This window comes from Harpia harpyja, chromosome 4 (assembly GCF_026419915.1).
Source record: "Harpia harpyja isolate bHarHar1 chromosome 4, bHarHar1 primary haplotype, whole genome shotgun sequence".
Lineage (NCBI taxonomy): Eukaryota > Metazoa > Chordata > Aves > Accipitriformes > Accipitridae > Harpia > Harpia harpyja.
The window spans coordinates 29,827,278-29,899,366 of record NC_068943.1 but is presented as its reverse complement, the minus strand read 5'-3'; the positions used below and the strand labels follow the sequence as shown (position 1 = coordinate 29,899,366).

Genomic DNA, 72,089 nt, shown 5'->3' with positions numbered 1-72,089 from the left:
TTCACCATTATATTGCCACTCACTGGGAAGCAACTTCATCGGGTAGGAGTGGAGGGCAAGGCAGGTCCATAGCTGAAGAGTGGTAACTGAGCAAGGCATTTCTGGAGCTCTCATTCACACTTCATGAACTTCTCTAAGTAAAGACAAATTCCAGAAGCACAGATGTCACTGCTGCGTATATCACTGCCAAAAATGTGAACAACAGGTAAGCATCCAGGCAAAAAGTACCAGGATGATGAATGGGCTGAAGAGAAAGATTTATAGAACAAATCAGAAGGACTAAATGCAGATGTATGGTTTGGCTAAGTGACATCTAAGAGAGGCTGATCGACGGCTTCATCTGGCTTCTTCTAGTTGTTTGGGTCGAACAGCCTTTCTGTGGCAGGCTTGGACCAAAACAGCCTTTAATATAATGACATTTCTGCTCCTCTGGCAAACGTTTACGTACGTGAGAACGGAGTCTGTATGTGGGTGGTGACTGGGAGAGGTACAAGAATGACTACATTTTCCTATTACTGCCGTTGCTTAGAGCCCCCTTTAAACCCCTGCCGGGGCACTGACGGGCCTGACCGTCCCTGCCCACCCCTGAGGGCTCCCCCCGACCCTCCCCACAGCCCAGGAGCCCACGTCAGCCCCCCACGTGCTGCCAGCCCCTGCCCCACGGGCTCTCTAGCTCCCCACAGCCCTGCCCGGCCGTGGGTACCAGCGAGCCCGGCCCGTCTTCCAGCCTGGCCTTGGCCTTTCTCCGTCCCCAGGGAGGTGCCCGATGCCCGGGGCTGGGGCTGGGGCTGCTCCCGGTTCCCCCGGCTGCCCTGCTCCTGGCTGAGGCGGCGGGACAGGCCCTGGCTGCCAGGGCCTGCCCTGATGGGGAACCCCCATAGCAGCCGGCCCCAGGGAGCCACCAGCCTCCGCTGCACCCTAACAATTCTACTTCTGCTCCACGTAGTCTGTAGGCTGGAACTTCTTCTAACTTCTTAAAATCATGCCAAATTACCTCATATATCACAAGTGTCTTGCTGAATCTTTGAAAGTAACAGCTAAATTAATGGGAATAGCCTGATGGAATAAGATAAGGGCCTTGTTATCCCATATACTCGTTCGAATTTTATGTATCACACTAATTGTTGTCAACAATAGTTATGCTATATTTTGCTGGTATAATCAGTCCGACTCAGCTGTTTCAACTTTCCGGCTGTCACAATAATTTAACAGAGGAATACCTTGCTTAGTTATTATTAACTGAGCTGTGATTCCCTTCAAAACCTTTCTCATGCACTTTTCTTTCTTTTTTTTTTTTTAACTAATTCTGCTGGAATCTGCCCTCCCAGGTTGGGTGAGGGGGCACTAAGCCAGACCCAGGTGACAATACTACACAGCAGTGGTGCGGTCACAAATCCCATATGGGATGGGGACATGATGTCTTCTTCTTACATGGTGTTGCATATTCACCCTGGGGGATGCACTCCACGGCAGAGTCATTGCAAGGCATACGGTCCAAGGAGATCCTATGTAGTCCCATCAGTTTGAAGATTTTGTTGTACACAGTCCTTGAAGCAGTTCTTCCATGACAAGGAAAATCTTGTCTCTTTGGAATAAACTGTGATCAACCGCACAGCAGGGCTTAGCCACCCAGTCACTGATCTGTATTTTGACATTTGAGATAAATATGACAAGGTGTTTTGCCTTCCATCTGAAGCATCTCATTTCGCATCTAATAAGCAATTTGCTGCCAAATTTTTAACTAGGGCTCCATCAGAAAACATCCTCCTTTGTCAGCAAATCATGCAACATCTGCCTGGTAATATATTTTCCCCTGCTCCCTGCTCCAGATCAACAAATGAAATAAATTTTTAAAATATCATCAATTTCCTGCCTACTCAGAAAAAAATACAACCCTTCTTCAGTCCTTTATTGTCTGACTCCCAGATGCATCAATCCTTCCACTGTTGTCCCGCCCTTGTGTATGGAGGTCAGCAGAGCTGCCCTGAGTACTGGGTGGCCTGGGAGGAGAAATTCTTTGCTTAGAAGAGCAAAAAGAGTTAAAGCTGCCTCTGGCTGCTGCGTGGAGCTGGCAAGCCTGGCAGGTGAGCCAGCCCCATATAGCGCCGGCAGTGCAAAAAGGGCAGCGTTGCTGCCGCAGTGAGGGCACCCACCGTCCCCAGTGGACAGGAGCCCCATCCAACTGCAGTGCTCTTCCCTGTGACCCTAAGAGCCAGACATGTCCCCATCTGTATGATCGGTATGGGTCCCATCATGGGGAAAGAAGATGCCAAAACCGCAGTTGCGCTCTTGTATGCGCTTGAAGCAGCTGGACTAGTAGGGGGATTCAGGGATTCTGCAATAGTCTCATTTTTTTCTCCCTAAAAACATGCTGTTGGGAACATAACTACGGAAATTCCCGCACATGAGTTCTTATTGGTATGTATGGAGATCACAGTGTGTCCAGAGATGGATTTATACACATTAAGAAGACTTGTAGTAGCTTCTAAAAATGCAATCCTTTCCCGTCTTTGACTGTGAGACCTCAGAGAAAACAGACCACCTAGGCTACTCTGTATAAGAGGCAGCTATGCCTTAACACTGTGCTATGCACAGAGCTGGCCAACAATTCATGTGAGGGAGAAGTTTTATCCAGAGGATTCATCAGGAACCTTACATCCTAAGCTCTGCTGATTTATCTTGCATGAGAAGTGTGGGTGTTCGGAGGAATCCTTTCGTCCTTTCTTGTCTCTGCCTGCAGAAACAGAGTGCAGCTGTGCATCCATCTTAAGTACAGCGTTTGCCTTGCAGTGGTTTGCATTTCCAAAGCTGTCTTCCCAAGACAAAGGTGATAGTCTTCTCTATTTGCTTCTAACCAAGAGCTGAGTCAGGCTGTTACAAAGCCCATAGGCCAGATATGTTACTAATGCAGTTGCCCAAGTCCCTACAGGTTCACCAAAACAGCGCAGACCCAGTTCTGAGAAACAGCTGACTGTTGCATGCCTCTATTTAAATTAACTTGAAAATCTTAAAGATAACACTGAAAGAAGCTAAACTGTTTTCTTCATTCTTTGCTTTCCTTGTATTGTTTTAATGTCCCATATTACCTCCCCGTGACTTCAGCGAGTTTTTATTGATCCTAGGAATTGGGCTGCTGGAGCCATATTCAGACAGTTTCCTTATACCTGCCTACTTTAGATATTACAGCTTCTTTTCTCCCCTTGGGATGGTCCTTGAAAACAGGCAGATATTGCTCCCTTGTTTCAGATGCCACAATATTTGTGACCCATAATTTACAAATGCAGATAGGTAGGTCTGGTCCAGATCCTCAGAAATATTCAGGTGATTAGGGAGAATTACATTCCTACACACCTTCAAAAAACTGAATTTCCATCCCTGAGAAGTGGTATTTGTAAGCGAATTGAACATTGCAGAAGTGTTACATTGCAAAAGTCAATGGTTTTCAGTAAAAGCAAAGGCACTGACTTCAGTGGAATCAGCGGTAGAGCCACGAAATGCCCATTTGAAAAATGAACCCCAAATACACAAACAGTTAATGTTCATTTGCCCAGAGAACTTTGCCTGGAAAATAGGCTGAGATAGAGAATAATATCTGAATTTCTTTTTATTGCATCGATAATTTTCGTTTGGGTATTTCTTTTCCCTAGCATCAATCCCAAACACTACTTAAAAGCAATCTACTCCTTGTCCTGATTTCAGAAAAAGCTGTTTTACTACTGTTTATATAGCAGTGAAATCAAGTTTATATCCCAATGCTGTCAGTGCTTCTTTTATATCACACATGTACGTAGAACAAACTTCCTGGTGAACTACCATTTCTAAAAGGTTCATTACCGAAATTTCAGTCTCAAGTGTTACTTCTCCTTACAATCACTGAGTCCATTCCACTTGGGTAGCGTTCATCTGCTACATAGAGGAGGGCAAGATGTTTCCATTATTCACTAAGATAACTAGATCCTCAGTTTCTGCTGACAAGGTTGTTTTCCAGCTAATCCAACCCAAAAAGCTGGCAAGAGTTTATTAGGAACATAAAGACACAACCCTCAGGATTAGTCACTGTATCTACGCAAAACTGTTAAGTCTTTTTACTTCTGATCTTACAGACCTGGAAATACGGTAGAGGGCAAAACTGCAGCTTCTATATTTTATACTTGATATAACCAAGCAGAAAGGTCTTAAGTTGTGTAGGATCAGTTTTCTCCTGCAGGTTGCATGTTCACAAACTGACAAAGCCCAACCAGTTTTTTGCCCAGGGGATACGTGCTTTGTACCAAATTTTCAGGCAGTTTTAAGATAGTCTCTATAATTAGTGGTCTAATTTTGTCATGCACAAATGACTTTACCCACCCAAGTAGGAACACAAAACTCGTATTTGTGAACTCAAATTGGCTGAATGTGTCTCCTCAAACAAATGTACTGTGAGTCTGCTACATACATAATATTAAGTATGGCAGGCTAGGAAACTACAGTCAACAAACTAATATGAAACTGCAAAATTATTTTGTTGCAAAATAGGTGAGGCTAGGAGACAAACCAGAATGAAAACTTTGACTTTCCTAAACTGGCTCCTGTCCAGATCCCCCAAACATGAGCAAATTCTCCCAAGAGACTTGGGAGCACTCAGAAGATTTTGCAATGTCGATGTGCTGTCCTATAAGGGTGTTAACGTTTGGTATCATGATCTCATCATTGCTTCAGCCTAGCAGGATCTAGGACTCCATCACTGGACCTCGTCCTTCAGGAGCACCCTGAGGCCATGCATGAAGGAGGTCCATAAATGCCTGTGAACCAGGGACTCTGTGAAACACCAGACGGAATAGATTGGTGATAATTGTATTCACAATCCCGAAATATACTTGCACCACACATGTCCTGCACTTGGTTTTCATACTGTGCCTGTTTCTGTGTTTTATAAGCTGCCTACCAGTACAGCTCAAACGCTCTACTCGTAGCTTGATCATTCTTTAACCATTGTCCATTCCTGTTTCAAAGCTTCTCTCTTCTTTTGAATTATCCAAATAAGACTAAAGGAATGAATAGTGACAAAAGCACTATTGGTCCAAATCTTCAGGAAAAGCTGTGAGAAATCATTCTGGTAAATAATGTGTGAACGACTATGGCTTGATTCCATATATGTTTCTTGCAGTATTCCATAGGGAAGCATAGTGCAGTAGCAACAATTAATCTTACTCACCTGCCAAATGTGGGGGGGTTATACACCCTTCTGAGTAAATGCCTTGATTTTATTCTTGACTGCACCCTTTAGTGCTATCTTCTCTATATAAGTAGAAATTGTAATAATAGTTATTATTATTATTATAACTAATAGCACATTTCTTAAATTGAGGCTATTTTGATTTATAAGAACACAAAAAGCTTGAAAAAGGGGGAAAGATTTTCTTTAAAAAATCACAAAATACAGACCAAATGAATCTTTTTTTTAAGTTTTCTTCTGAGCTAAAAACATTGTCAAGTTTCACCCTAGAGCAAATTTCTGTGGATGAGTTATAAATCTCTAAATAATGAGGTTTTTAATGAAAACAAGGCTAACTCTGTGTGAACTGTAGCAGAGCAAATTGTGTCACTATAACTGTAACTTAATGGAAAACTACAGAATATTGAAAATGTTTTCTGATTATTGCTTAATTTATCAAAATGATATCATTTACAGCACACTCTAAATGAGGCAAAAGCATATTCAAGGATGTGACAGAGATAATTATAAAAAGCACCAAGCAGCCAAGTAATGAGTAGGTAGAAGAATAAGTCACATGAAAGGAGAAAGTATTACTGGGGGTCAGTGTAAATCTGGGATTTCAATGCTTATATCAGCTATACGTATGGGAGATGGTGGGAAGAATTAAGGACGGGGGTGGCCAGATGGAGGGAGGGATACAGAACATGAGCGGAAAGGGTTTTGTGACCGGTGAGTTAGTAACATCATCTGTAATGTTTTCTTCCTGGGCTATGGTGTAAGTGCTGTATATGTCAGCATTTTTAACTGGAAGCTTGAGATGCAATTACACAAATGAACAGCTAAAACCAAAGGGTCCTAAAATAAAGGAAAGGTTAGCAAATTAGCTCTGAAGTAAAAAGCACTCATCATTTATGCAGCTTTTTACATTTTCGAGGCATTGTACAAACATTGACTAATGAAGGGCCTTTTTTTTTGTTCTGCTTGGAGTTCACAGGAATTAAGACATCTACAAATGAGCAGAAACAGGCCCAAAATGAAGTAGTGCATCACCCAAAGATAACAGAGGAGGGGATACCAAGCAATAGCTGACTACTAGGTAGACACGTGGAAGCTACAAACCTAAACCAGCCATTAATGGTGCAGTGCGGAGCTGCTACAGCGCTAGCTGGTCCATTACCTGGTGCATTAACGTTGTGCATCCGTAGGGACAGCACCTGAGCCGAGAAGTCCTCCCTCTCAGCCAGGCTCAGCACCGTGCTGGGACCAGCTCTTGCTCCATCAGCCCTGCCTCCATCCCCCCGTGCCTCTGTGCTGCACTTTCACGAAAGATACGCCTGAAGCATCACGTAGTGCGCCGAGAGGATTACAGACCAAGGAATTGCATCCAACAGGAGCTCACACCGACTGCAGGGAGAGCCCGTAACCACTACGCGGACAGCATTGCTCTTTCCTCTCTTGAAACTCGACCACCCTCCAGGCAAGAATGGGAGATTTGTGGAATGGAAAACACTCTAAAGCCTAGTGCTTACGGAGTTCGCTTGCTAAGGGAACAGCCAGGTTCCCGGGCATTAATTTTATGTTACAAACTCTTATAATAAAAATACATAAACTGTTGTGGGAACAGGGGAAGAAACACTTGCCAGTGAATGCCCCTATCATAAGATGATTTTGCAAGGGCTCCCTCCAGTCTCACAAATCTTTCCATTTCAGTTGTAAAATGATCCAGTTTTCATTGTTCTCCTGTTTTCCTCCCAACCAGAAACCTCCCATAGTACCCTGGATTGTGGGAGAAGAAAGTACAACCCCTTTTCAGCTGAGGACACCAGAAACTTGGTTTTACCACCTGAGCCAATATTCCAGCCACCAACTATTTTACAGAAGGTGGATGTCTCCTTCTCTCTCTTCTGAACAAAACCAGCTTTGATGGCTCACCATCCTGTGAGCTCAAAAAAATTAAAATATAGCAGTGGTTTCTCTGCTTCAAACTAAGACCAATCCCCCAGAGACAATTAGGTGTGCTAAGAACAATCCTACCAAACCTGACTGCTCAGGGTTTTAGGTCTAGGCAGGCTTTTTGGATCCCACAGGGACTTCAGACTGACCCCACACTCAGCAGAGAAGGTAGCAGCTCTGAAAATGGATACTGGCAGGACTGTCAAGGCCAGACAAAAGTGCAAGCACTTGGCTATTCACTTCTACTGAGGGGTTAGGCACATTACTTGTGCCTCAGTTCCACCTGCATAGCACTTGAAGTACCTAAGTGTCTTTTTGGATCTGAGCATGAGTGTTAGAGACGACATTAAAAGCACATAAGCAGGAGCCCTACACATCCTGGACTGTCAAATATTGAGTCCTTAGTAACAAATATCTTCTGAGCCATGAAGGCTGGATCACAGAAAGAGATGCTGAGAGCGTACAAGTCATTTTGTGACTGTGTAGTGGCTGCTGGTGCAAAGCATATATTTTCAAGTGTTTCCAGGACTACAGAAGCCTTGCAGCTGGTTCTGAGTCATTCTGAGCACCAGAAAAGGTGATGAACGTTATAGGAAATGATCTCCAGTTACTTCAAAATATTATTCTGGAATGGAAACTTCTGTGAGCTATTTGCTCCGGGAGGTATTTTGTGGTTATTAGGCTCATTTCTGTTCTGTTTTTACAGAAATGCACTGCCTACTCCGGCCCAGGACTTTGCAATGATAGGCACAGCTGCATCCCATGAAGACTATCCAAAGCATCATTTAAAGAAAGCCAGTAAACAAAACAACAAATTCTAGCTCACTCAGCAGATGTTAAAGATAGTGTCTCATGCTGGCACACGGTGGGGTTCTTACTCCTTACGCCACTAAAGTGAGTATTCACCAAAGCTCTCGCAAATCAGAGACTACATCACCTAGGAGGACCAGCCCCAATTATTATGAACCGAGCCAGCAGATCCACTTAGCAGCAGCACCACCACCATTCTGCTGGCTGCTGTCAGTTTTCATCTCTGTCTCCATGCTTCCAGGACAATGGTCTGTTCCTTTCTGGAGCAATTTGTCATCTCAGCTCTTCAGCCAAGGGATGATATAACACGGACACATGAGGTTTTACCGGAGATGGGGATTGCTCTCGGGTCTGGGAGCTGAGACATATGGGCCAGCAGCTGGGACTACCTGCTAATAGTAAATGCAGTGAAGATACAAAACACCAATCCTGCAAATTTTCAGAGAAAATCTTCCCAACACTGACTCCTATTCTATTGCAGTCTAATATCTCAAAGGAAATGGTAGAAGCTTCCTGACTTGAGGCATTTAAGCCTCAACTGCTGAATAAAACTTAACAAAATAGACTGCAGTGAGCAGCTTTTCTTTGGCAAGAAGACAGCCTCATCATAAGGGCTTGCCCTCTCACGTGTCTATGATTTCTGACAGATTACAGTTAGCCAAGTAATTAAGGTAAAGAAAGTAGCTTAAATGGGAACCTAAAACTGTGAGAAAGTAGAATGATTATAAACAGTGCAGACTATACTAAGGGATTATAGTAAAAAGAAAAAAAAATGCCTCAGGAGGATTAAAGTGTTAAATAGTAGTTAAACAGCAAAGAGACAGAGAGAGAACACAGTCTAATGCCTCTTTTTTTTCTTTTTTTTTTTTTCTTTGTAATCCAGATTTAGCAGCAGTTTTCAGATGTCTGATGCCCTGGTGTGTGAAAATTGGATGCGTTTTCATGAGATTAATTTCCTCAACTGGAATGGGGTCAGGTGAAGGAGTTTTGTAACTTCTTACTGCCAGACAGCCACTAGGACATTGGTAGAGGTCTCGATGCAGGTCTTATGCCTTGCTCTTCCCTTTGCTGAGAGGGAATGTTTGCAGGAGGGAATGGTTGTGCTACCTGGCTCAAGCTGAGCAGCACTGTGAGTACCACTGTTTACTTGGAGGGAGTAGATGTGGCACAAACCAATCCTTTTAGTATCTGGTATCAACAGAGAAAGATAGTCTTAAAAGAAAGAAACAGAGAAGACTTGTCTGAAAGTGAAGCATAGATTTAACAGAGGGCACCTTATATGCCCCTATGGTGTGGTAACCCAAAAAAAGATGGATTTCATCGGAAAGCAGTTTATGACCACAGCTGATTTACAAGGTGAGTCACTGAAGCACATACTCTAAAAGAAGGCAGTGCCCAGTAAAAATTGACTACATGTGGCAAACCACACGCCAGCCCTGCCTCAAATTCATCCGTGCTGGCCATGCTGCTGTGTCCAGCCTATATACCAAACCTATCCCAGGGCGAGCCAACGCTCCTCTCAGGCTTGGCAATGCCTTTGACAAGATTTTAGCTTAGATTCAGCTAATATAGCTCAAGCTATTTGCACTCTGTGCCTTTGTCAGTTGAGTGAGGAAAAGAAACCGGCTGAGAATCTGTGTTTGAATATAATTTAGCCTGTCAAGCAAGAGTGCTCCTCGTTTGGAGGTGTTTAAATGGGAATCAAGGCGCTCGTCGTGAAACTGCAAGGTCAAAGACAACCCCCCCCGCTACTGTTTGAGCCCTGCTTCCAGCTCCGGCCCCTGGGGCAACAGGAGAAGAGCCTCAGAGAGGAGAAGGCAGTATTTGCGAGAGCCGAGGAAACGCTGCTGCAGGGGCAGGAGCAGGCAGATGCCAGCTCCTGGGGCTTGCGTTTCCCGAGGCCAACGCTCCTTGTTTTTCCACCGCCAGCGAGCCTGTCTGCCCGTGCATGGATGTAGCTCCAAAAATCAGCCGCCTCCAGAGGTTTTTCCCATGCTGAGCTCCCAGGTCTGCCTTGGGGAGGCTGTCACTGAGAAGGGAGACTTACCCCCTGGCAGGCACGGGGACGGGAGCAGTGCCAGAGCACCCGCTACCTTTGCACACCCTGCTCTGTACGCGGCCAGCTCGCAGCAACCTAGCTACGCTAACCCTTTAAAAAAAAAAAAAATCATTCCAAGAAAAACACCTCCTTAAATAGTGGTGAGTTAGGTGATTTTAAAATGCCACCACGCTGCTGCATAGATCTGCTCTCTGTGGATGAAGTTTTCAGTACTGTCATTCACCTCCCGTTAGTACCGAATCTTGCGGCTCCAGCTCCGTGTATTACTTTGAAAATTTGCCCGTATGTATCTTCCAAGATCTATCAGCTCAGTTTACTGACACAATCAAATGTTTACTGCTTTCAGTGCTGCAGAGCCAATATAGCTGAACAGCAAGCTATATCTACTTCTTGCAGCATCATCAAAATTGCCAGCTAAATTTTGATTTCTGATGCCTTATTATTGCAATGAAGATGTATGGAGGAAAAAAAAAGGCTTCATTTCCAGATATCCATCTGATTCTTGGCACTGTCATTGAAACAAAAAATACCCACCCCACCACCCCAAAAAAGGGAACATATTTTTCCTGAACAGTAAACGAGCATCGAAATGCAACAATAAATTAGGTAAGGAGGAACCAATAGGTTATTTTTTACTTTAACTTCATGTGGAACTCAATTCTCAAAGTATTGTGAGCACAAATTTTGGCACACATGATTTTAGGCAGTTAGTTAATAACTGAACATCCTGATGTAACCCATAGTTCATCTCTTTAGGCATCCTCTATGTATTTAATTGAAGGTATAAATAAACATGACCACAACTGTTCTTTGCAAAAGCCAGGCACCCAAACAACGGGTGTAAGCAATGTGGGACAGCCTAGCGAATACCTGGTTAAAAAACACCTGGTTAAAACAAACAAACAAACAAAAAACAGGTTTTCAAAACCAAATGCATCCAATACAAGGACTCTAGGAACTGAAGTATCTGACTTTATGTCCCTGTTCCTGACGTGGTATCTAGGACCCAGAGTTTGGTATTTTGGGATTCATTGAGTTATGAGCTGACAAAGTGAGTTCACAGTTCACTGGCGATGAGAGCTAAAAGGGACCTGGGTGAATCTTGTTCTTTAGAGGCTTTTCAGCAGGGTGGTTGTCTCCAACCCCTTGCCTGGTGGTTAGGACTCTGCCTGAGGAAGGACAGCCTCCAACTTCTTTGTGCTGAGAATGGCCCCAGAAGCGAGCCTCCCTCAGGCAGCCAAACTGGATCCCCATTTCTCTTGTCTCAGAGCTGCTAACCAGTACCCACAGTCAGAAGGAAGCTGAGGTTTAAGTCATCCGTCTCTGCTGCCTGCCTGGCTGGTTGGCTTCTCTGTCCTTTTCCCCTTCACACACGGCCTCATGGGCACCTCCAGTTGAAAAGCAAGGCCCATCCCAATGAAGCAATCGATCATCGGGGCACAGCCCAGCACTGTGTTCACGTGCTGCTTCAGAGGTGACTGGTTTTAAGCAGCAGAGTGTCTTAGTCCTGCACACCTGAGCCCACCACACTTCTTTCAGGTCCACATCCAGCGCTGAGCAAGAGTGGAGTCAGGATGGAAAGCAAGCAGAAAATACTATGGACAGGAGGAGGGCAGGAGAGGATGCAGATGAAGGAGAAACATATTTAGGACAGGGAGGTTGCTGCTAGCGATGAAACCCCATGGAGGTCTGAGGGACCAGAAAGATGTCTGTGCAATTGTAGCTATTACCCCCTTAGACCTGTCAAGTCTCAGGCTTTATGTCTGAGGGGTATTTGTTCAGCTTCTTCCCGGACTGGTGCTGTGCAGCCTGGAAAGCAACAGCAACACAGATTTTCTGTGTCTTTACCTTCACTGACCAGCTATGTCCAGTGCAGGAGGTACCAGGCCTAGGAGAGGCTCTGGCAAGGGATAGAGGCAATGGAGTTTGTATTCCCATCAGGATCTCACTGGTTGGTACCCTCTGGTTTCATGTAGCAGCCACAAGTAACATAATGTAGAGCTGGATGGGGAAAATGTGGAGTCAAAAGCCACCGTCACCATCTGTCAGGTATTTTGATACCTGACGGTCGTTACCTCGGAAATGGCTGGATGTCAGTGCTAGGTGAAGCGATTCCTATGTTGAGCTTGTGAAGAGCTTTGGTTTAATAAAATAAGGCATTATCACTGTTGTTGTTATTATTGTTATTATTATTATTGCTTGTTTGGCACACCTTCTAGTTTTAAAGGCCTGGAGAAACCTGACAGCTGATATGGGGATTAAAGTTGTCATTTGCTATGGTTACCAGCAAACCTTTCATTAAATTCATTGCTGCAAGGTAAACTGTATTTCCACATTCACTCTGGTTCTATGGCTGCAGCAAGCTGTTAAGGTAGGACTTGGGATTTGGCTGTTCAAACAGAAATGCGGGCAACCGATTCATTGTAATTTGGCTGTCATGCTATTTGGTGTTTGTTGGTTTTTTTCAGCACATACGGATAATGATTACTGCACAGGCAGAGACATTTATGTTGTCAGGGACCCTCAAGGCAGAACTCTGGTTCTGATCCATCTCTTGTCAATAATTCTTTCTCCTTTTAAATAACTGAAGCACATTCTTCAATCACCAGGCATTAAATGAAATGTGTGAAATTGAAACATCTATGGTGAAAATACTAGATGGAAATGAAAGGGCAACTACTTTGTAGTTATAATATTAAGCAGCATCAATATGCCCATTTCCATTAAAATATTGCACGTTAAAGGTCACAGGAAAGGCCACGCTGCAGCAATAGTTTGATTTGTACAGCTTTTCTCTATAGCATATATAAGTTCTGTCTTAATTTTGTCAGATGATATGCCAGCCTGGACGAGGGTGTGCAATTAAGAATGAAAAAAGCACAAATAAACAGTGCCATCTTTTGGGCACCGCTTAAACACCACATTTATTAAATTCCAGATACATATAATGTATGAATGCTATATAGGAATGCACATACACACTTACCTGTGTGGCAGGCGACTTTAGGGTATTATTAGCTTTATTGTCTCTCGAGAGGTAGTGTTAGGGACTCAAAGCCTGAAAGTCTCCATCCAGGTCTCTGCAGCTGACCGCTTTTCTGCTGCGGTATCCCACGTTCCTGCAGCGTGGGGTGCAGAGCAATGCCTGTTTCTGAGCCTGCCCGTGGCACCTTCCTGGTGGATGTAAGTCCTAACGAGGAGCGGATGGATGACTGAGTATCCCTTGAGAATTTTTGTGTATTGAAACACAAGGAATACAAAAGTAAGATGGAAATGCAGTGTTTTCGTTTCTGCATGGGGGAAGAACAGCTTCATGTTTTACCAACATGAAGTCCAAACGGATTACATGTAATAACAGACTTTTAACCTCTGGGATAGGTTTGCCAACCAAAGTTGTGTGGGTAACTGTCCCCCTGACTGATACAGGCTTTCCCACTGTGACCCACACTTCCACCACTGCCGGGCTTGACTATTACAACACATTGCAACTGTGAGCAGAAGTTGGGCCTTAAACAAGCTCCAGCCCCATCAAAATGAGCCTTCCAAACCATAAACACCACCATCCCTGTGCCCCAGGCACTGCCTTAATGCAGTTAATGCCACAACAAATTCCACTAGTTAGGAACAGCCTGTACAAATAGCTCCAAAGTCAAGCACAGGGTTTCAGGTGTATTTATATGCCCAATGCTCATTTGAATAGGAGCTGGGTACTCAAAAATTCTCTGAGAATCTGATCCTACCTTGAAAGGAGAGTGGATGTGCAGCCACACTTAACTGAAAAGGTACCTATAAAAAGAGTTTATACAAGATCAAGGGCTAATTACAGGATGTTAGAAAAGTGTTCTACTTACCAATGATATGTGCATTGCAGCAGTCATCACCATTCGGGTGGAATTAGGCTATAAAGCACCATGACTTGGACAGGGGTCCAAAGCAAACCCATTGAATTTTGACATCTCCTGATTGCCACTACAATTCTTTACCTGAGCTGTGATCTGGGTGATGCTTCTCTCTCCAGATTAGCTTTCTCCAGCTAACGCTGTTCTGCTATAGATTTTTTCTTCTTACAATCCCCAGATGCTGAATTTATTAATATTTTCCCAAGAATACAGAGCATTTTGAAGTCTGACGTGGTCTTTTTATTTCTCTAAATTGATATGCTCCGTTCATTTACTCAGCGGAGTTTGGCAGCAGTAGCCACAGCCCTGTTGTGCATGGTACACACTGCACGTTGCAGAGAGATCAGCATACAGATATGTCTACTCTGCTTACCAAGCATATCGTTTGCGGCTTTGCAAACAGTGACAGGCTTGATTAAATTCAGGTTTTGTGTGTTTGCCAACCTGGCTTGAGGTCATAGTCAGTGGAATCAAAATCTCATTAGAACTGAAGTGTACACTCAAGAATAAATCACTATCTTTTTCATCTGCAGACTCTTCACCGTCTTACATGCATTGTTTCTGTGTGCAGAGCCTTTTATTCAAACTGGTCCTCAATATTAAACACTATATCCTGTTACTTTTTGGTGATGAGAAGACTTTTTGACACTGATGGCTCAGATAGATACATCTTCAGGTTGTTCTCGTCTATATTATTGTTATGCTGAAGGCACAGGATCAGCAAGGGGGGATGCCACAATGGGCATCTGCTACAGATTGCTTGGTCCAGAAGATTATTACTATGAATTTCAGGAGCGTGGACTTCATTTTTTTCAGGGTATTAGGAGGCAGGATCCTGTGGGAGGCTGTTTGAAAAGCCTAGGAGAGCTGCCTGAGCAACTGCCTCATTGCACAAGCACAGTCCGCCCCAACGTGCAAGACAGAGCACGTGGCATTGATATAACAGGAGACCAGCCTGGCTGAATAGGGAAATGCTGAGTGAACTCACATGCCAGAAGGGTATATATGGGAGGAAGGAGCAGAGACAGGCTAGGAAAGAATATAAAGACCTTGCCAGAGCATGCTGGAGGGCAGTACAGTTGAAACTGGTGAGGAATGGGAAAAGCAAAAAGGAGCAAAACAGCTTGGACAGTCATGACTCTCTGGAATCTCTAGTCCTTGAGAGATTCACCCCACACAGAGTTGTTGCTTCACAGTTTATTATGTCAGCCTTGCACCAGTAACACAGAGATAGCTGGAATTATTTTAGTGAGAAAAGAACACCGTCCTCACAAAAAGGCAATTTTCCATGAGAAAATTTTCAATTTTGCTCAAAAATGTTTTGATTTTCTGTCAAGCAAATTGAGCAGACAGCAGCCCAGCTGCTGACTTGGAAAGCTCTTTCAGCTGTGTTTCAGAGTGGCAAAAAGTCAAATTGACCAAAGCCTGCCAAGGGGAAAGCTAAAGGCCACATTCATCCTCTTTGGTTTTCAGTCTGCTCATCTCCCTCATTTACGAGTGTCCAGCAGGGAAGGGTGAGTTCCTCAGCCCGCTGGCTCCTGCTCAGCACATCTCCAAATCAGCAGGGCAGGAGGGGAAGGTGGGCAGCCCCAGCTGCAGCTGCCGGAGCTGTGGGGACCAAGTCCTTTCTCCTCCTACACCCAAACCCTGTGGAAACCGCCCGCTGATTTCACCTGGCACCCACTACCAAGAGCCTTCAGGTGAGCAGCCAGAAACCTTCCCCCTGAGGTTGCTTTGGTTCTCGACATCCCTTTTGCAATTTTCACTTCTACTTAGTATGTTTTGTTGGTTTTTTTATGAATGCAAAGGCTTTCCTTCTAAGGAACCACCAGTCTCCAGGCCAGAATGACCACAAGTTGCTTCTGCCGAGTCCTTCAGGCCACATCTACACTGCTACAATAAAGATGCCCATGGACGAGTCCGAGGCCAAGCCCGCAGATGGGCTCCCAGCCATCCTGCAGAGAGCCATGACCTGTGCGGAGCAGGGCCGTTTGGTGGGAGGTAGGAGCTGCAGCAGCAAAAAAACAGAGCCACAGACAAAACACAAAACAAGGGAGCCTGCGCTCTAATTTGCTTTCTGCTCCTCTTTTATTTAGCAGCACAGCCATACCCTTTGTCACAGACCAGGACCTTGCTGCAGACCACTCCAAGATACGTGCTATTGCCTGACTCGGGAGGATCTTACAGCATCTTCTGAGCCTTCCTTACTCCTTTTGCCACTGGCAGAGGTGATGTCTCCCTCCAGGCTCTCGTCTTCTGAGGAGCTCAGCAGTAGCCCACTTTCCCCTACCCTCAGCAACTCATCCCCCTGCTCAGGGAACTCTTTGGCTGCGCTGGAAGTCTTCTGTGGGGTGGCCCCAGAAATCTGGGATTTGCCAGGGGTACCGAAAGCTGTACTCACCAGGAACAAATGGGTCCATCTGGGTAGCTCTGGTGGAGTAGAGAAGTCTCCCATAAGTGTCTAAATATTTGGTATGTGGAGCCTCCATGAGCCAGTTGGATGGACAGCTTCACAAGGAGCATCCTTCCACCTTTCCCACCTCCTCTTTTACAGCAGATTTGGTCCCCATCTAGGGAATCTACTGTCTCCACTGACTATTTGAAGACCCTGGAAACAGGCCTCATTTAGATGGCTGAAACTGAGGTGGCTTCAATACTAAGTTGGCATCATATAATACCCTTTACTCTGTGTTAAAATTCACCTCCTTTTAGAGGGACAGCCCAAGGCCTGTTTACCACTTCAGGTACCATACCTCTTCTTACATCTTCTGGTCTTGTTGATGCCTTTACTTAAAAATTCTCAGAAACCTAATCCTCACATGAATGGTCCTTGAAAGACCAAGGACCATTGTGCCCTACTGATGGCAGTCCATTTTATCTGGTCAGTTAATGGCAGTGTTTCTCTGACATCTATAATGTTCAAACATTTATTAAGGGATGCGTTTTATCAGACAGCACAAGAACTTTCTTGGACCCATTCGTGCTGTTGTGGTTCCAGGGAAACAAAATGAACAGCTAGTTCAGAAGTGAAAATTTCCATTTGTGAGTGTATATCTAGAAAATATATAAGGACATACATGTATATATGTTTATTTCATCATAACCCTACCGCCTAATTTACATTGACACCTGCAAATTTCAGCTCCTAGATGAAAGCTGAAAGTGGCATTTTGGAGAAACAACCCACAGATAATAAAGTAGAGCAGAGTGTGCGTGTCTACACCTTTACTAGGAGAATTTAAATGAATAACAGCTCATCACAATTGAGCTGGTTTCAAGGACTGGAAGGCTGGTGATGAATTCTAGTATGCGCTGAGGTTATACCAGATAACAGCATCATTTGAAATTTTACCAGATAACCCATTTCCTGCTTCAGATTTCTATTATGTATTTCAAACGAAGAGGAAATTCTAGGTAGTGCAGCTGCCTTGCTGTGTTATATGACTCCAGTCTGCCAATGGCTGAGTTCTGGTGCAGTTTTAGCACTGTGGATGCTAGCTCGGAGTGCGATAAGCAGCATAGGTCCTGGTTAATGCAGATACTTCCTTTGGTTCTGCAACTGAGGCCAAATCAGATACTGCAAGTATCTCAATATCTACCCCTCACTTGCTAAGAAGCAGCTGCCAACACGCTACGCAAAAGAAGGTCCCTAAATCTGGGCCCTTTATGGCACATCATGTTGGGGGAACTTTGTGTGTTTTGAGGGGAGGAGGAGATTGGTAGGAAATAGGAGTCTTGGGATTTTGGACACAAAACAACAGAAGGAGGCAGGGTCTTCCCAAGGACAGTCACTGGAGGAGTGGGGTTAGCCACGGGAGATAGCGGGACCTTGGGAGGACACATGTTCTTTCTTAGTCATCTAAGCCAGCGCACTAATGCTGGGAGAGAATAGGGGAGGATGAGTACCCCCCCACCTCCCTTGGAGGGATGTGTGCTGTCCTGCCTCTGCTGCAAAGAGGGAAACCATTCCAGTGCATAGATACAGGAGTCAAAAAAACCCAAAACAACCCCACTCATCTCATCTACTGACCCACTGGGGCAAATTACTTCAGCTCCATGTAAAACATAGTTTAGGTTTAACCGCAATTATTACGGCGATGCCTAAGGATTAACCAAGGACCCCAGCAGACTAGGGGCTGCACAGACACAAGGAAGCAGCCTCTGTCCTTAAAGCCGGTTACCCAAAACGGGCATTGGTGGGGGCAGGTAGGACTCACAGCAGATGCAAACCGAGTCATCGGGGCAAAGACCGAATCAGTGCCAAATGGATGCAGGGCTTCTGCAGGGTGGGAGAGGGGTTGCTGTGGGACAGGCGAGCTAAGAAAGAGTGGGGGGGGGGACAGGCTATGGAGGAGAGGAGGACCTGAGCTGAGCAGAGGTGAAGCTATGGGGTGGCAGAGATGCTGCAAGGAGCAGGATGGGAGCAAGCACTGTCAGCACAGGGAGAGAAAATGAAGGCAGAAAAAGTCCCTGGTGTGCTTTCTCAAGCCTGCTGGCTGCAGAATTTCGCCGGGACCCTGAACGGAGGTAAAACATATGTTGCCATGCAAGTCAGAGAGGATTTGGAGTCAAGAGGGGTTTCCCCCACCAGCCTGGGGTCAGAGGAAAGCTACTATTTTTGGAAAACGTGGCCCTGTTTTATTTGTCCCCAACAGCCATCCCAGCATTCCTCATCCTCCCTTACAGACATTAGTCTGGACACTTCTCTTTCCACACAGCAGACAGGAAGATTCAGAGGAGAAAAGCTTAGCCTGGGTTTTTCTGAGCCAGTGAAGAAATTGCAGTGCTCAGCTCTCAGCAAAATTAGTAGCTAAACCCTTGAGTTCAGCTTCAAAAATCTCAGCCAGATTATTCATTGCTGTCGTTATTCTTTATTCAGATACTTTTGGCCAGGCGCAATATTTATGATCCCGAACAACGTCCCAGTTATTCTTTGCTATGACACTGGGTTAGGACACAATGGGAATGTTAAGAAGAACCTGCAGATATCAACCCTTTCTTGCACAGAAATCTATGCTTGCAGGAATCAGCACAGAGATGTCAAACTGTCAGAAGAGTTAGTTTTAGTAAATTGATTCCACGGACATGGTAGGCATCTGAGGCTGATTTTCCCATTAGTGAGTCTAAAGAACCTATTGAGATTCTAGTTTTTGAGGTGTAGTTTCCAAGAGCTACCTACTTTGCATGGTGTTGTGAGGATTATTAATGTTAAAATGATTTGTTGATAAATTTAGAAAGTGAAGTTCTAAATTTCTTCTCTGACCCCTGCACACCCATGACTTTCAAGTTTGGCAGAGCAAACCTCCCCCTTATTTATGCAATTTATAGGAATGGACCCAGAAAAGTCTGCATCGAATGTTCCTGCTTACAAAACTTTAAATGACTCAGTAGCAGCTAAAACCACAAGCAGCATCAATGTTTGCACCACCAATTATTTTGAAAGGGAAATACATTTCCATTTCATGAAGCGGAGGAAGATAAACTGATGTTTTATGAACTTCCTCTTATGTGTCAAGCTGGCTTGGTTGATTTTTTTGGATAGCACTTAATCATGTTGAGTCTTTTCCAGGAAATGATAATTTACAAGCATTTGAAACTCGTACTCCCCCTCTTCACTAGTCAGAAAGTATGACCTAGTTTAAGTTACAGCTTGAAGATGTGACCTAGTTTTACAGGTAGCCTGCACCCATTGTGCTCAGCTCAGCATTGTAAAGTTTGGAAATCTCTTTGTGGAAAGTGAGCTGGACTGTCACCTCGAATCCTTGCTCCTTTTTATCTGGCCCCTGAAAAGTTAACAGTATTGCCTAATCTAGAAAGCTCGGGACAAAAAAATTTGAGAGGTACTTGATCTCCTAGATTCAGGTCCTCAGAAATACTTTGCTGCCCAGCCCCAATGATCAAAAAAAGGCCTGGGGGCTCTTCTGTAAATCCCTGCAAAGGATGGTCATCTAAGGACCACAGTTTAAGAGCATTTTAGCGCTGAAGACACAGCTGGCTTGCCCAGTGGTTGAGAAGCTCAGGCACAATGAATGGCTGGGGAGAGTACAGATGCCATTTTTTTCCTTCTCACAAACAGTATGCAATTACGGGGGAAAATTCTCCTTGCTTGTCTGCTCTCCCTGTATCATGGCTGAGTGTTCAAGCACCTCTAAACATTGAGCAAATGCAATGTTTTATAAAGAGCCCAGACTTATTCTTATTATGGCTTTGATGTTATCTTAGTCCAGCAGTGGGCTTATTTCCTTTGGGGCAGAGAGCACCAGTGTGCTTTCTCTCTAGATCTCTACCTGGATTAGGCAGGAGTTGCTCAGATGGGGGTAGTTCTGACGATGTGCAAAATCAGAAAAAATTGCATCCTTAAAAGCAAAGACAGATGGTGATGGTAGGTCCTTCTACATAGAAATGGTCTGGCAGGTTTTCTGGAAGCATTTTTCCTCTTAAATGCTTTGATTCCAGCAGAGCAGGTCACAGCTCTAGCAAAGGCATCAAAACCTTAATAAGTATGTCCTAACTGCTAATTACCATTTGCAGAGATCTCCATGTGGTCTCCTACTACTTTTCCAAACTTTCCACTGCATTAAATAAGGTTCTGCCTCAAACACTGGAAATAACTGAGAGCACTGTTCCTTGTCTCATCGGAACAGATGAACAAGAGAGGAATAATATTAGAGAGAAAAGTTTGTGTTCATTAACCAAGGAAGCGCTACTGTAATTAAAATGGAGGTTCCTCTATGTGGAAAGCTATACATGAGCACATCCATCACATCAGTGGCTTTGGAGCAACGAGCCAGGCATCTAACGAACGGCTCACTTCCACAGCAGAAGAAACACCAAAACGTGCGGCACTGAAATTTAGGAGTGATGCAGAACTTGAGCCTTCAGAGGCATATACTGAGTTAATTTTCCTCTTAACAAAAAACAATTGCCCTACGAACACGAGTATGGGGGAGTCATGGCGATGGTTATATGTCATCTCCTTTGCACATAAATAGGAATGGGTTAGGTGAACATGGTATTGCAAGGGTTATCTGCACCACCTAGATCTAGGTCACATCAAGAAATTCAAAGAAAACTTCTGAGTTTACCGATACATTTTTAGCAAGTACCACATTTCCGAGTACGCCGGAGTTGATAATATGAGAAATACCAGTATTTCATTTAGCCTGGCCTTTTCTCACTTTAAAATTAGTGCTGTGGTGAACTTTTGTGTAAAGGTTATATAATGTGAAACAAACACGTAGGAAGGGCTTTGGTCTAGCCCAAACTCAGCTGCCTGTTTTCATGGCTGAAGCAGCACGATGCTCACTGTCACCTTCAGTCCTATTTTACTCTCCGTGAGAAGCTGACTGGCATGTGCTGGTCTTGATGTTCAACCCAAACTACTGACTCCAAACAAAAGACCGCGATGAAAGATAGTTCATCGGTAACCATTGGGCAACATCAGCTATAATTACTTCAAGAGGAGGAGCTGGTATTAAACCCATGGTACATTCTTGGTGTTGGTCCTTATTTTAGTGGCTCTTATAGTCTGTTATTTTTTCCTCCCTCTAATGGCCAAGAGGGAGAGGAGATCCTGCCCTGGCAGCGGGAACTTGCTCCAGCAGACTCTTTGGTAACCGGCCCATTCCCATTGTTGATTCAGACTGTCTCGTGTTGGGAGCAAACCCACATTCATATACTTTTTTTTTTTTTTCTGTAAGAACTTAAATTACTTTTCATTGAATGTGTCTCCAGCCCATAACGGTCATAAAGGCCATCTGTGCTCCCGGCCGTTTGGCTGGCAAGCGGAGGACAGCAGATGCTGACTGGAGCCTCCTCTGCTGCCCGCCTTTCAGTTTCATGAGTGTCATCGATACCTGGGCAAAACCAACAAAAATAAAACCAAAAAAAGCCTCCCTAGCACAAAGGCAGAATTTCTGCTTGAGTCGTATTTTACACACATTGCACACGCACATTTGATAAGGCAATGTGAAATTCTCTGGCAAGTCAGGTGTGCCATCTCTCTTCTCCCTCACTAGATTACGGCTTCAAGAGTTAGGACGGAGCAACTACGAGCCCTTGTTCCTGTTCCTGGCCTGTTCCTGGCTGGGATGCTGACAAGAGATGGGTTATTCTGGACATTTGGTGAGCAAAGACAGCATTTCCATCACCTATTCATTTCTTGTGGATGCTGCCAAAGTCATTCGGTAGCATCCTTTTAACATAGGCACAGAAATGCCAAAACAAGTTATAATCTTCCTTCATGGCAGATCTCACAAGAGATACAAAGATGACATATGTCAGCAACGAGCAAATATTATTCCCAGGGCTGTATTATTCTCAGTTACATGTAGACTATATATGCTATATTTGAAATAGATACGACTAATGCGTCTTATGTAGAAGAAACATTACTTGCGTTGCTGCTATGTTTCAAAGCAGTTTATACTGCACAGAGTGACACATACCAGCATACACTAAAATAGCCACCTCCTAAAAAAGGCTTACAAAGAAACTGCCTCATATAAAACTATTCATAATACTAATCTTATTGATGTCAGCAGGAAAACATCCACTGATTGTAAAGTGAGAAGCTAAGCCCTTTCTTACTAGTACAATATTAACCAAGATTAATAAAACTGAATGAATTGTAACAAGCAATTTATGTATTTGGGGGGAATTTTTCACATTCAGCAAGTCTCACAGTACAGCTGGGCCAATAGAGTTCTCAATTATCTTTTTTATGTGAGCTGCTTTGTTTCACAATCTCACACATCAGCAAAATTCTGCAAGTGTACAGATGGCATATACCAGAGAACAAGAGCAAACTTGAGGAAATTTGTTTGGATGTTTTCAAATAAATCATGGGAGCATTTCTATTTGGCTCATATTTTTGGAAAAAAAAAAAAATTTAAATGTAATTTTCAGCCAAATTGAAAAAAAGAAAAATAGCCAGATAACAAAGCAGAAATAGAATTAAGCACTACTAATCCACAGGCATCAGAATGCTGGACTGCAGTCCAACACACTTGATACTAATTTATAATATTACTTTTTATATTTATAATAAGGCTAATGAGGTTTAAATGAAATGATCTCTTCTTATTCATAGTGGTATCATAGGACTGTTAGATTTGAGGGAAAATGCAGATTCACATAAGTAGTAATTTAACAATACATTTACAGGTGACAATAGATAGTAAAAAGAACAGCTGCTTTCAGGAAGTAGTAAACAAATTAAAAATGCTTTGTGCTACCAGATTATTCTCTAATTTATTACTCTCTATTGACAGTGACAGATCAAAGAAGAAAAAGGCAGAAGCTCAGGCCTGGACCTTTGTTGCCCACATGGGTTTATTTTAACTCTCTTGCTGGCTCTGTTTTGACCTGCTTGGAGGAACCCTCTCTGTCGAGCCCCAGGGCGTGCGGCACATATGCTCGGTTTCATGTGATAAAAACACAATTTAGTGGGTTGCAACTTGGTAGGATCTTCTGCTTAAGAGGGAGGCTGGCTTAAGCTGCAAGGCTGTATGCCACTCAGTGCCTCGTAACTCCAGCCCTCTTCCAGTTAGCAGGACAGAAATAACCTAACTATCCATTTCCAGAACTGCAGTTGTTTTTCCAGAGCAAAGATCTGGAGCCATGACGAGTGATAAAACATTAAACCAGATGGACCTTGTTTTGTTTAAGCTGTGTTACTGCACGTGATATTGTACTGCAGAAAAAATATCGAGTGACACTAAGATTGCAAAATGCTGCAGGTAACCAGGGAGCTGGCCAAACTTGTGTGTAACTCAGAAAGCATTATATTTGGGAGATGTTTATACAAAAAAGAGTAGACGATCTGCAAATGGTTGCTAACTAAAGCAGTGTCATTAGTTATTAGTTCCCAGAGGGCAAAATAAGTATGTACAGGTTACGCCGTTTGCCATACGTACATCAGTTCCCCGGGATGGCAGCAGGGTGCAGAACCCACATGAACCTGTACCAGGCCAGCGATAAACTACGGACTAGCAACGAAGGTCTGCTCCGCTCTGTGCATTCATAGCCAACATCTGTGGTGAACTGATTTTATCCGTGTCCACCGAAAGTTGCGATTCTGGTGTCTGGTGGGTTTTTGTGACACAGTAAGGAAAAAATCATTCCAAGCATTTCACTCAGTCCAATTGATAGTGAAGAGTAGGTTAAAATCCTTCAAACTGGTGGGACGTGAGGTAAAAGCATTGCGTACAAGAGAGTAGCTGAACTTCCCAGTTACCTTCCTTGTGGTCGTGTTTCAGTGTTCCCGAATCCATGACCTGCTGGGAAGGGCATGGGGAGGAGATCTTGTTTGTAAATCCTCCCCTTATGGGGTCAGGGTCCCCAAAAACCACCCACCGGGCAGCCTTACTCACACCTGGTAGTACAGACTTAAGGACTGAGGGAGTTGGGAACCTACAGGACGAGGCAGCAGCTACATCATGGTTATGAAGACACGACAGCACCTAAAACGTGAGCTCGGCGGTCAAAGAAGGATTCTGGCATCCTCTGCTAAAAGAACAACCAGGGATCTCTCACACAGTGAATGAAACAAGAACCAGAAGGTTGGAAAAATGAATCTATTATTTTGTGACTTGCAGCGTGTAAGGAGCTGAAAGCAATTGGAGTTCTCCCTTGTCTTCTGTCATAGCCAAATATAAAATGATTGGAGTTTGGTGATGTGCGGTCTGGGGAAAAGCAATGTGTCTCACGCAAGACGGCAGGCGGTAGGGAGCACACAGCTCAAACGCTGAATGAATGGCAGGAAAATATGCCCTCCCTCAACTTCATAAAAAGGATTGTGAACAGATAGCAGTAAATCAAAGATACCCAGCCCCTCAACTCCACCCCAGCACAAATACTTCCTTGGAAACCCAGCTAGAAACCCCAGCACTTTCAGACTTAAGGCTAAAAAAAGCAGAAAAAAGGAACATTCAAAGTTGCCTAGAAATTTGTGAAATCTGATTTGAACAACCTCAAGCTGACACAGGTTTCTCAGTTTTTCATGACCAAGCTTTGCTTTGGAGCTAGTCATAAATCATAACATTAGGCAAAGGTACGGGGTCTACAGGGTCTGACCCCAGTGAGTTTAAAAGAAAAAAAACCAACAGTTGGCAAAGCCTACAGGTTGTGATCCCAAATACCAGCAACTGGGAAATACTGGACGAGACACCAATACAGAGAGGGAGAAAGAACAAGAAATTGCCTGCATATACGTGTAAGAACGCTTTCTGGTTTAGGTGCGAGTTTTCTCAAATCACCACAGCAAAATGCTGCATGCGGTCACATTTGTGAAGTTTTCCTGGAGACTTATGTTGTAACAGCAAAAGCATAAGCATGCGATAATTGTTTGGAGCCCTCCGAGGCTGGCAGGTCAAACCAAAGAGCAGTATGGACTGCTTCGTGTGTCCGATCTGCTGGTTCCTTATTCCCCAACTACTTTGCTCCTATCCAGCTTAGCCCTTGCATCAACACTTCAAAAAAACTTTTTGACAAACATAATACTTGTTGTTTTCCATCCAAAGACATGGCAAAGCCACCTGAAAATGGGCCAAATAAGGGGAAGTATGCCTAGATCTGCCCCAAGGCTGTTGCTACCACCAGGAAAAAAGAGCTGTAAGACAGTGAGAGTGGGGTGAGCAGGACACACTGGCAGCTGGAAGGAGCCAGAGAAAAGGAAGTGGGATAGACAGAAAAAGAAACACTCACTGGCTGGAAAGAGCTTGGGAAGGCGGGGGGGAGGAGTACCCAGGTGCCAAAATATGCAGTTGTAACCCCATGTATGAAAATCTACTTTTTTAGCAAGCACACAGTAAGACTATATGGATGTTTATATGCATGCAAATATACTGAATTCCAAATAAACTACTTCCAAGTAAGATTTTTTTAACTTCAAGTTTCAGCAAACAATCATCCTCTATGCACAGACCAAAATTATCTTTTGAAGATTATAAAATAAGAGTCACGTACCTTTGTTAGACAAGAAAGCACTACCTTCTTCTCAAGGTAACTCTATTTATTGATTAGTCTACTCTTTCCATTAATTGTGTCCTGATGAAGCAATCAAATAAATGAAGCAGACAGAAAAGAATGGATGCTTCTGGGGGAAGACTTGGTTTTAGGGAAGTCAGTGCTAGAGCAGGTGGTTTTGCTTTATCATCTTGGCATACATGCCCAGGCTGCCTCAAATGACACTAGTGAAGCTTTTCAATCTGTGGCTGCTCTGATATAAAGAGCAAAATCAAACTGTACTGACAGCTCTACGTGGAGCTTCCTGCTTCCTTTTAAACACATGTAAGGATAAGAAGGGACAAGGGCCAGGGCAAGACAGGCAGAATAGGACCTCCTGTTTGCTTTCTATTTTGTAGAGAGAATAGCCAGAGCTCAGCTTCTAATTAGAACCCCCATGGTAGCCTATATAGCCCCATGAGGACTATTTTATCACATCCCTCCCACCTAGTTCATCACATAGCTAGACAATTTGCACACAGAGGATGCTCAGGCAATTAAAAAAAAACCAAACAAAAAAAACAACCACCACAACCCCCAAATCATTTAGGCCTCAAAGTCATCACACAAGGGAAATTTAAAGCCCCATGTTGCATTGTGAAATTCAGCTGCCTACTCCTAACAAGCACAGATGTACTACTAAGCTGAGCTTCAGAAGCCCTCTTCTAACCTCTGCTGGCTTAGGATGCAACCAACAAGTGTGTTCCCAGGGGCTCAACACACACTACAGGTGCTGTGACCTTATCTAGCACACACTCATAGCCCACAGCCACTGTCATTCAGATGACATTTAGTGCTGGTGGTTCCCCTCCTTCATCTAATACCATACGTAGGCAGAGCATTGGCTAAGCGCTAAGTCTAACTTGACTTTCAAATCATTTAAACCCCCATCTCTACCTCCCCAGAGGGTGACTTAACCCCCAGAACAGACACAGAGTAGACATTTTTCTCCCAGCCTACCATTGGATATCTCGACAGTGGAAAAAAGATGATTGAGTGTGACCTGTAGCTCTTGAAATTTTGAAAGAAAAGCCCCGGATTCTTCAGCCATTTCTGCTTTTGAACTGACAACTGTTTGGCGTAAAACATAAATGAGAAGTCCTTATTTCCAGCTAAATTTCCAACCCCTGATGATGTAACCCTACTTGAAAAGTGGTGGATGCATGTTTGGAGCCAAATCAAAAGCCCGTAATATTCACTGTCATTGTCTCGAAATAGTCAATTTGTGCCTCAGTTTTCTTGAGTGAGTTATACCATACCCAGCCTGCACATTCTGAAATCTGAACAAAGTGATCAAAGCTGCACAAGAAATACAGGGACACAGGAAAATAAAGAAATCACAAAGTTGATTTTTTTCTTAGAAATATATTTTGTAAGAAAACAATATTAACATTAAAAAGAAGTGTTTATTATACAGTATAAAATAATTGCTTGAATTCAACTCAATTCCTTACAAACAAACAAAAAAAAGCCTGAGGATTTGTATGAAGCCTCAATTCCTAAAGATTTAGGTCTTTCGCCTTCCATGATTCCTACCGCATTAAAGAGCAGGTTTTCCCCAGTCCATCCGTAGAGCACACAGAGAAACACTCCTAAACCCTCCCTCATTCCTTTCCCAACAAGTTGCTGTTCCCTGCCCAGATGTGCTCTAAACATCACCCGTAGTATTTGCAGCTCTCTCCTATGTCCCCCATACCCACCCTCAGATTCCATCCACCTACCTCTTTTGGCCAAGCAACTATACAAGCGACAACACATGTTGCAGCTAGCTAGAAGTCTCCCCATATTAATTTGTTGGCTAATATGAACAGTGGCCAGCCACTGACAACGTATAATGGCTGAGTTGTTCTCAGCTGTCTGTTCTCATAAAACCTGTAAGAATATCTCTTAACACTGCCATTCATCTGCCAAATCTGGCAGAAGTGTGCAGAGTTTTTAAAAGCTAGAAGGGGAGACAAAAGACAGGCAATGCAATGACATAAGCTTCACTTTTTCAGGAAACCAAGCTAAAAAAGTCATTACTCAATTGCAGAATTTACAACTTGCAGATTTTGTTGTAGGAAAATATGCCTGTTCGGTAACTATAAATACCCCTAATACATTTCTGTGGCTTATTATGTATTAATTTTTTTTTTTTTTAAGGTAATGCCAGCTTTGTAATGTCTATTACTCTCCAGGTTTGAAAGGCACCCAGTGACCAGCATTCTGGTGTAATTATTCATGATATTGGTGTGATTCCCCCCCTCCCAATAATACTGACAAGTTTAACAGAAATCTATTAAGTTAAAAAGAACAAAGATATATATTACATTTGCTAATTGCAAACAACCTCTTTTAGCTGCAATTTTTCCCATTGGGATTAAAAAGTGCACCAGTTTAACATGTCTGTACATTAAAAACAATTCAAAACATTAAATATACAAACGGCAAGAGATTTTAAATATTTTGTATCAAATACTATAGGACAATATAATTTACATTTTTTTTTTTTACACAAAACATTACACCTGAAATATAACTTTAGATATTACAGAATATAAAAATACATACTTTTTGTCTAAAAAATGTCTTTGCAGGTTCTGGCACAATGAAATACTTTAAAGGCACACTGTATTTTGGCAATCTATATTTGCAATTAGCTGTGCAACAACAATAAAAATTACCTATAATTAACCTTTTAGAACTGCACAGCCAGATGATCTCCCTTCTTCCTGGAATAGCCCTTTTAATCAGGTAAAAACTTAAGCTGAACTGTTTAGGTACTCTGCAACTCATTTCTGCCATGGCCTGAGCTCTCCAATCCTAATCCAGCAAAGCAAGAACAGACTTAACTAAGCATGTGAAAAGCCACATCAAATGCAATGAGATTAGTCATACTTTCATAACCTTTGCTGTCTCAGGGTCAGAACGCTCAACCCCAAGCAAAATTGAGCCCTAAATGCAAGTTGGGAGCCAAGTTCTGTCCTGCCCTATGTTTGCGCCAAAACTAGTACCAGTAGCACAGGTTAAAAAGTCAGGGCAGAACTTGGAAACAGAAGTTCAATAATATTAATTGCTCTGATTTCAACTACACCAATGTAAAAGTCATAATGACTCTACTGAAGCCAGTGGAGACATACGAAGTAAAACTGCTGTAAGACTGAATCAGGAGAACTATGTAATTTTGCCCTTCTATGCATTTGTGGGACTCTGCTGGAGTCAGCACAGGGCAAAAAAAAGTGTCTTTAGAGATATATGGCTTATACAGATGCAATTGGGTTGCAAAAGATATTCAGTTCTGTCTTCAAGTTGTTTCTGGATCACTGAAAACTCAAACAGTTTTCAGCACACTAAAGAAAGATTCAGTCTAAATCCCTAACTTTAAACGCCCCAAAATAAGTTGCTTCTTGTGATGAATCCAGTAGCAATGGGTTTGATACCTGGATACTTATCATTTCACCAGATTTTAATTTAAAAAACCCTCCTACATTTACGGAATAAAAATGAAATTCTGAATTCCCTGACCAGTATTTGGTGCTTCCTCCCTTCATCAACACATCAGAGCGCCTTATTTTAAGGTTTGTCTTAGTCATATATACCATCAGCTGAAGCCCTCTCTTAGTCAGGTTTCCTGAAGTTTCATGATGTCTAAAACAAATGTTGGCATAAAGGTAGTAAAAACCATCTTGATTAACAATTAGTTTTCCATCATTGAATGTCATATTTGATAAGTTTGCCTGGCCTTTGTCATGATGCCAGGACGTGAGGTTCACTTTGCGAGTTCCTGAAGAGGGGAGAAAAAAAACAAAACAAAACAAAACACAATTATTTAAAAACGTTTAACAAAACCAAACATTTAGAAAGCAATCCTTGGGTTTTAGAATCAACAGCAACTACAGTTATATAAGCTAAAGTGAATATTAGACAATTAAGATAAAAATTCTTAAGAAATTTCCTTTTTTCATCATGTACTGCCATATTTGGCTTACTATTTATAACTGCCTGTGCTCCCACCAGAACATCTGCTGGACCATGGTACAAAACACTTGCCTGGCCAATAGTTTGATTATGCTAAGCAATCATGCAACAAGCTCTGTATAGAAATTGCATTCCACCTAAAACTTTATTCAAGTAACAAATACTTGAGAGGAGAAAAGAAAAATTACTAATAAAAATACAGTAAGTCATCAGTCTTTAACCTGCAAGTGTTTGCAAGGAATAACTAAACAAAATCTGAAAACAAGTTAAACTGATAATACCCCAGAGAGAAAGCTTATGAAACCTTCCCATATTTTATGTTCTTATTACTGCAGTGATACAAAGGTAAACATATTTTCATTTGAGAACACCAAAAAAAAAAAAGAAAGGAAAAAATCAGTACAATTGTGCATCTTTAGTACTACACAGTAAGTTGCCCAGACTTTAGGTAGCACTTCAAGTATTTATGACATAACAAACCTCTTTATGCAAAACCAATGTTTAGACTTAAGCCAATGCTTGTTTAGTCATTTTGTAGATAAATAGGATAGCAGCCCACAGCACAATCCTAATTCTTTGATAATTGTACAAATACTTATAGCTGGACAATTACAGCTATTCAAGAGGTAAACTCAGATTCCTTGTCTAATATCTAGTGAAAGGTCTTAGAAAAAGAGCTTTAGGAAGACAGATGTGACTCTGGATGCATTGCTCTTTTTTTAGTTCCCTTTTTTTTTTTTATTTTAAAGTATCTTAAGTTTCAAACTAGAAACTATGAGCTGATATTCCATGCTGGGAGAAGAGTCCTCTTCAAGTTGTCTTAAGCTGGAGATCCACAAATTAGGAAAGAAAATTATTATAATATTCTCTCTGTCTCTCCATAGAACATCAGGCATATGGGAATCAAAATACATGTATAACAGTTTCCTGGTTTCAGCTGGGATAGAGTTAATTTTCTTTCTAGTAGCTGGTACAGTGCTATGTTTTGGGTTCAGTATGAGAAGAATGTTGATAAGACACTGATGTTTTCAGTTGTTGCTGAGTATTGTTTAGATCAAGTCAAGGATTTTTCAGCTTCTGATGCCCAGCCAGCAAGAAGGCTGGAGGGGCACAAGAAGTTGGGAGGGGACACAGTGAGGACAGCTGACCCAAACTGGCCAAAGGGGTATTCCATACCATGTGACATTATGCCCAGTATATAAGCTGGAGGGAGTTGGCCTGGGGGGATCACTGCTCAGGAACTAACTGGGCATCGGTTGGTGAGTAGTGGTGAACAATTGCATAGTACATCACTTGTTTTGTATATTCCAATTCTTTTTTTATTATTATTATTGTCATTTTATTATTGTTATCTTTATTAGTTTCTTCCTTTCTGTTCTATTAAACTGTTCTTATCTCAACCCACAAGTTTTACTTTTTTTTCCCCTCCCGATTCTCTCCCCCCCCTCCCACTGGGTGGGGGGGGAGTGAGTGAGCAGCTGCGTGGTGCTTAGTTACCAGCTGGGGTTAAACCATGACAAACACTTACCAAATCTGACTACCAAAAAGGACACATTAATAGAATTAACATAAGTAAACAAGCATTATTGAATTCCTTCTAACAAGTACTAAGCCTTTTCAGCTCTGCCCACGTGATGGTGGCCTGGTAAACAGGAAGCTGTCCCTTATCTGTTAAGGTGACTGAATGCTTTGTGAAAAGAAAAGGAGCTGAGAGACTGGAGATGTTTTGATTAGTTCATCAGCTCAGCACTGTCACTGAAAGCTAACTTCAGATACACAGGCACAAATGTCCCCCAGGAACCCTGGCCCAAAAGGCACCTCCTGGGTACTATCATCAAGTAGCCACATTGCATCATCTCCTGGAGGTTTGAAGCTGGTCAAGTCTCAGATGTCATTTCATTTAGATCCTGCTATTGAGGCTGTGCTAAGAGGTGGCCTGGCAGGAGGTCAGATAGGCACTGAGAGAGCACATTTGAGTCTTCCTTCCAGACCTGGTCACATTTGACACTTCAGCTTGGTTTTGGTGGCACAGTGTTAAGCAGCAGCCTGTAACACCAGCCCAGATAGCATTGCTTCTATGGCATGCGTATTATGTAGAGGTTTATCACAGTATTTTCTGTTGAGGAGCATGCCCTGCAGCAGACATCCCACAGTCCCTTCCACCTCCCCAGCATCACCACCATCCCATTATAGCACCCACCTCATCTCACAGCCTCTGCCTGCAAAAACAGAGGAATAGACAACAGTGGGAGGAGATGATCCAGGCAAGGTCCACAGGCACACCCACACAGAGGAAACAGCACTGTCCTGAGAAAGCCACACAGGCCCTGACCCTTCCTGATATGCACAAGCCACTAACACTACCATTTGTTCAGTGTAATACACAGGGCATAACACAACAGATGAGAGTTGGCCAACTTGTCCTCCTAACCGCTAGCAATTTTCAACACACAAAACTAACTCCATTTACTCCCTCCCACAGCAGTGGGACCATACAGGCACCAGAGGACCTTACACCTTAGGCTCCCAGTGCATCTAAATGCCTGCTTGGAATATTCAGTATCTTATTCTCCCAACATCAAACCAAAACAACCTATTCCCACTAAACTTTCCATGGCACATGGCAGGGCCCAGTGCCCTCTCCACCAAGCATGTATCAAGGCATGCCCCAGAACCACCAGTGCTCACAAGCATGCTAGGGAAAAGCCCCAGGTATATTTGATTAGTTAAAAAGATGCCTCTTGGATTTGTTTGTGCAGAAAGAAGTGAGGGGAAGTAGCGACAGGGGAATTTGAGAGCTATGAGTCTTCCCTAACTGCCAAGGGCAGCAACTTTTGCATGTGAGAGGAATACTTTAATAGTAGTCCAGAACAAAAAGCTTCTGGCACTCTTCCACAAAGACTTGAGCATAGCACAGGCTGTCAAAGGCAGATCATAAATAGTTGCTTCCCTATGGCTCCAGTGCAGCCAGGTAGAAATTATACAAGCAAAATCATACAGAGAAGCCATCTTCCATGCAGTGCCTCAAAAAACCCTCTGAAAACCATCAATTAATTGGAAGCCACACTAAGATCAAGTCTCTTAGCCTGGAATTATTCACCTGCAAGAGATGCTGAGATAGGGGTACCAGAATACACCACTGAAGCACTGGGGATAGCTGAGGAAGTTGTAGAACTTCTTGTGCACAGTGTTAAGTCTGCCAGAAATACTGCCCCAAGGAGGTTGGGCTACATTCAAGATGAGGACGATAGGCAAGAAGTCACTGCTTGGATCGCAGGAGAGGCACATCAGAGATACAGGACAGGAATGCTTATGTATGACGGAACAGAAAGGCATGCTGGCATGCTGTGACTGACTGGTGGCACACTGGGTAGTTGCTAGGCAGATTTTATTTACTTGGCAAGTAAACTTTTTAGTTGCCAGTCTTAATCAAGTAGCAATATTGAAGAAACCCTTAACAGGAATGCATGATTCTCTACTGAAGGAGAGAGAAGAGAGAAAATAGGTGCCACAGTCACATGTAATTGAGATGCTGAGGGGGGCTCTGGGTGAAGTTTGTTCACACTGTTTTGGTGTTGAGGGGAATATGCATCATTCATCCATGGTCGGGTGAAGGGACAAGCCAAGAGATGATGGAAGATGACCCTATCTGTTTTGAGCAGAGGATTCGCCTAGATAACTTCTGGAAGTTCCTTCGAACCTAAATTATAATGCTATGATTGTATTAACTGAGGCAGATGGGCATTTTGCCACAATTCAGAGCTTCAGAAGAGGCATGCCACAGCCAGCAGCACAGCACAAAGATGCACTGGTAGGAGTTATGCCATACAACTTTTAATGGCAGGGGCGAGCAGGCTCTCAGCACTTCTGGTGGTAATACACCCAAATTTGGAGACACCAAAACAATCAGTACCACAAAACACAGGCAGAGGGGAAAAAAAAATTAAGCATAAAAGTGCCAAATCAGCTGTCCATATATCAGCAGATCTGAAACATAACCCAAGACATGGGACAGTCAGAAATGCTGCAATACAGCATCTTCTGTGATAAAATTTGCTATGGAGCCATGAAAAAAATAGCACAAGGTAAGTCATGTTGACAGAGAAGGAAGAGGTCAGAGAGATAATGAGTAAAATAACCTTCCAGACATGGTAAAAAGCACTATAAAAAAAGTCAAGATAACACACAGTCTTTCTAGTAACTGAAGACAAATCAAAACAATGTCCTGGATATTTGTGAGCATGAACCAAGACTAATACAAATGGGTTTCAATAAAATTAATTAGTAAGAAGGAAGATGATGGGAGGGGAACAGAGGAGAAAGTAGCCCTGTATTGATATTTCGTTTGCATCCTAGTAGCTTTCAGGTACAAAAAAAACCTGAGGGAAGGACCAAAGCACTGTTTGCTCTGAAGAGCTGTTTTGGAGGCAAAGGGCAGCTAAGCCGAACCTGTAGCTGTAAATAGTTCAGACTACTACAGCGTTTTCTTAGACAGCTGAAGGTATCAATTCACATCCCAAATTATATATTTAACATTTATATTTATTTCTGTTTGTGATTTTCTCCTTTAAACTGTAACTAATTTCTGTAATCAATTTATAAACCAAAATTCACTGTTTTCACTTAAAACCTAGGTAGCATTTATAGTGACCTCTGGTTAAAACCAGCCAGCAAGCATCCAGCTTTAACCTAAGGCAGCAAACCTAAAAAATACACACAGCAAGCCAAACCACTACGGCTTCTGCAGCCAAATGATGAGTGGGGACACCAACATCTGGGAAGGGTTATTTCCCCCTCCCTCACACTCCCCCCAGCTGCAAAAGTCCATTTGGAGCTTGATACTATTGTGAACCAGGTAAAAGGAAAATGTTTCCTCGCAAACACTGCTCAGCGCCCCTTCATGAAAGGTATTCAGTAGCAAACTACTTAAAATCTTGTTTAACAGTGATGAAGACTGATTCTTTTTTTTCCTGACCTTGTTATTCTGGGTCAGAGTGATGACAGTAGAGAACCTTAAAATACTAAGAACAGATCCGTCCAGACTCACGGATGGCATAAAACAATTTAGAAGGATTTCAGATATGTAGGGTCTGAAATCAGGGGAAGAATATAGAAATTGCCATTTGCAGTCAGAGGAAACAGGATTGGAAAGAAAAACTCCTGATGACCCTCAGGCAAATTCTTCATCCTTCATGCCTGTCATTAACCTCTGTGCCACCCAGCTAAGTGGATAATGCCTCATACCAGTGAGCATGATACTAAAGTGCCTCACAACCAGGAGGTTCAGGATTCCAGCTATCCATACGGATGCAGCCCCTCACTGCCGCAATGCCCACAAGGACCGCAGAGGCTGTGCTCATGATTAACATCCTGGCAGTGCTCTTCCAAAAGAGGCGGAAGCCATATGTGCCAAATCAGGAGGGACTATGTCCAACTCATCACATTGGTAAGGGGTTGATCTCCTCCAAGGAGAAACAAAGCAGCTTGTTGTCACAGGCATTGTATTTCTGAGAGCTCCTGCAGCCTGTGCTATTAAAAAAAAAGTGAAGGCAGCAAGCAAGAGCAATGCCTTCCTTGCCATTACCCACAGATGTGTTACATTCACTCCATAGAAGGTTAATGCAGTGATGCACAACAGCAAAAATTATTCAGCTGCTAGCCCTGATAAAAATACAGTTTACAGCAACATCCAGGTAGACAGCAAATAAATTCCCCACAGGAAAAGGTGGATTTCACAAAGTGTGACACTGACACACTCTACTTATGTAGATATAAGTGATCTGTCTCTATGATTATTAAATTAACTGAATCCTTCCAAAGACAAAATGCTAAGACAAGTTTACTGATACTGCATCTTCTGCTATTGATCTATGTCAAAAGCCAAAATCTGACTGAAATAGAAGCTTGTCAGGAGGCATCTGAGCTAATGAGAAAGCTTGTAGAAATTCTGACTGCCATCTGACAAGCTGCTTAAGCTCTCTGCTTATAAAGCTCTGGATCTTGGCAATGCCAATGCACTTGAAGGGAGAAAGAATCCTATCCTTCCAGTCAAGAAACTAACACCTTGTGTACAGAAGTACTTTGTCTTTAAATAGAGCAAGAGCAAGGTATTACTATGCAGGCTGCTGAAATCTCAGATTTCAAGCCTCAACACAGCATTCCCCTTTGGTTTGGTTATATAAAACAGAAAAGCAATGCACATAGCTTAACAAGGAGTTCAGTACTGCAGAATGTATACATCTTCAGAGGAAGACAACAGTAGTGATCAATGCCCTCTCCCATCTTTAGATTCTCTAATAGCTTCAGAATAAACTGTAGTTTACTTCTACCACACCAATGATGATTGTTGCGTTGAAAATACAGAGAGAAAATTCTCAACTGACAGTGCCCCAGGGCAAAAAAGGAAACAGTACTAAGATATCTTAAAATTGTAGGAATTAATCTTTTCCTCTGGAGAGTGTTCCAAGGCAGACTCATGTCTCGTTCCCTCATACTGTACTAGCAAGGATATTCCCAAAGCCATCCAAAGATACCTGTGGGTAGAGAATAAGAGCTCTAGCAGGATAAAAAAGTGCCATCCTTTTACCACAGGGGCAGATAAAAGCCACAGGAACACTTTATTCCCCTACTCAATAGCTCAGAAACATACTGCATCCAAGTCAACACACTGACCAGAAACCCTGTTGCTCAGACTAAAACACTATGATCTTTGATCTTCCTGCTACTGGACTAGATGGATGCAGACAGACCCTTGTGAAGCTTTGGCATGTCTGAACATCAGGAAGGCCCTGGGAGTCTTGATATGAAAAAGTCTATACCAGCCCTGCAACATAAGAATGAATGGAATATGACAAAACCTTTTCCACATGCCATTAGCAGAAGGAAACACTTGCTATAAATTCAGCCCTGTGCTATGAGAGTGCAATATACCCACAGAAGGCAGGGAATTAGCAGGCAAGTTATAGTAATGACACTGGGACTGCAGTTCTAGGTTTTCAACACCTCAAAATGAAAGATGTGCTTCCTTTACGACAAGTTCTTACACTGACAGGCACCTGACATGCGTGTTGTGTATTCATATAAGATTCTCAGCTTCCAGATCCACCCTGAAGACAAATGCTGCGTTACCCAGTACAGACCCAATTACACTTCAGCACACAAAAGGAGTGCTGCCGTGAAGGGTTGAATAGGTGGACATAAGACATTCTTGAATTTTACAACAGAAAATAACACATTTCTTCATCTGACAACAGGACATACAAAAAAAAAAATCTTATACTCAATGGAAGTTAAACATCTTCCAACCTGCAATATCTGAATTCTGGCCAATCTTTGTACTGGTATATCATTGTATGTATGTGTGTATATATGCACACATCTGTGTGTATATATACGTAGAGCTGATGTCCACTGTGAGTGAAGAACTCCAGATGGGCCTTACTAGCCAAAGAAAATAAGAAACTTCAGAAGAGAGCATTCAATGCATATCTTCATTCCTCACCTGAAGACAGCACAAAGAGGCAGGCCAAGCCCTAAGAGCTTGACCCTGAAAACTGGTCATTTGAAATGGAGGCCATTTAGCACGTAACTGACTGATGTAAGATACCCAAGGCAAAGGGGAACTATCCTCCTGTTAACATTACCCCTGCTGCCTCTGAAATCCTTCAACGCATCCAAATTATTCTCATTATCAAAAGCCATTTCTGATATCCCTGCCTGTTGCTAGTATTGCTGAACTATTTTCATATACTTCACTGTTTAATACATTTATAGTAGCATTGGAAGTATTCACTTAAAACTGAACTTACCAGATGGAATATTCTTATCATCAATAATAAGATGGGCAAATGGCTGCTTCTCAGGTTTGTTCCTCTTGTATAGATCCATTCCTAATGCCTCCATTGCAGCTAGAGATAAAAGAATCGCATTACCTCAGAAAGACAAGTTTAGCAGAACTAAAATATTTCTTATTCATAAACCAGCACCTACCTTTTTCTGGTCTCGGTGGCACTCTTCCCATGACACGCTGCACCTCCTAAAATGAGAAAGAGCCATTGCTTTGATGTGGTCTTGGGTTTGTAATATTAGCGTATTGCAGGCAGTTTGCACAATTACAACACTCTGTGTATATATATATATGGGGGGGTTGTACGACCTACAATATATTCAGATGCCTGGGATACATACTGTCATATTTACGTGATGTATAATATGAACACACAGTTTAGCTGCCACAACCAAATTACTTCCTCTGTCCAACACTTCTGATAAAGGTGAATAGGAATGATGGTGTGTATGATCACTGCACTATTTATTGAAGTAGTGGTGACAGGACATTTACAACCTTTCCTATTTATTGCACTTGGAATATTTCTCTAAGTATAATGAAACAATGACTGCTAAGAATGCATCACATAAAACAATGGAGTTTATGAACAGATTTAATTACTTGGGGTCAAAAGGTAACAAAAGAGGCAGTTCTACATAGGGACTAGTGTGTAATCACACTAACAACTAAGGAAAGCTAAGCTCTAAATTTCATTTGTGATGAGCAAAATGATGAGGTAAATAAAAACCTCCACCCCTCACACTTGACCACTAACAGGGAAGGTTGCAAGACTACAAGGCTTTATAATCAAAGCTCACTTCTAACAAGGTATGCAGGAACTGAAGGATTAAGCACCTTCCACATCTGTACTGGGCCAAATGGACTGGGTGCCAGAGTTTGAAGTATGCATTTTTCAAAACTGCAGATGAATTTTAACATGAATGAAACCCATGTTACTCAAAACCAAGAACAGCACAAGCAACAGACATCAGGCACCCCAAAAAGCCTTGCTTTTAATAATCCACATCTGTTTTCCTCTTGAGAAAACATACAAACAGCAGTTTTCAAAAATCTAAGCAGCCTGTTCTTGTTACAAGCCTGGACTGAGCCTTGGTAATATTAAATTCAATCCTCAGTTCTGTCCCCTGTTACCCCATGACTCTCTTAATCTGTTTTCTAGAAAACAGGGGTAATATTCTACTTGCTATTCAGAATACCTCATACCATGGAGCCATCAAGATGTTTAGTAAAAGGAAACACTTTGCTGAAGATAGCAAATCATATCTCATCTTTGAAACCTGAGAGTGGTCCTTTGTTTTGTCTTTATGTCACACATATTGCTCTTTGTCTGATTCAATACCACGTATATGCAATATGCCTCAGATTTGGCCACATCAGCAATGTTCCACTGTGCTCTCAATCATTGCAGTGTTTTAGAATTTGAAATTCTGCTTTGAAAACACCTGAAGACCTGCTTTTATGTCATTTTGCAGCCACAGTGAAACCTGTAATGCCTTAGCCCATGCATTTACTACTCTCACTTTCCCCTTTCAGTAGGTGTTTAAATGTTAAACCAAAATGAAAAGCCACAGCAGTATGGAAGTTGTAGTATGACTATCAAAGCATAATACTTCAGCAGAGGTATGCTGATTTTGTAGATAAGAATCATTAAGATGCTTTCTGCTGTAGAGACGAAGAAAAGCAGAAGAATTGCAACTTCAAAAGAAGCAAAACTCATGTCCACCTCCCCCATTTACATTCACTTCCCCTCTCTGATCTTCCTACTTTAATGTCAGTTCTAGGAGCACGAAAATGAACCTCAGTTCTAGGAGCTACACACCAGCATCAGCCTCTAGCCACGCTTGAGCTCTTTAACTTCATCAGAAGTAGAAAGACAACAAAAAATTGCAAGCACTAGATACTGTGAAAAGTGGCAAAGGCCTCTGAAGAGAACAGGACATAAGGCAGAAGAGACTGGGAGATGGACCACACTCTCAGAGATTACTGCACCGCACCTACTCCCAACCCTTTCCCTAGAAACAGGAGACTCCTTTTTTTTCTTGCTTTCTTAATAGAAACTTCTCAGATGTGGAATCTGCTTTCATATCCTTTCTTTCTGGGTGTTGTGAAAATGTCGTTGCCTGGAGAGCCTACTGGGCAGATCCAAAAAGAGCTATGTACATTTTAATCCCCTATTATCTAAACTGGTACTAAAAAAAAATCCCATGGTTGGTAACTGCACAGCCCTTGAAGTCTCTGAATTGGCCAATTGTTATCCTCCTCTTAACCTACATTTTTCTTAGGAGTATAGAGTTCTGCTTCTGCACGTTTCCAAAGATGCTCTAGCTTGAGCAGCTGGGGACCTCACCTTCTGAGATCTAGCAGCATGACTCAGCTCATCTTCCATGCAGAAAGGCTGTGGTCCTCATGAAATGCAGTCTGAGCTGGTTTCTTTCTAAATGTTGGTGGTGCTGTTCATCCACAACATCACCACTTGGTAAGCACAACAGCTACCCAGGAAGACTTGGGTCCACAACTCTCCTCGTCCTGATGGTCTTGAGCCTACTTTCCTGTTTTCTAGGAGCATCTCTCTCTGACAGGAACACCTTCCTGTGCTTGTCTTGAAGCTATGCTACTATGCAATTAGGAATGCAAGTGTCATTACAACAAAAGGGAGATTATAAGCGTGAGCCCAACACTAACACACTGAGAAGAGCTGGAGACTGGCTCACGTCCATTGGCTCTTTTGTGTGCTTGTCATTGGATTAGAAATGGCTAGCCTGTGGCCAGAAAACAGAAATCCTCCATCAGCTGAGTTCTCCAAACACTGGACTAGGGTCAAGTTCTTTATTTGATTCTGACCAGCCCCACAAAATTTTGATATTCCTTCCTGTTCAGTTGCCCAGGCTTCCAAAAGGAAACTGAAATATATGAACCTGTCCCTAGATAGAGACAGAGCTGTGGGTTTCCTCCTGAAGAATAAGTAGTCCAACACTTCTTTTGATTTTTTTTACTTCATGCTCCTACAGTTCCAAGGTGCTGATAGACAACCTACCTTAGAAAAGAAACATTTTAGCATGTACTTGCTTCTGACCCTGAAGGACTCAAGGACCACATTTTTCAATGGATGACTGAAGATATCCAGACATCTAAAGATGGCTCTTAGTGGGATTATAAAAATCTCCTGGTATCCTTACTGCAAGAAATTAAAAGCTAGGATTTTCCAAATCTTTAAAGTATCAACTGCATTCTTTAGCACCTAAATATCTTTAAGCATCTCATACCTGATCACAGTGTACACTACCATTAAGAACGTGGAAACAGCTCAACAGAACCTGTCACTAAGACACTGCTATAATGGCATGAGAACTGCTGACAAAATATTACTAGTGACTTCTCTTAAGATTGCCACCCACAGAACCATGTGCACTACCAAGCTGTTAACTTATTTTTAGAAAAACTGTACACAAACATCACACCACTCTGTTAGTCTTATGATAAGCCACACTTGTACACCTTTGCATCATTTTCTCACTGCCCACCAAGTCAACTCTGCTGGCCTGCTTCCCACATTCCAACCTCCTTCATACAGTCACTGTTTAAACAACAGACAAGCAGCCAGTCACAAAAATGAAAAATGTGTCTTCCTTCATCCAAAAAATTTAAAAGGTCATTGGGAAGTTGCAAAACTTTCACATTTTAAAAGCTAAAAATCATGCTTTAAGTGCCTGGATAAGATTAAGATTGGATTAAGAACTGCTCTTTCCTCATCCACAGCAGGCTGAAGGTTTTAACCCTTAGCTTCTCAGCATCTTCAAAACAAAAACAACTCTTGGTCTTCAAGTTATGTCCAATGTTGAGGATGCAGAGATAAGGCTACATTTGAACACGTGACATTTGTGAACAGTTTCTCCTCTCCTTTGGATTTTACAATATCTCAGTACCTACCCTGAGCAGCTATAAGTAGCCTTTTGAGACCAATCAGAAGAGAACCCCTCTGGACAAGTATTGCTTCAGCTGTGATCTTAAATCTCCTTTATGTGGTTGTTTCTTCTACTACCCAATTGCTTTAAGTCCAGCTAATAACAGGAAGAAGTATCTGATTATATTGCCGGAAATTCAGCAATTTGAAGAATGCTAATCAGGAAGGAAGTGAAATGGAAAGTACGTGAACCGATATTCATCAGAAGATAGTTTAGAGATCAGCACTACAACCTCTATCCAAATGAGTAGTCCATTGCCTGCAGAAAAAAAGAGGCATGTAAGGTTGTAGGATGGAAACTGTGAAATTTTAACAACTTACGGCAATCACTCATGAAACCTTCACTTTGTCCATAAGTACATGCATTTTAAACATCTGCTAAGTATATAGATGTCTTTATAAGTGCTGCCCTGGAGGTCTAGCAAAGTACTCTGTTGCCATGTGAGAGACTAGTTTATGCCTGAACTCCCCAAGCTGCTAGAAACTGGGAGTATTGCCAAGAGAAGTTACTTATGAATTGACCCAAGATATGTTTGTAGTCCTTTCTACTTCAAGCTCATAACAGACTTCGTAAGAACTGTGGTTAGTGCATCTGGACTGCCAAAAGGTTTTTAGGGTTACATGCAAAAAAAAAAGATAAAGCAAACAGACAGGCTAGGAAAGTATATTATTTGTCTGCTTCAAAGTTTATATGCAATATTGAAAAAGTGCTTTTTACTGAGTAAGCTGCTCCCTAAGTAGTATTTTTAACCTGGAATATGTTAAGGAATTCACCATTAGATTTTGATTAAAAGAAAATCTTTTAATTGTTTTTTCAGGAGACAAATGTTTCTAGACCCAACCTTACAGCCCTACTACACTGGTTTTCATAAGAGCACTTTCATTTTCAACATCAATCCCTGCTTTAGATTTAAGCACTAGGTCTACAGGTGTGCAAAGAAAACAGATGAGAACCAGCGCGGTAAGCTAAAAGCTGTAACCAGACCATAAACCTGAGCAAAAGCAAGTTGTCTATTTTCATTTCCTGAACAGCTTAAATTGCGAAAGACAAAATATTGAAAAAAAATCACAAAACAAACGGTATTTTAAAGTGTTCCATTTCAGTCACCTAACACGCTGCCAATTCAGATAAGGATACTGGTTCTTGAAACACGCACAGGTTAGATTCTCCTTCAGAAAAGTGAAGAAAGCACAGACAATAGGAAGCCTCTTTCAAGTCACATTAGCTGCATTCCCACACATAAAGGACTAGCACAACTGGAAGTAAGATTCAGCTGCACATCTGCCCTTCATTGTAGGAAAGCCAATGAAAGGCAGAGCTTACAGAACATGATAAAGTATAATTTTGCCTTAACACTCTTTCTTTCACTTTTCTGATATACCAAAAAGATGCAAGTGTAGCCCCAGGCAAGCATTTTCCTATCTTTATTTTTCTCTGTGTCATCAATATATGACAACAAAGCATCCAGAACAGTGACACGGCTACTTAATACATTCTGTTGCATTCAAAGAAAATTCAGTCTGATTACTTTGGCAAGGGAAATTTTATTGTTCTCAAACTAATGGTCATCAGCCAAAAAAGTTATCCCTACTCACTACTTATCTTGGCCACGGACATTGCAGCATTTAACCTCCATCCAGAATGGCAGGATATGCAGCCTCAAGTAAAGCCAATGCCTTTGTTGAGTAACCAGCAGCGAATGACCAGAATACAGGGCTTCCCATTCACTTACTGTAACAAGCTCCTTACTCTGTCATGGGAGCTGCACGAACGAGCAGTCTAGTACCAGCACACAGAAGTAGGTGTAGTGAGAGTCGCTATAAAATGCTGCAAGAAAAAACTACTCCTACAGATTTAACCCTTTTTTCCCCCTTACATTTTTAAAGGAGGTGGCTAGCAAAAGGGACAAGACATGAACTCCTAGGTTTCTTTAAGTTTTGTTCACAAAAAGATCTGTCACTCAGGGTACTCTGTTAAAAGCAAACACTACATTAGCAAAATTAAAGTACTATATAATTAACTCAAGTACAATTCACTCTCTAAAGCGTATGTGAGTTCAGCTCAAATCTAATGTAGTACCCTTTATGAAAAACTGACAGTCCTATGCAGATGCGAAGAAGTAAAGTTGTAATGGATCTGGTAATCCAGGAAAACCAAATACCACAGCAGACATTCAGCTGTTAAATAGTACAGAATTAGCACTAAACACTATCATGAGCACACAAAGAGATCAAAGGCAGTAACTGCAGTAAGAGGTGATTGTGACATATATCCAGCTTGCCTAGGCTTCCGCATTAGGACTGACTTCCTTAGCTGACTACTTTTGTTATTTGTGTTTGGAAACAAGCTGTCATTCTCAACTGCTGGGCAAAGACTGCCCAGTTATTGTGCTATGGCAAAGTAGTTGTTCTGCCAGTGTGGGAATGGTCTGCACAGAACAGAGAACTGGCAAAGTTCTTTCAAAAAAGAAAAAGGAGATACTATCCCTCATTTGGGGCTGCAGAAAGAGTAAGAAACAAGAGCAAATGTTCTCTCCTCTGTCTTTCAGGCAATATTTTGCTTGTTGATGATCTTGACTTGGGAGAATCTTGTCAGAAACAGAGTCATGAAGATTGCTTTGAAAAAAAATGTGGAACTGTCCTTTTTTATGAACATCCAAAGTGTTGGCAAACCTATACAAATATTAGGATAAATTACTACCATCCTGGCCCATCCAAATATCAGAATGGCCAATCAACTAACTGCAATCATAGTTTTCTCAAATCTTTTTAAGACTTCCTCCCTTAAAAAAAATAAAAAATAAAATGTGTTTGAATACAGAATTGGTTAACCACTACCAGGTTCATGAGTGAACACAATATGATCTTGGATGCAACTTCAGGTATTATTTGAACACCAGAAAATATAGAACTTACCTCCAAATACAGATGTTAGAAAAATTGTTGTAGGTTCAGCAGGAGCATGAAATAAAGGAATACACAGTCTGTCTGCCACTTACCTTCTGCACAGCTCTTTGGAGAGCCTGCTTCATGCTTCTACATGATTCTGGCATTAACTTCCCATCTTGATTTTCAAAGGATGTATCATGCAAATCTGTATTTTCTTGATGTCCAAAAAGTGTTCTGACACAGTGTGCATGTTCTTTTGAAATTCTAGTAGGATCCATCTGAAACAAAAATGTAAGCACAACCACAGTGTTAAGTGTCTGTCCAAGAGACATCAAAAGCATCTAAGTCAGGGAGAATTTTCAACCATCTGAAATTTTGGCACCTAGCTAAGTTTATTATCTAAATTTTCATTGTAAACAATGAAGAGAGAAAAAGTTCCCCACATGGAAGTTTATTTCATCCAACAAGCGTGTGAGATAGGAGAATGAATTATCTTCTGGAGCTGCCTAGTTCATTAGCTTAGACTAGGTATGCGACTTTCAAAAGTTAAAGATAAATCCCACTCTTACAGTAAAATCAATAATCCTGAATTCCATTTTTCGACCATTCAGTACAATATCACAGTTATTTTAGCAGGCAACATACACAGCCATCCTATCTCTAAAAACTATAGTTTGCAAGACAACACACAAATGCCAAATAGAGGAATCTGGGGAAAGTATGTACAACATCTAGCACATCATTTTCAAGAGGAGAAACAGAAGAATAGAAGCCAGTTGTCACTGAAACTATTCTGTGGGCAAGAGAAATATTGCTGCATGAAACAGTCACCAAGTAAGACTGCACAAATTCAGAAAGACCAAAAGATGATAAAAGTGTACCACAAACACCTCTGCTTCATGGGACAAAGACTGGTAAATTTAGAATATCTGCAAGATATTTTTAGCAATCAGTCTTTGTGATTGAATCAAGTATACTTTTAAACTGTAAGTTTAGAATACTCCTGAATTCTATCAGTTGGATAAATTGAAAGGATATTCCAAGGATTACAATTGTGCCTTGGCAGAGTTTAATTGCAGAAATATTATTTAAACCATTCCACCCTCTCTTCCTATACCCCATATACTTTACACTCAAGAGATATTAACCACTATCTTTCAGAGATGGCCTAAGACTCTCAGCAATTGTTTTAAACTTGTATTTATTCCACTTTTACTTCAGGCTTGAAGAAGGGTTTGTGCACTCAAAACCTTGTCTAGGCTCTCTAACTGTATCAGCTGGTCTAATAAAGAACATTTACTTCTGTCTTTCTGCATAAGGTGGAAGGAACAATTTTATCTGAGAATTACAAAAGGTAATACATTATTTGTAAACACGATGAGGGAATGCCAAGACATTATGGATAGCGCCTGACCAGTGTTCAGTTTCCTGTAACATAGCACTGAACAAAACAGAACATCAAAAGGAAGTCTTGCAGAATACAAAACAGCCAGAGTGAATCAAACATGTTATATCATTTGCTCACATGAACATGAATTCGACTCCCTAACCCCAAAGAAGAACCAAGTTAACTTAAAAACATAAGGTTAGGATTACAGAGGTGAATTTAAGTCTACACCAGCCAGGCAGCCATCCAACAAGCACACACTGCACAGAAGCATTTGTTGCACAGATGGCAACACCAAACCCTGTCCCCTCCATCACCATCCTTCTGCTGAAGTCTCCAGATGAGAGCTGTTTGCCCAATTCATTCAGACCAACGCCAGCCCCTAGTTTAGCTGTTTCAGTTATCCCTGCAGATTTGGAATGAAACAGGTCAGAAAAGGCTCACCTGAAGATCAGAAGATGCCACAGCTTTGAGCAGAGGGGTAGACATGAGTTACAGAATGGCTTGGAGGCAGTACCATCTTCCTGGGATGGCCTGACACAGCTGAATCCAAAAGAAAATCCATGTATAGCCATTACAGCTCTAAGAATTAAGCACTAAAAAGTACACTAATGACTTCTTAAGTCAGCTAGTACAGTGCAGCCCCATTAACTGTTTAAGCTGATCTAAACCAGCACCTCTGTGCTCTCACCTTCTTTACCACAAAATTTCATTCCTGGTTCTCAATCTCTTCCAAATCAATAACCTGGCAGGAATTTTTGCTGCTCTAATTTCCTGAAAGATTAACACCCTGAAAACAGCTCACTCCAGGTACCAGACAAGCATCAGCACCAGTACAGGGTCAGGCACAGGAATGAAAGAGCAGGAAGGCAGCATTAGTTGTAATGACTGTAAAATTGCACCCACCCTAAAAGCATCTCTCCCAGTATGTTCCACTAGTATCCAGAACTCAGAAAATCAACTGTAAACTGAAAGGAAAAAAAATGAAGCACAAAATGTTTACCAACAGCTGCTACAAGGCAGTTAATACAGAATGACCTGGGTTGGAAGGTACCTCTGGAAGTCTCTAGTCCAGCCACCTGCTTGAAGCAGGGCCAACTTGTAACTTACATCAGGTTGGTCAAGGCCTTGCCCAGACAAGCTTTGTGGAATCTCCATCGATGGAGACTTTCAACCTCTCTGGGAAAACTGTTCTACAATTTGACCACTTTTATTGTGTAAAAACACTGGTTTTGATGACCAGCTACAGTTCTGCTAGCTGCAATTTATGACTGCCTCTTGTTTTTGCTGTGCACTTCTGAAGAGCCTGTCTCCATCTTTAGGTAGCTAAAAACAGTCATTAGCTTCCCTCACCTTTGTCGGTTCTTCATTAGGTTCAAAGAACCCAGTTGTCCATTTCTATCCCTAGGTCCCTACCTATCACAGTGGTCTTCTGCTGGAGACTCTCCAGTTTGTTGATATGCCTCTGGTACTGAGGGACCCAAAATAGGACCCATTATTCCAGATGTAGCCTCTTATGTTGGGGTTGTTACAGACCTGAAGGAATTAGGGTCTTCAACAGGATCTGGATATCTAAGTCTTCTCCCCTCCACACCCATCACAGGACAGAAGGTAGAAAACCAGAGCAAATAACTGCCAGTAGATACTCATTTTTATCAGTAATTCTACTAGTAAGAGACTATTATCCCAGTTTGGGATTTATTAAACACATCTTTTGAAAAGTAGACAAGAAAACTAGGTTTTACAACACAAGGATGATGAAATTTGTAAAGGCCTGAGCGTCCAGCATGACAAATCATGCATAGCGTAGACTTAGAGCTATCACCCATCAGCAATCAGTCAAATATGTCACACAACACTGCCAGCCACAACAAATGTGCCAGAACAGCATGAGCAGGTTGTACAGAAGCACTTACTCAGATTATAGTTTATCTGCTGAAGGCTTAAGACAGAAAACCAGCATCTCTGCACTTACAGTTACAAGATTGAAGGCTTAATGGAAACACTGTAACTGATAGCTTCAGCAACTTAAAAGGTGTGCAGCCCTTTCTGACAAAATGCAAGTCTCCAGAGGTTTAGCTTTTAATAAGCTGAAGCTCTGATCTTGGGAGTAGCTAGCCTACCTGATTGCCCTTACCTTTTTCAAAGAATACCTAGTATTCACCACATTTAACCATGGAAATTAGCTCGCTCGTCTGAAAAGGCATTCTCAGAAATCCCGCTTCTTTTATCTTTACAAAGAACATGTACTGAACTGCCATGGCTGGAAATAGACATTACCAAGCACTGAGACCAAAATTGTGGGCAAGAAGTGATGTACATCAAAACTTTCAAGGCCATGTATTGAGAAGAACTTCTGAAGAGCCAGATGAAATACCAGAACAGTCTACAGGATGCAGCTTGCTAAACTGCAAGGCACAGAGACCTTCAGCACAAAGTCCTAAAGATTTAATACCTGGAAGAAACATCAAGATGCAACCAAAAATATTGGAGAAAGCTTTACAACACGTTAAGTAAGCTAAATACCCTAGAGGAATTAACCTATTTAAAGAGAGGAGTGTCTAGCTTATTTTTCCTATGTTACTGCTGTGTATACATCCTTTGTGTCTGACCTTGGAATCAGATCAAATCTTTCGGTGCCCCTTGATTTTCAGCATCCCTCACCATTTTAGTTGCATCTCTGGACTCTTCACCTAACTCAGGGCAGCCAAAATGAACTCCAGCATTGTGGGAGAGACCAAATGAATTTACAGAATTAAGAACCAATTTTCCGATGTTAAAAGGATTCCATTTGGTTTCAAAAGATACAATACGTTCCAGCCACCTTTAGCTATTAAATGTTGCCTCAATTACACAATGTTACTGTATCACATTCTGTACTTAGTCCTTACAATAAATGTTTAACTTTTATACTTGGACTTATTTTCAAACTTAAACCAATTTCCAGATTATCAAGTATCACTTTGCACTCCATGATCTTTCTTAACCACCAAGAAGGGATTCTTCCAGGCTTCCAAAAAGTGCTAATGACCCCCAGCAAGCTGTTTTCTGTTAGCCACTGCTCTAGAACACTCACAAAACTTTAGATGAAGTCTGAAAGGCGATTGTTTAAAAACATACTGTAATCAGAGTACCACAGATGCATGAAATGACAATAAAAATCTGACTTCCCAGTCCCCATTTATCCAAGTGTGAATTCTTCAATATGGTAGAATACTTAACATTTGTACAGACTTTTTTTTTTAATAGGAAAAAATGGATAATCTTGGAGTTCTAGGTTAAACTATGGAAGTTAGACATCCAGCCCCCACATGTGGATTTGAGCACTTCCAGCTTGTTCCATTGCCCTCCAGTTCAGTCAGTCAGCGTTAGACCAGATTCCTACTCTTTCATGATCTAAGTACGTTAAGAAAATGGGCCAGAAAGAAAAGTTTAAAAGGAAAGCTTTTGGAGACTATACTTCAGCATTTACCAGTGAAAGTTAAATAAAATACTTTGCGCTCTCACCTTGTGCTGCGCATGAGTCTCTATTATGTGATGATCTCCAGCTGCTCTGAGTATCTAACTAAATTTTGATGGCATTTTCATTCATCATGAGCAAATATTCTTCATGAAGTATAAGCAAAATAAACACTTAAGACCAATACATTTTGTTAGTGTTTAATTTCTTGGGTTCAGCACATTGCACAAGATGGTCCAAAAAGAAAAGCAAGAACATCTTAATTTTTTACATTTCAGAACACTGTTACGAGAATATTGGTAAAATTCAATTCTTAGCTTTTTCTTTCTTTTTAAATATACCAGCTCATTGTCTCATTTGCATTGCGCTGCATTATTTCTTGGCCACAAACATGTGTTTACCCGTGAAAATCTAGTGTCAGTCTTAGTTATGTGTCTTGTGAAATTCCAAATGCTCAAGCCACAAAATAAACAAAACTAAGGAAAAACCGAAACCTCAACTATTGTCTCAGCTCATATTGTGTCATGATCCAGCCCAAACAATTTTATGCAAATACAGATAAAATGTGTATGGTAAAACTGAGTCAGAGTTTACTCAGCCTCTTCGGTAGAGCTTTAAAGAGCTTGTAAAAATGCATAATTTCTCAATATGAGCCTATACAGTAAAATCTTGCTAATTCACCTTTGGTTAATTCACCAACCAAACAACTCAAATCTTTTGATGCACAGATTCTGCTATTAACTTCTCATTATTTTAACAAAATACACCACTATACTTAGGTTCTGTTATTACAGTACAAATTTAGATAGTTGAAATTTGTACCGAAAAGTACAAATTGAGATAGCTTAATACAACTAAATTTGACAGCAATCTTTTCAAAAGAAAGAGGTCGGATCATGTCCCATATAAATAAAACAATCTGCCAGACAGTTAAATAAGACTTAATTTTTGCAGGACCTACTACATTTTTCCATCTACCTTATTCCACCATAAGAAATTGACGAACAAGTATGGATTACCATATCTTATTATTATGAATTATGTACTTACTTCAAAAGCATACTTATTATTCTATTTTTCAGTGATGGCAAAGACGACATTTCTCCATTAGAAATGTTTCAGGCAATGACTTCAATCAAGTCTACATCTAGCTACATCATCTCTTTTAGATGTTTCAGAAGTTCAAGTTTACAAAGGACTCCATCCAACAGCATTATTCCAAATCTACAGGGACAAGAAACTGGCAAGAGAATTAAGCTGCCAAACGCAGAATTACACCCAGACTATGCAATTTTTTAAATCAAGGAAGCAGAAGAAAAATAGCCATTATGGTAAGAAAGCTCTGTTTACCCTCTGTTAGGCATGTGTGAAGCACTGACATGAACCTATCAGGAAGAGTCCTTAGTAAGGGCGGGGGGGGTAGGTAAAGAGAATGGAAAAGCAGGGTTTTCAAAAAGTACACTTCGATTAGTTGTTTTGATTGCAGTGGCTCTCTAGCCTACTAATCAATGTATAGCTGTGCATTTCTACGAGCTATGTTTTGACAAAGATGTTGTTTCAAGTTCATGCAGATCTGGAGTGAAAAACATTTCTCTGCCACAAGCTGAAGGAGGCATTAATTTACTTCACTGTCAAGCCAACAAGTAACTTTAAGCTACTTTACAACAAGTCCCAGAAATTAAATGTCACTCTTCTGAAGCACACAGGATATGATTAACTAAGTACTGTATTGCTGTTCCATTTTATTTTTGTAAAAATGGCAAACACAAAGCCATTGTCGGTAAGAAAATATGAATTGGCCTGCATAATAAACGATCAGCTGCATTACTGTATATTTGATAGTCACTCATTCGTTTAAGTGGGTTTACGTTCGTGCAACATCTGTTTTTCGGAGTGCACTTTAAGAAATCCAGTCTGCTACGTCAAGATCAAGTGCATCTACCTAGAAAGTAAACCAAAAGAAACAGGTTTCCACTCCCTGCTGACTTCAGATGAAAAGTACACACAACAGAAGTACCGCTTCCATGAAGGCAGCAAGACCCGTATTAACAGAACTAATTAGCATCCAATGAAAGAGCCAAGCAGAAAGCTAACACCTAGCCCTGAGAAGCAACCAGCTGGCAGCCCTCCACTTCCTCTGAGAGGGCTCAGCCGTGCGGCTAAGACACAGCAGCGAGTGAATCCAGCCAGCCAGCCGAGCCGTTTCCAAGAAGCGGGCTCCTCTTCTCTCCGAAAGCCTAACCGCTCATTCACCTCAGCTCCCCCGCAGCGATACCTCCCTGTGCTCCTTTCTGCACACACCGCTGCCTCTTCTGAAGCATCCCAGGGCAGCCTTGCGGCCTGGCAGGCGAGGGGCGGCTTTCCTCTTCAGAACCGAGCGGCCGATGCCCGCTAACGCACAGACCCCGCTCCGCAGGGCCCCTGCGCAGTCTGAAGGACAAACGGTCCCAAGTGGTGGTGTGTGGTGGCTTTTTGAGTTTTTTTTTTTCCCCCCCTTAAAGACATTTCTCCCGCTGGTGAAACACTTACGGCAACCAAAGACCTCAGCCGTGTCACAGCCCTCTCCGGTGAATAACGGAAAGCTGATCATTAAAAACCAAAGCCCCACAAGACTTCAGGTGACCCCTCAGTCGGGGACCCCTCATGTCCGACCTCGCTGAGAAACCCTGCACCCCAACACACACCCGCAGGCCAGACCACTACCTAGAACACCTCAGGCTGAGCAGCTCCAGCGACCAGGGGACAGCACAGCCCGGGCAGGGTACCGGGAGCCCTCCGGCCTGACCCCCTCTCAAAGCTGAGCCCCCTTCAGAGCCCGATAAAGGTGTTCTCTGACTTTTTTTTTTTTAAATCAATCGCCTCAGTCCCACTGACGAGAGGACCTTCCCCCCCCCTCGCCTTCCGAAAGGTGCGAAGCGGTCGCTGCCGCCCTGCCCGGCCTCTCCCTCACAGCGCGGCTACCGGGAAGGCGGGAAGGGGCCGCCACCACCGCCCCCCTCACCCCGCCGCCGTCGCCGTCTACCGGGCGCCGCTTACCTGAGCTCGGAAGTAGAGGAAGAGGGCGACGCTGCAGACCACCTGCCCCAGCCCCAGGAGAACCAGGGCGGCGAGGAGGGAGCGGGAGGCGGGCGGCGGGTGGGCCGGCAGCGGCGGCGGCGGCGGCGGTGGCGGCGGCGGGGCGCTTTCGTGGGCGGCGCCGCTGCCCAGCTCCTCGGAGCCGCGCAAGTACTTGGTGTAGTCTCGGCTGGCGCGCCGCATCGCGCTGCGGGCAGCTCCCCCTCGGAAGGCTCCACAGGCGGCCGGCGGCTCGGCGGAGCTCCCCAACCTCGGCAAAAAACAACCCCACCGCCCCGGCCGGGCACCTCTTATAAACTGGGCGGCCAATCAGCCCCAGGCGGCGTGCCACTGCCTCTCTCTCCCCCCCCCCTCCTTCCCTGCCGCCACACACATCACCACCGCCCCCTCCTCGCCTCCCCTCCCCGAGCAGAGACCGGCCCCCGCCGCCCCGCGGCGGGAGGGTCGGGTCGGGTCGGGTCGGGCCCGCCCCTGCCCCCGGAGCCCCGGCCTCCACCGCCGGGCCGGTCGCCCAGCGATCGCGGTTAGGGCTGCTCCTCCTCTCGGAGCGAAACTCTTCGCCTCGTCTCCAGCCATGAGTGAACAAAGTAGAGGCTGCCCTTGCTTCGGCCGGCTCCTGCCGGCCGTCGTCCCCTTGCCCCCTCCTCACCGTTGCCCCTCACCCCTCCGCTCAGGTTAGCAATTCCCCCCGGGCGGCCCCGGCAGCGGAGCGAGGCCTCTGTGAGCCCGTGGTCGTGTCTGGAGGGTCCTTTTCCCCAAAATCCCGGGGTACCTGGAAGCAGCAAGCACACGGGGTGGGCCCTCTCGGTCATCCCCTGGCCCTTTTGGCGGGTCCCAGGTCCTCAGGGAGGACCGAAGGCCTTGACGTCAACCCCTCCATGTCTTAACTCGCTCCGCACCCAGGCCAGGCTAAAAACAAGCACAGATGGTGTTGACTTGCACTGTCCAAAACAGGCAACAGGGCTCAGAGTCTTTTTAAAGGACTGGGGTAAAGAAGTGGCAGAAAGCTGTGCTGACAACTGGTTGCCGCTGGAACCGGATCAGAGCCTCCCCATCTCCCCTCACGCAGCCGGTCTGCTGCAGAGGCGTTTCCAAACCCTTGGTTAGGAACAACATCTTCCTGCGGTCCCCACGCCTCGGCTTGCATTCAACACCGAAACCTCTTCCTCGTAAAGTCATGCTACGGTTTGTAGGCACTTTCTTTCTCATGGTCCTCTGGGGTCCCGCTTAGGTCAAGTGTCCCCTTCATATACTTGCTCATTTAGGGTTTCTCTATTTATAGTCTTTCCTGCCTCCATGTAGTCTTTCCTCCCTCTGGACTTTCGCTCATCAGTTTATCTACACTTCTGGAGATGTGACTGTCTCTTTGGTAGATCCATATTATGTGCCTGACTAGCCCATTTTGTGGAAAGCCTTCTCCTAAATCCTATGAAAGTGCTTGTTGCAAAGGCAGTGCAGGTATAGTAGGTCTGCAGCCCCGTAAAATTCAGTGGGGAAATGGTCCAGACATAAAAGCAAGTGAGTTGAAGTCTGGCTCAGGCTTTGAAGAACATGGGAGAATGACACAGATCCATGTAGGTCATTTTGACTGTAGAAAAACAGTCTAATTTTTGACCCTTGATACATGACAGAATATCCTGTTTAGGTCTGGCTAAGCTAAGAAACTGAGAAACTTTACCTCCCAAAGAGGTTGACTGAACCAGACATGATTACGGCCTCCAACAAATTAAAGGAAACGGTCTGAAATACACCAAACCACCACGCAACAAATTACTATCAAAAGAATCTGATATCATTTGACACTGGACCCAAATAGTGCAATAACAATTACTTCACCAACATTGAGACACATCTGAGAAATGATGGTGAAAGCACCTGCTTCCCGACATCTCCCACCAGGAAGTCATGGAGCAATACCCCAACCTTGAACAGCTACCCCCATCTCTTTCCAAATGGTTACGTTTATGCTCGGAAACATTGGTAGCGCTGTGGTCTGTAGAGAATTGGAGGAATTGTTTCTCTAACTGTGTCTCAACTTTTCTGAAAACAAAATGAAGGTAAACTAGCCACCATCCCCTGTAAAATAACCATGAAAATAACCTCACATTATACTGAGCTGGACACACCTGAATAAATTTTACATTGGTCTACAATAACAATTTTTTCAGGAGAGGAATAAGAGTGAAATAATTTTTTGAAAGATACAACCGGGGTTTTTTTAAGCGTCTATGTAGTTTTTAAAGTCCAGTCACCAATTAGTTATTAAACAATTGATAAAGGAGAAGTTAGGATAACATCAATGATGCTAGCAGATGATTTTTGATGCTTTCACATGAGAAGGAACTCAAGAAAGACCTCTGCTCTTTTCATCTTGGAGCTCAAATCTCTTCCTAATCAAGAAGGAAAAAATTGTGTAAACTCTTCTTTTGCCACCTTAAGACTTTAATGTGCTCTTCTAGATTGTTACAGAAGGAAACCGAAGGAGACTTTCACCGAAAAGCTATGAGGATCTGCAGACACCATCTTTAAACACTTTGTTATGAAAGCAGCTTTCTCCAGAAAAAACATCCTTCCTCCAGGATCACTGCTTCAAAAACTATCTTCTTACTGGCACCATCTTTTGTATTATCATCACTATGCAACACCAGGGAAGTGTTATGCCTGACCTGCACGCCTAAGTGATACCAGCCTCCTAACCGGCATCTTATATAGATCAAGCCCATCTATTTCATCTTCATCCACAACAATTTCATCCTCACCAAATCACAGATGCAACTACAAGCACCCATGTACTTGTGTCCGAGCACCAGGATATCAGGCTCTTCAGGAGTCACCTCAAGAAAAAGACTTTAACCTTCCCACCAAGCCAGTGTGGGTTGTTAGTATATGCTAGGATACATAGATGACATCTGTACTGAAATCGTGGATTCCCTCATTGATTTCTACCACAAATTCAGCAACCAGAATTGTCCATCAAACTATCTCTGGAAAACTTACATCAGCATTAACTTTCTAGACACCAAGGTCAACATAAAAAATAGCAACCTTCAAACTACCATATGGAGAAAATCCACAGACCAACACACCTCCTTCCACAAACCATCAACTATCCAAAACACACTAGAAAAACTGATATACAACCAGCCCACAGACATCACCTCATTTGCTCTGAGGAGAATATTCATGACACGCCCTCATAAAGCTACAGGTGATGTTCATCCAACAGTGACACTCCTCTAGGATCACATACCTGAAGAAGCCACCGAAACCTTGTACAAACTTAATACAATACAGAGAGAAAATCCCCTACGGGGTATCACGTACCGCAATGTGCAAGAAATGTATACTGGAAAAAGTTAACAAGTTGCAACTTAGGTTGGAAGAAAATCATACCTTTAAATGATTTTTCCTAGAAACACCCCTCCTTCCCTTCAAACAACACTCATCATCATTAGCTCCATCATTGAAAGCAAATTTCCAGCAGACCAGCATCTGCTGGCTAGAACCAGAAAGCTTGAGAAAATCAGATCCAAATCTTGCCACAACCCTCATGATAAATGCCCGCTACACCAGAACCACCAAAATCCACAGATCCTACACATGCGCATCCTGAAATGCCATAAGCATCACACAAGATGTTCACTGCTCTTCAGGAACTCTGTGGGTGAAACCAAACAACCACCATGTGCTACCTAATTAGGAAAGAACAGTGACATCCAGTTACCAGTCGGAAAATTATATTCCCAAAACAACTACTCCATCTCTAATCTTGCAGTCCTGACACTGCAAGATCAAAGATGGGCCAGAGAACTAAAATGTTCAATTCTATCAGATACCAGACACCATATCAGATGGATTTGAGACAGACATCTGAGTTTCCCCACATCTCAAGTCTTGCTGATCTTTGATGGGAATTACTGTTTCCTCTGATCATTTAGCTCCTGTCACCTCTTACATGCTTAGCAGGGTCAGGATCACCCTCTGTTCCCAAAACAGCAAACACTTTTCTCCCAAATGTCCGACTGATTAGAACAGTTAGGTGCAATTCAGAGCGATTAACTACAATTACTTTCATATTCTTTCTATGTTTCAGACCCAAAGACTAGTTCATCTACCTGAAGATGAATCTGCTTTATCTAATATCTGCTTTACCCAATATATCTGTTGGCCTAATAACAGATATTCTCTTCCTAAAAAAATGTGGCTTTCTTTGGATTGTGTGAGGACTAACAACATAGGTAACAGCTCCTGTGAACAACGTCCTGGCTCTATAATGCGAACTCTGGGCCTCTGAGTGAAATACAGCTCTTTGCTATTGTCTACAAAATACTTGTGTTGCAGGAGACAATCATGAATATACTACCTGTTGTGATAAGACTGCATAACTGCTAGGATTTTTTCATCATTTTGCTTTGAAGCAAAACAGGAAACATAGTGTTTACATAAAAGGCTGTGTTGAAAGTAGGTTCTCATTGCAGAGTTGAAAGTCTTGAAAAATCTGAAAATGTCAAAGAACAGCAAGCCTGCAGGTCAAAGTAAAACATTAGGAAAAAAAGTCCCTTTTTTAATTTTAGTTTGTTCTCCTTCAAAATAGGGAGAATCACTGAAAGTTCTTCTCCTGACCTACACTTCAAATGAGGCAGCATTTATTAACTCAAGGGAGATTATGCAGCTGAAATATTCCATTTCATTAAAGCAGTAAGTGCATCCATCCAACTGTGTCATTTTTTTAACAAGCATTGTTAAACAAGTATTATATTCTTACACCGGCAAGATATTATTCTGTAGAGAGACGTTCATAACTAACTTCTCTGCTATTACTATTGGTTGGAATACTGTTGGCAAAATTATTTCATCACCAAAAGGTTGTTCTGGACCTGGCACAAATGTTTAAATGAGATGTATCAGTTTTGAGCATGTTTTGGACAGTAAGGTTCCAAGGAACAGAACAGACTCTTTAGGGGATATAAAGAGAAACCTGTACTGAAACTCTGACCTACTGAGTATGAATAGAAACATTTTGATGCAAGTAATGAAAATACAGAGAGAGGTGTTTTCCATGCATGTTAGGAGGAAACGAAATTCTACAACCTCCAACATTGTCATGAAGTGGACTTAACCATTTCTTTCACTTCTCCACATGCTATACAGTGATTAATATAAGTAAACGTGTAAGTGTAAAAAGAAGGGTGGCAAAATATGGCCAATAACACAGAATGCCTCACTGAAAACTTACGCTTTTGTTTAAAATAGTATTTAGAAAAGGCTGGGAAACAGCAATTGATATACCGGGAAATAATTGCTATATTTGAAAACAGTGGGAAAATGTATTAAAATGTCATTTAAATTTCCCAGTGAATTGCCATTCTGCTTCTTTCTAGTCTAGTGGGTATGACAAAGGTCAAAACAATGAAGCTGATTTTGAAATCTCAACAGAAATATTTAGTATATTAAAGTCTTTTATGATATGTAAAAACTCTTAAATTAAGGTATTAGAAATAGCTTTTTCCCCTGTTTAGGAAAAAATGACTTGAAATGAAATTGTAGGAATGTTCTTACACTGTTTTAGAACTGAAGTCAGCAACAGGGTGTTGGGGAAAATACTGGGCAATAAGTAAGAGAACAGTTCATGTCTATCTACATTTGGTAAAACCAAAAAAACCCACATTGCTTGTCAGTAGTTAGAGTCCTCAGAGCCTGTTAAAAGGCTCAGAGAAATTGATGAATATAATTTTCAGGACTTTAACAGGTTTTGGATCAGGTTTCTCCAGTCAGGAGGCTCAAAGTCCCCTTATATGAATTTGCACAATTTATTTCTGCATTGTAGAGGCTTTGCACATTGAGATTACATCACCTCAAGGCCTCTTTTGCAGAAGAGGGACTTTCTGGATATTTCTTTAAGCCAGATCTGCTGAAACATTTCTGCATAGAAAAGATTCCTTTAGCATCACTTGACTGTCATAGCACATCTCTTTATAGTGCCAAAGTTTCGAGTATCCTCAGCTAGACAAGGTCCATGATTGAGTTACAGGTGACACGCAGAGCTGTGAGACTCCTGTGATGCCTCATGAGATGGAGTCAAAAGACAGATGAGAGTCCATCCCAGTGATTACAATCCATCCCAGGAGCACAGGCAGTGAAGCACTTTGGTCAGAAGAGTTTTATACTGGATAAAGTCACTCTGGTCAAACTATAAATTCAAAGTGTTTCAATTTTTTCCAAGCAAAACAAAACAAAACACCATACAATACAATAAATTGATTAAATCAAAGCATTGCAGAAATAGTATTTTTCATTAAATGGTGTTGTCAGAATTAGTGGAACATTTTCTATCTAGTTTCACTGAGCAGCCTTTCCTTCTCCATGACTTTATGATGAAATACATGCAGCCCTAAGTTTTTATTAAGACCATCTGCCTAAAATTTAAGTTTCCAATTTACAATGCAGTTAGGAGCTGTATAACTTTCCCTTCTTGTGGCCATCTTCCGAGCTGCTACTATGCATCTACTGCTTTCAACACTCCCTAGAAATGGTGGAATTGCTCTGATGCCAAAGAAGAACCTGTTGCTGCTATTACTAATCAGATTTAGTTAAGATACATATAATTGAAAACAAATCATTGGTTGATAGCATATGTGCCGAAGGACAGTTTTCTCACACAGGAGGATGAGAAGAACAGTACTGAGTCAGACGGAGATCCATCTAGCTCACATTTGCCTGTGTGGGTGGCAGCTGCTGCAGAATAGGAGTAGCCATGTCCAGCTGTGGAAAGCAGTGTGGCTAGCCCAAGCCCTGCTCTTTGGAAACCAGACTACAGTTTGCTGGGGTCTGTCCTTCACAGGGACGGCTTTGTTAATCAAATGGAGTCTGGAGCTCCAGCCACCACGCTGGAATTTCTGGGTCTGAGGCTCTTGAACTGGCTGGAAAAGTGGTTCAGGCCAAAAAAAAAAAAAACAAAACACCAAATGAAACCCAGGATCATGCCCTAGCACCTGCAGTTCACCATCCACAGTGACAGGGAGTAGGACAGTTGCATGCTCATTCAATATCCAGGCTCTCTTGCTACCCAAGAAACCAATAGCCGCAAAATCAATAGTGAGTAAACCCAGCTAAGACAAGAGAATAACGTTCTGATTTCAGAAGTAGCAGTGGCCAATAGTCTATGCCCAGGAAAAAAATAAAAGAACAGGGCAAGCATGTAATTAGACTTCCCAATACACTCCAGCAACTTGTGGCTCAGAGCTGTCCTAAGCCAGTGGTGGTATTTTTTTGTGTTTAAGACTGTGCCTGAAGATGCCTGAGGATTCTGATGGTGTGTGTACATGTGATGGAACCTCAGTGGGAGCTGAATCTTGGATGGGGCATGGACAAGTAGATGTGACACAAAAAGAAAAGACATAACACAGCAGCGATTACAACAGAGAATATGAGTCAGAAGCTGTCAGACATACTCAGCAGTGCTTGTGGCTCACGGGAGGGGACACAGAGTACCAGATGATGTAGCAAAGATCCCTTAGAGAGGATACTGAACAGAGAAGACCTGGAAACATTAAGTACTGGATAAAGACCCATGGGAACAGAGCAAGACTGAAACACTGGAGGTCAACACAATAGAGAAGCTGCTTCTTAAAAAGTAACTTCCCTAGATACAACTGCCATTGTTAATACTAAGTACAAAGTGATATCTGAAAGGAAGTTGATTGAGATAAATTAACTGTCCACTTGATGTAGACAAATCTTTATCTTACAAAAGGGACAGGGCATTCCCAGGGCATATAGGAGGAGGAAAGAGGATGTCCTTTTGGAAAAGAAAAGACCGTGCCTCTACTCTTCCCATTTAAGTTTTGACAGTGCTCTCATCTAATCCCATCAAATTTCACAAACTACTTTTTTCCATTCATCTCACTGGCACCAGTCATGTCGGTAGGTGCTCTCAGAGCACTGGACTGGGCTTGGCACAGAACAGTCCTTGGGGAGGAGATGCTGGGCTCTCCCACAGGCACACAGTTTCATCTACTAGGTCATGGATTAGAGCACTCCACAGGATGTGGGAGACTTGCCTTCACATTCCTCTTTTGCCAGTGGGATTCAAGCCCACACATATTCCAGGATCCCCAGGAAGAAACCTAACCACATATCTGTGTGCTGGCTGAAGGATGGGCTCTCCCAGTCTGCACAGCAGTTTTAGGGATTTGGAAGAGGGAGGGAACGGGAAGAAGGATAATGGGTGGGTGAGTGGGTGTATACGGGTGTGTGTGGGTGTGTGTATGGGTATGTTCCCATAAAAAGCAAAATCTGCCTTAGAGATAATATCTATCTGTCTGGAACATCTGTCTTCATCTCTCATTTCCTCTTTTCTCCATGTACTTCAGTGGTTAAAGCATGGGACAAGAACATCTGGATTCACTTCTGCCTCCATGAAGGAAGGCACAGCAGCATGTCCCACTTCCCTGGAAAGCAGTACAATCTTCTGCTCTTCTGACATGGGAGCAAAGGCATTTGCATAAGCCCACCTGTGAAAGCCATTCCACATTGCTTGGAATAATTAGAGGGAAAGCAAATTGGAGTTTTCCAACTTAGTAGGTTGCTCAGTGCAAGGAGACAGCATGATTTGAAGAAGGGTTTAATGTAAATTATGATGGGATGTTGAATGTACATCCTGAAAGCAGGGATGCAGGGCTGAGGTGTGTCTCTTTGCAGATGCCTGCCCTAACTATCAGGCTCTCTCTTTCTTTCTGCTTTTGCCCCGCAATACAAGGGAACTCACTGCTCAGCACCAACCCCCAAGAGTTTCATTCCAAGTACCTGCTACAGAGAACATAGACTACAGACCCAGTTCAGGACAGTGTCCACCAGTGCTTTGGCAAGGATCACACGAAGTTTGGTGTCACAGTGCTCAATGCGGCAGCCTCAATGCACTGCGGATGATCAAAGCCTACACAGTAGCCAGAGTAACCTGCCGAAACACACATCCACAGGTTTTTTCCTCCCTTATCACCTCATTTGATCCTGCAGCCAGTGCCACTTAATAGTTCAAATAAAGACCATGGTAAAACCTGCCCAGGAGCGTTAAAAAGCAGAGGCAGGGTTTCCAGAATGGGACCACCTAACACTGTAGCATAGTCAATAGCAAAGAAAGGCACTTGTACTTGTTACCTTTTATTTGTAATAATCAGTTATCAGTAGGTCAGTTTTGCTAAAACTTGTATAACCTCTTCAACAAGTGCACCAAGAGCGCCCAGAATCAGCAATGGTTTCAGGTACAATGGAAGTAGAAACCAACTCGTTCAGCATCATTTAGCTTGGGACCTGAAGAAATAGGATGGTTTCTTCACAAGTAATTACTTGCAGATGATTACACCCTATTCTGCTTCATCATACAAAAGCACAATAAAAGAATGAACTGAAACAGGGAACACTGCTGTTTATTCTGACACACTTTTGAAGATCTGGATCCTAATTACATATCATAAAATACTTTGATGCCTCATATAAAGGCAAAGTGTGAAAATAATACTTTGCTAGTTGAGAACTTCCTACTAATTATACTTTGAAATGTTTGCATTTGCTTTATTTACTCAAGGGCAATTATCACCAAGCTGGTGAGATTGGGTGAGACTCCAAATACAATGCTCTTGTCCCAGTGCTACTTCCACAGGGAGCAGAGGTAAGGCCTCAGTGAGATCTCACAATCTGTCCCAGTTTGGTACCCGCATTCAAGAAAGACAATTTAAAACTGGAAGGAGAACAGAAAAATGCTACCAGAATATCAGAGGAGTGGAGAGCTTTCAAAGCCAAGGCTGAAGGGGTATAATTACTAGCCGTAAATACATTAGGGATATGAGAGAGGAAAAAGAGCTTATTTAAACTAAAGGTCTACAGACAAACGAATGTAAACTGGCAAGGAATATATTTAAGCAGGAAATCACAAGAACGCTTTCATAGAATCATAGAATCATTAGGTTGGAAAAGAACCTTAAGATCATCAAGTCCAACTGTTAATCTAACACTGCCAAGTCCACCACTAAACCATGTCCCTAAGCACCACATCTACATGTCTTTTAAATACCTCCAGGGATGGTAACTCCACCACTTCCCTGGGCAACCTGTTCCAATGCTTGACAATGCTGTTGGTGAAGAAATTTTTCCTAATATCCAATCTAAACCTCCCCTGGTGCAACTTGAGGCCATTTCCTCTCATCTTATCACTTGTTACTTGGGAGAAGAGACCAACACCCATCTCGCTACAACATCCTTTCAGGTAGTTGTGGAGAGTGATAAGGTCTCCCCTGAGACCCCAGTTCCCTCAGCCACTCCTCATAAGACTTGTTCTCTAGACCCTTCACTAGCTTTGTTGCTCTTCATTTATCCATTTAAGGAGTGATGTTCTGGAATAACCTACCAGTTAGAGTAGAGGGGGCAGGGAACCTCTCTAGAAACCTCACTAGATAGACTTGACTTTATCTGTGAACGGGATTATTTAAGTATTTTATAAGTCTTGCAATAGTAGGGGTCTATCTCAGAAGGTCTTTTCCAGCCCTTCATCTGTGTTGATTTCTGCTTATGAATGTCAGGCACTTTCTAGTACTAAGGGGAAGATGCTGCTCTGCTTGTCCAAGGTGCCTGTACCTTGAAGCACAGTGGAATTATGTGGTTTCTAGCTTAGGGGAGCAGAGTATGTGGATCTATACAATGGGGCTGTGTTTCATGCAATTTTGAAGAGTATAATAGGAGAGTGTTTGTACTGGACAAAGGCTTAACATCTAGGCATTGTTATCAACATGAACGGAGGCTTAGAGGCTGAAACTGCAATACAAGATTGCAACTTTAAGCTCTATGCAGCTTTCTTCCCTCAGAGACCAATCCCTATTCTGCCTCTAATTGGCACAGAACTGAATCCCACAAAGAAAAGGGGAAGTTTCAAACTCCTTCAGTAAAATAGACACCACTAGTGGTAAGACCTCCAGGTTAACCTTTTGCAAATTGGGAAGTGAATCTGAAAAGAGCACGGGGAGAACTCTGCTCCATGCAAATGCTCTGGCATTGAGGCTGATATGCACTGCAAGTCCTTGGACTGTATATGCAGGTGATGGTTTTATGTCCCTCTTTTACAAAGCAATGTCTTTTCCTGGCAAAAAGTCAACATCTTAGCCAGCTTAGTACTTTCACTTATTTTTGCTCTCCAGACATCTTTTAATGAAAAAAACCCACTTGGTCCAAGGCTCATTTCTAGGTACAAGACTCACCTTTAATTAAATGGCAGTTTTTCAATCCCATCACCACATTTATGGACAGCAGAGTTCAAGAAGTTCATGAACTGGTTCCCCACAGTTATCTTGAACATGAACTCACTGTTTAGTCAATGGCTTAGAAAAACAAGGCTGGACAGCTGGTCTCTGTGCTACTTACCACAGTCTCAGGGCACGGACAGAGGAAATTTAGAGAATATTTCCAAATACAGTCTGCCAGATTATTCAAATCTACAATACATCCGCATAGATGTTTGGTATTATTTGCTCTAGAATTTAACGTACACTGTAATATGCTCCCTGTTTTATGAAGTGTGAAGGCTGACATCTGAAATTAGTGCTATTTCATAGCCCGGTATCCAATTGCTACATCTGGCTGTGTCATGTAGTCTGGGGAAGTGCCCTACCACAAGGACTTGAGCCACAGAGGATGGTGAGACAGATGAAGCTAGATAATCTTTTTTATGTCCATGAGGGTCAGTCTTTCAACACCAAGAAGGACTAAGACAAATAAACAGAAATGGGACACACTGTAATTAATGGCTCCAGAACACAATAAATCCAAACAGCTTCTTATTTTCAAACCGTGGCTCACTTCAGACTAATATGAAAGTTTAGAGGGAAAAAAAGGTAATGTAGTCATTTCTTTCCTCTTAACTATTGAATTGGATCTTTCTAACAGTACCACTTTCAAACTAAATATGCACGTAGACAGAGCACTCCCCGCACCTAAGGTCTCCGTATATATGTATACATGTCTGTGCCAGTATGTCATTTGAGAGGCTTCTTCCTCTCCCAGTGTTTCCTCATCCTAAGAAAACATCATGTCCTCACGCTATAACTGTGTAAGAGCATTTCAGAAATGTTGCCACGTGGACTTAGATATCCAACACAATTTGTTCCTGCTCAGTGTTTTTGCATTCTCTGGCAATACAAATGGATTTTCATTTTAAAGCCCTTAAACATCAGCCTTGAGGAAGAGATGGAACAAATGATTGCAAAGATTATTTTCAGCACAGATTACCAGATTCACACACATAGCTCTTTAATATGATAAGATATGCCTTATGAGAAACTAAAGATTAATTCAATGGCTTGATAAACAGAATTGATTAGTACTATCCCCCAGCGCCCAAACACATGCGCACACACACACACGAAAATTGTAGTCTGGACTCAGAAATCATTTTCATCTTCCTGACCGTATCATTCTGAATCTAACTTTACTGCATGCTGGTCACTTCTAAGTTTGTTGAGTACAACAGGCCTGATTCAAAACACACTAAAGTTGATAAAATATTTCCATTTAGAGTCAGAGACTGCCTCCTTCTCTTTTACATCCCACCTCTGGCACCCCAAGGCATCGTCTGTCCTCCTCCTCTTTGGCTTTGGCACCAGAGAAAGAAGGGAGGAAAAGTGGAGAAGGGGGAGGAGGGACAAAGTGAAATTCCTGGGGAAGGCTGTGTCGCTTGTGCAACATTCATGTTCTGATGTCTGTTCAGATCAAGCCTGTGATTCTGCACACTGCCAAATATATACTGTGTGAAGAAAAGCTTCTGGTTAAACATCACTCCTTGGGGTTGGCTTTTTGGTAGCGTGTTCTTAACAACTGATTTTGCAGTAGTTTATCTCATTTTATTATGAAAGTTCAGGCAGTACCTCTTTATGAGATGCATTAAATTCCCCCCATCTTTTGGCTGGATTTTTTTTTTTTTTTCTTTATTTTGAAGTGCTCCACTCATGTGGATTGTCAGTGTGCCAGCCCTTGTTGCAAATAGCACGCTGTCCTTCTGTGCCCTGGGACTCCTGGTTGGTCTGGGAAATGCAGCGTGCTAGGAGTTTCTGGCCTCCTTTGGGGTTAGGTATGATGGTCTCCGTTGTGCGTAAGCAAGTGGTTTCAATCCTTAATTGCAATGGGGAAGTGGTCAGACAACATACAGTCCTGGCAGGATAATGGCAAAATGTCTTGGAAGAAAACCAGAAAATAACAAATACGGTACATATGAAGTGAATATGTATTTCTAACATAACCTGGAAAATGTGTAACATATAGGAAAGCAAAATACAATTTTTTTTTTTTGTGGTGCTTATTTGAAACTGGAGCATTATCTCATGCTATTCCCTTATTCCTCTTTACAGAAATTAAAGAAGTGGTCTAAACATTTTCTTCTTACATCACAGTTACACAAATCCAAACACTTATTATGAAGAAATGGATGTGGGTTTTGACTATAATTATGAATTCAAAGTGAGCTGTCAGTCATCAGTAGTGAAGCACCAAGTTACAGGATTTTGCCTTGTTTTATCTAGGAGAGAGAATTGCCTCATCACAGCAGAACACTAATACCTTGAACTAGACAGCTCACCTCTTCCGAAGAGACAGGAAATCTTTCACAATATCATTTTGGTAACTCACTCCATCCTTCTGAGATATGTTTTACTTTACTCACTTTACAGAGGATTAAACAGAGACGTGGAAAACTTAGCAGCTCTAAGTCTCTCTGTAATTCAACATGACAGCTGGGAATTACTTCCAGGAATCGTGTTTCCAGTGCTTTCTTACAATCACTTTAGTGATTCTTTTGAAAACGTGCTGGCTGGGATAAAATCCAGCTCACGCTCCCCATCCTGTTAGTGAAGCTGATTATCTGAATAAACACCAGTCATCATACACATCCCTGACAGAAAAAAAACCTACCACCAAACAACAAACAAGCAACAACCTCTCATCTGAGATTTTTAAAGAAGTGGGCTACTTGGCCTCACAGCTCTCACCGCTACTTTCAGACAAGGCTATACATCACTTACATTCGGGCACTTCTGTGCCTGAACTGTTTCTTTACAGGTGTGGATGCATTCTCCCTCCTGCTGACCTCACTTTGTATCCATGATCACTTTACACTACAGACATTAAGTTGCCAGGACATTATGTATATAAGGTAATATAGGTAATAACAACAATAAAGATGTTGGTGCCCATTTCTCAGCTGGCACTCCTCTCTCCCCCATGAATCTCCAAGTATGTTTCTAAACACATCAGTATTATTGTACCCATCTAACAGACAGGGAAATTGAGGCATAGTAACTTGGGTTGGTCTGGACACCAGTTCAACTTTATCAAGAAGCTGGGAAATAAAAGAAAAGAAAGGAGGTTTTCACCTCCAAATCCCATATACCTCTCATTTGGCAGTGCTGTCTGCTCACAGCCCATGTAATTGTTTGAGAGCCAAGCAAATGCTACCTCAATGCAATGCATCAAGAATATGTATACAAATATTAATAAAGCATCACGACAATAATTCACCCTCTGAAGTGATACACAGCAGCTTTGTCCTCATCCCACTCCTCTCACACCTGCTTTTCTGCCCTTTACAGAGTGGAACTCATAAACACACGTGAAAAATTGTACGTCCATGAGCAGCACTGCTGGTTTTAGATCACGGGCTTTCCTGGCTATGTAATAAATCCTCTGGCTTGTTCAGTAAAGGTCCAAGCCTATCTCTGGTTTTATGTGAGAAATGCACAAATAATAGTAACTCCTACTTGGTCCCAGTCCAGAATAAAATATCACTTGGAAGATAATCGTTTAAGACTCTTTTTGACAGGAGAAATTATTCCTTTATTGTCTTAGAATATACACACAGAAAAAGGCACAAGGATTGTAGTTTAATTCAGCAAGAAATGTATTAGGTTACATCCCCAGAAGGGGGAAAGGGATAAAACCAAGCTCACTAGAGATAAGCCTGGGGGCAGCATGCCAATGTTTAAGGGATGGTGTGCTAGCAAGGTTCATCGGTCTGCCGTCTCAGTGGAGGTAGGGGATGGAGATCCATGTGGCAGCAAAGACCTAAGGGTTACTGATGTGTTAGAAATCACAGAAGTGCCTGAGAATAGATAGTCATGTAGGAATTAGGGTTTCTCCCGCCAGAAAGGTGGCGGGATCAATAGCCCAACTGAAGTGTGTCTACACCAATGCACGCAGCATGGGCAATAAACAACATGAGCTGGAAGCCATTGTGCAGCAGGAAAACTATGACATAGTTGCCATCATGGAAACATGGTGGGATGACTTGTACAACTGGAGTGCTGCAATGGATGGTTATAAACTCTTCAGAAGTAACAGGCAAGGAAGGAGAGGTGGTGGGGTAGCCTTGTATGTTAGGGAGTGTTTTGATTGTCCAGAGCTTAATAATTGTGATGATAGGGTTGAGTGTTTATGGGTAAGAATCAAGGGGAAGGCCAACAAGGCAGATATCGTGGTGGGAGTCTGTTAGAGACCACCCAACCAGGATGAAGAGGCAGATGAAATATTCTATAAGCAGCTAGGAGAAGTCTCACAGTCCCTAGCCCTTGTTCTCGTGGGGGACTTCAACTTAACAGAGGTCTGCTGGAAATACAATACAGCAGAGAGGAAACAGTCTAGGAGATTCCTGGAGTGTGTGGAAGAGAACTTCCCGACACAGCTAGTGAGTGAGCCAACTAGGGAAGGTGCCCTGCTGGACCTGTTGTTTGTGAACAGAGAAGGACTTGGGGGTGATGTGATGGTTGGAGGCCATCTTGGGCACAACACTCACGAAATGAGTTTTCAGTTCCTGGAGAAGTAAGGAGGGGGTAGCAGAACTGCTACCTTGGATGTCCAGAGGGCAGACTTTGGCCTGTTTAGGGGCCTGGTCAGTAGAGTCCTTTGGGAGGCAGTCCTGAAGGGCAAAGGAGTCCAGGGAGAATGGACATTCTTCAAGAAGGAAATCTTACAGGTGCAGGACCAGGCCATCCCCATGCCAAAGGACGAGGCAGCGGGGAAGAAGACCAGCCTGGCTGAACAGAGAGCTTTGACTGGAACTCAGGAAAAAAAGGAGAGTTTATGACCTTTGGAAGAAGGGGCAGGCAACTCAGGATGACTACAAGGATGTCATGAGGTTATGCAGGGAGAAAATTAGAAGGGCCAAAGCCCAACGAGAACTTAATCTGGCTACTGCCATAAAAGACAATAAAAAAATGTTTCTATAAATACATTAGCAACAAAAGGAGGGTTAAGGAGACACTCCATCCTTTATTGGATGCAGGGGGAAACATAGTGACAAAAGATGAGGAAAAAGCTGAGGTACTTAATGCCTTCTTTGCCTCGGTCTTCAATAGTAAAACCATTTATTCTCAGGGTACGCAGCCCCCTGAGCTGGAAGACAGGGATGGGGAGCAGAATGAAGCCAAATAATCCAAGGGGAAATGGTTAGCAACCTGCGACACCACTTAGACACACACAAGTCTATGGGGCCAGATGGCATCCACCCAAGGGTACTGAGGGAGCTGGTGGAAGTGCTCACCAAGCCACTTTCCATCATTTATCAGCAGTCCTGGCTAACCAAGGAGGTCCCAGTTAACTGGAGGTTAGCACATGTGATGCCCATCCGCAAGAAGGACTGGAAGGATGATCTGGGGAACTACAGGCCTGTCAGTCTGGCCTCAGTGCTGGGGAATGTTATGGAGCAGATCACCTTGAGTGCCATCACCGCGGCACGTACGGGACAACCAGGTGATCAGGCCCAGCCAGCATGGGTTTATGAAAGGCAGGTCCTGCTTGACTAACCCAATCTCCTTCCATGACAAGGTGACCCACTTAGTGGATGAGGGAAAGGCTGTGCATGTTGTCTACCTAGACTTCAGTAAAGCCTTTGACACTGTTTCCCACAGTGTTCTCCTGGAGAAACTGGCTGCTCATGGCTTGGACGGGTGTACTTTTCGCTGGGTAAAAAACTGGGTGGATGGCCAAGCCCAAAGAGTGGTGATGAAAGGAGTTAAATCCAGTTGCTGTCCGGTCACAAGTGGTGTTCCCCAGGGCTCAGTACTGGGGCCAGTTCTGTTTAATATCTTTATCAATGATCTGGACAAGGAGATTAAGTGTGCCCTCAGTAAGTTTGCAGATGACACCAGGCTGGGTGGGAGTGTTGATCTGCTTGAGGGTAGGAAGGCTTTACAGAGGGATCTGGACAGGCTGGATCAATAGGCCAAGGCCAACTGTACGAGGTCCAACAAGGCCAAGTGCCGGGTCCTGCGCTTGGGTCACAACAACCCCATGCAGTGCTACAGGCTTGGGGAAGAGTGGCTGAGAAGCTGCCCGGCAGAAAAGGACCTGGGGGTGTTGGTCAACAGCCAGCTGAATACGAGCCGGCAGTGTGCCCAGGTAGCCAAGAAGGCCAACGGCATCCTGGCTTGTATCAGAAATAGCGTGGCCAGAAGGACCAGGGAAGTGATCATCACTTTGTACTCGGCACGGGTGAGGCTGCACCTCGAGTACTGTGTTCAGTTTTGGGCCCCTCACTACAAGAAAGACATTGAGGTGCTGGAGCGTGTCCAGAGAAGGGCAACGAAGCTGGTGAAGGGTCTGGAGCACAAGTCTTGTGAGGAGCAGCTGATGGAACTGGGGTTGTTTAGCCCGGAGAAAAGGAGGCTGAGGGGAGACCTTATTGCTCTCTACAACTACCTGAAAGGAGGTGGTAGTGAGGTGGGGGCCGGTCTCTTCTCCCAAGTAACAAGTGACAGGACAAGGGGAAATGGCCTCAAGTTGCATCAGAGGAGGTTTAGATTGGATATTAGGAAAAATTTCTTCACGGAAAGGGTTGTCAAGCTTTGGAACAGGTTGCCCAGGGAAGTGGTGGAGTCACCATCCCTGGAGGCATTTAAAAGACATGTAGATGTGGTGCTTAGGGACATGGTTTAGTGGTGAACTTGGCAGTGTTAGGTTAATGGTTGGACTCAATGATCTTAAGGGTCTTTTCCAACATAAACAACTGTATGATTCTATGATTCTAAGTAGGGACAGTAATTCTGACAGAGCAGGTCAAGGTGTGATCCTAAATAATTTCAATCTTCAGAAATAAGGGAGTTGGGACCTGATGCCAGTGGGACTGTGGAGTCATCTTGCTCTACCAGAAGAGGTGCATGTATGCCTCCAGCTTCTCTAAGACATCTTTTACTCTAAATCCACCTTGATTCTAGGGGTCACGTGCAGATCTTTATAGCTTGAAAAATATTTATAGCACCTTGTGTCACTATCTGTTGCCTGTTTAACTATGACAACCTCAACAGCATATCCTGATAGAACCAGCATTGCTCCAGCTACTCCAGGAGAAGCCAAAACCTGAAAAGGAGCTTTCTGTAGTCAATCTAGCACTGAGTAAAAAATTCTTCCACACTTCTCACAAGGCAACACCCCTAAGATGTTATAAAACCTGACATATGTGGAAACTGCTAGTCCAGGGCTGGTTTGGATCTATTTCCCAGTTTCTATATGCACCTAAAGTTTATAATTCACCTGAAGTGCAGTAGCTTGTTTGCAGCTCAGTCACCACCATGTGGGGAGAGAGGAAATATCCATTTAAAAGTCATTAGACTTTACCTGCCAGTCCAAATGCCTTTGCTGATATGGAAGAGCTTGTACTCCAAGGCTCCGCTCAGCCTAACCAGAGAATGGCAATTGAATGGATTATAACTGCAGCTGCTGTTTTGTCTACCTTTTATAAGAAAAAAGAGGAGAGGAAAGGAAAGGAGAGGAGAGGTTGTATTACTTCAGAGTTATATTTCTGAATTAAAAATACAGAACTTTTATGAAAATGAGGATTCTTCTAGAAAAAAAAATATATATTGGGGGGGGGGGGCAAGAGCAGTTCCACTGAGGACACTGTTTCACTTGTTTATAATCAGAGCCCTATTTTCTCTTCTCACTTAGGATTGACCAAGTACTGCACATAAAAATATCTTGGGGAAATGTCACTGCCATTTTTCAATATATTAGAATGGTTTCAGATGGCTAGAGAAAACTGCTAAGACATTTTCCACCCAAGATGACATTCAGAGCTCTGAAGCATAAGTGAAAACAGCAAATTGGTTTGTGCAGTTTCCATTTGCTCTTTTCACTTGCTTGCAATACACCTTTTTCAGTATTAGACCTCAATACCTAAGGAGTTAGTTATCACAAAACAAGTGTAGCTCTCCATTCTGGTAAGAGTTTCCCAAAGGTGGAGTGTTGTTCACTCTAAAACTATGTTAAATTTTAAGTTTCAGGTATGGTTTTTAGAGGTTGCATTATATGGTCTGTATGGGTGTCAATTTTGGTTGAGTTTTTGGGGGGAAGAGGTGGATTAAGCCTAAAATTAACCTGAAAGTAGTTCTGCAAGGTACAGTCAACATATAAAAAACCAAAGTGGGCAATTCATATTCTCTGATACATTTTTAATCACCAGTGTGCAGATAATTGGTAGTCCCCAGCAGACATTTTAGAACTCTTCAAGCCATCCAAGTTTGAAAGCTCAAAAGGAAAACACCTTTGTTGCAGGATTTGCCT

General features: G+C 42.6%; 1 protein-coding gene across 1 annotated transcript; it reads right to left on the bottom strand.

The window, feature by feature from the left end:
* Positions 1-27,323: 27,323 nt before the first annotated feature.
* Positions 27,324-52,743, bottom strand: TNFSF11 (TNF superfamily member 11). Its single transcript, XM_052786065.1, has 5 exons — positions 52,464-52,743; positions 44,691-44,858; positions 37,871-37,916; positions 37,690-37,788; positions 27,324-29,687 (listed from the first exon to the last, which is right to left on the bottom strand). Exons 1-5 carry the CDS (start codon positions 52,683-52,685, stop codon positions 29,266-29,268), a joined length of 957 nt encoding a protein of 318 aa, XP_052642025.1. The 5' UTR covers positions 52,686-52,743; the 3' UTR covers positions 27,324-29,265.
* Between the last annotated feature and the right edge of the window lie 19,346 nt (positions 52,744-72,089).

What these genes read in the sequence shown, in the direction of transcription:
- TNFSF11 (XM_052786065.1), bottom strand. Translation starts at nt 52,685, where the DNA reads ATGCGGCGCGCCAGCCGAGACTACACCAAGTACTTGCGCGGCTCCGAG. An exon ending in GCCACCGAGACCAGAAAAAG is followed by an intron (nt 37,789 to 37,870) that starts GTAGGTGCTGGT and finishes TTTTATCTCTAG; the next exon opens with CTGCAATGGAGGCATTAGGA. An exon ending in TGATAAGAATATTCCATCTG is followed by an intron (nt 29,688 to 37,689) that starts GTAAGTTCAGTT and finishes TCCCCTCTTCAG; the next exon opens with GAACTCGCAAAGTGAACCTC.